We start from the raw sequence: 72,089 nt of genomic DNA, 5'->3' as shown, positions 1-72,089 counted from the left end.
TAATCCCGGAGGGCCGTCTGTCATATACCATTCGATTCAGTTCGTCGAATTCGGAAAATGTCTGTGTGTGTGCGCGTATGTATGTGTGTGTATGTATGTATGTATGTATGTATGTATGTATGTATGTATGTATGTATGTGAGATGGCTGAACCGATTTCATCAAACTAAGTCTCATATGAAAGGTACAACGTTCCCATAGGCTGCTATTGAATTTCATAAAATTCCGAATTTCGGTTCCGGAGTTACGGGTTTAAGAGTGCGGACACACAGCAAATTCACATTTTGCCTTTCTGCTATAGAAAGGCTATGCAATCACTCTGAACATCGTCAACCTAATCCCGGCCATTTTTTTTTCACTTGCATAGGTTTTCTGTATTTTAACAGGATCGTAGTTAGGGGGATACGGTGAGGGCCCCACACATCTCTCCCCACCCTATCCTAAACAGCCCTTCTCTCATCAAGTACCCCTCCACGCGAATAAAATTTTCTAATTCCTCTAGAATAAACTTTCCTAGTGGGTCTGAAAAACCAGTGAAAAATTTGGTTTGAAATGATTTTGAGTTGAGAGACTAATTTAAACTTTCTTAACAAGTTGAAAATTTTTGGCGGGGTTCAAACCCCCGAACCCTCCTGTTTCAGAGTGAACACATAGCAACTCAAGTTCGTAGCTGTCGATTCATTGTACGTATGTGTAAATCGCACTGAATATGTAATAGACAGTTCCGCCATTATATTAAACATAACCAGCCATGGAATCGTAGTTTGGATAAATGAGAAAGGCACAATTGCACCACTAGGTGGATTAAAACGGGTTTTTCAATTATAAAAGTTTGAACTTTAGGCTCATTTGTCTTTTTTTTTTATTAGAAAAATCTCTTTATCCCTAACCTATGTGCGAGGTTGGGACTTTTATGAGCTACGCTATGCCCGCCTCCCGAAATTTACACCTTCTATTATTTTGATAGACCTTAAAAGGCTTTTGATTTCTACTTTGAAAATATTTTTGAAGTAGTTGGCTACAAAATATCCCCTCCTTGCATCGATCGTATCCTTCGATGACTAATTCATCATAGCACGGATTTCATCTCTGTTCTTCTACTGTAGAGTACACAAAAGTTTCATCCCGAAAATCGATTCTTGAAAACTTTGCATTACGCGTAACATTTGCTTAGGCAAACGTGGGTCACTTCCGAAATAAAACTCATCTTTCACGATTTTAGCATTATCCGATTGGATCAAGTCTACTTTTGACGATCAAAAAGTAATTTCTATCGAGTTGGTGGGTTGAAGGTTGGAACGCTCGACAATTTCTAGGAGCATGGAATCGAAAATTATCAGTTAAAAAAAGTAAAAAAATCCTAGTTATTGGCGCCGGCTCGTCGACAAGTTACCGAGATAAACATCGATGAACACTTTTTGTGGCACTGCCCGACGTATGCGCAACCGAAACAGTATTCCAATTGCATGATACTCTATTTTCTCAATTTCTCCAGGGAGTCTGCCCGAACCTACTGCATCGCGTCTCCTCGCGGTACTGCAAATAAATCACCGTTTTCGATGGTGGCATTTTCATTTTCTCTTTTGACATGCAACAACAACGCTCTAGGATTAGACAGAATCAAATTTAAATTGTTAGAGAATCTGTGGGCTGCTGCGAAAAGGCATTTGTTGAATTTATTTGAGAAGTTCGCTGCGAGTAGCATTGTCTCTTAAGACTGGAGGCAAAAGTGAATGGTCGCCACAACAAAATCGGGACAACCACGGCTCCGATCACAACTGGTTTTGGACGGTTGAAATGCTGCCTTGTATCCGGACTTGTACAGTTTACATACACATTGTTCCACCTTAAGCATTATTGTGGCTTAAGTGGTAGCTTAGAGACAGGATGACCGATGGTGATCTACATAGGCCATAGAACACCTTAAGGTAGAAAGGGCATAAGCATGTGAAACAAAGAAATACGCCAGTTAAGTTTTACCGCGAGTGATACACTTTTAAAAAAATACGACTACACTTGTTCCTAGCCCACTAAACAATAATTTATTTCTTTCGAATAGTCCTGTTAACGGCTCGCAATGTTGATTCTGCCAAAGTCTGCCTCAATATTGTCGTCGTTCGATTTTGTCAATTGCAGCTACCCAGCAAAAATGCTTTCCAATGCAAATTTACTGACCCCTGTGTTGTGTGACCTCGTTGCTACCCGATGTTCAGTGAAAACAACATTTTTTAGTGAAAACAACAAGTATTAGTTTATAACAATATATTGATAATTGGCGGAGTGATCACGATGGAAGTCCAACAAATCAACTAAAATCCCAAAGCTCAAAAAAATCCATTAGTATGGAGGAATATTCCTCGTACCTTAACGATTAGTTAAATAAATATTATTTTTCCTGCCTGCGGGTTTTTTTATTAAATTTATCTAATCAAAAGCATGCCCCAATGATTGCCAACACTGCCCCCATGGACACATCCTCCTGGAAAGCAAAACAGCGCAGACCAAGTTACCACAGCTACGCGCACAGAAAGACGTGATGTGATGTGATGTGATGAGCTGGTTCGAAATTTTCCTTCTCTTTCGCTCACTGTTTGATATTCCGATTCTGCTCTAAACTTACAGGTCGTGGTGTCATCCACTATGGAAGTGTAAAAATTTCACCAGGAATTGCACAAATAAAAAAAAACAGAAAAACAAATAACAAGCGAATCGTACGAACTTTACCGACTCTCAGCATGGTCAGATCATCCGCAATAGTAATGTTTCCGTTGATGCATAAATTTTCGGTTCGCTTTATTTATAAATCAGGGTTTTCGTTTGATTTTTGTCAATATCAGATAACAAATAAAATAATTTTCATTCTACCACATTAACTATTAGACTGCAACATTAGCAATGATGAAAACCACGACGTATTTGACGAAATACACAGTAGAATGAATAACGTGATCACTACCCCCTCTACCGCTCATAGCTCCCACCATTGAAATACACACACTTTAACACTATGGAGACGTAACGAAAAATGTGGAGTTTCGATGGAGACGCGTGATGCCCCTCCATCCGAGAGCCTTGAACCATTATAGAAAAACTGCGGTGAAATGAGTGAGCCAAAGTCGAGGCGCAGTTGGGCATAATAATATAATACCCCTGTCGTATTTATTAATGATAGAACGACGGAAGGCAAAGGAAAAGTATTCAGAGTTGGAGGGAGCCTAGAGAGATGGTTTAAATGGTTGAAGTGTCGGAAAGAAAAAGCAACGAACCAAAAGTGTCCTTGTGTGATACCCAGCCGCGAAGGAGTGGTGCATTGTGGGCAGCGGAAGTGAAAAAGGAAAAATTTACTACCTACAGCGGAGTTGTTTTTCTGCGTTTGTTTCTTATGCTGCTGCTCCGGGATCGTAACTTTTGAGACTTTTTGATGAGAGGAAGATGTTTACGCTCGATTTGGCACTGCTGCCAGCGCCAGAGGTTTAATGAGTGACAGGATTCCAGGTTTGTTTGTACATAGTCTTAAGCATGGGAGAAAATGTATTTGGCTTTAGGCCAACACTCAACCCTAATAAAAATATCTTAAATGGACTTTAACCCATATAGTGCAACGATTCCACATATTTCACACAGTTCGTTAGGCTCTTAAATCATACGATGTTTATTTGGGAAGGCTTTGAAAGAAGATTCATCATTTATTAAGGGGTCTGATTAAGATAGTTCGTTATTGTCATTTTTATTAAGTGTATACGTTCAATATTATGTACTTAACTATAAATAATATTTTATGTTTTTCACTGTAAGTTTTATTAGGTGGGGTAAAAACGTATGTTTAACTAGTTGACTCAATGTCCCGGACCTAACTCATAAACATTTGTTGTTCAAATAGTAATGGTATGTCGTCAAAGTTGGGCAACAGCCATTTCTCGTACATGGCACGTGCTACCATCTGTGTTTCAGCGTGGGATTATAATTGTCCATGACAGAAAACATTTAAGACCATTGCTTGTCTCGCTGATTTTCTGCAAAAAGCTTCGAGCTTTCGTTTTGTTTTTGAGGTCCGAAAAGTTTTGAAATAACAGTGAAAAACGACTCAAAACCTGGACTAAACCGATGACACCGCCAAAGTCAGTATATGTTTCTATTATACTACCTATGACCGCTTAGTTGTCCCGTTTTCTATGGGAGTTCCTATCTTTATGGGACTGATATGCGATCATAATCAGTAGGTATAGGACTAACCATAAACAAGCTCCGAAAGGAAAAAAATCCTAACTCTGTAGTGTTTAGCGATTGAAAAAAAAACACCTGTCGTCAAGGTTGGGTCATTCGTTTAGTCAGGGTTGGACCAGCTCATTTTTACCCAACTAGTACAATAACAATCATAAGCCAGTTTTTCGCACCGAAAAGCGTTAAAATAATGTATTGCCACAATAAAAAATGATTTATCAATGAAATCAATCAATCAATCAAAAAAACAAGAGCGCGACGCTCCAAAATGCCCTTTGAATTGAAACGCGAGTCAACCAGCCACGAATTTTGAACGCGAGTCAACCAGCCACGAAAACTCACAGAAAAAAACTGCAGAAATTTCTAAAAACAATAAAATGATCCATATTTGTGCACTAAAGAATATTTTATTACATATTTCCTCAATATTCACTAGTGGCCCAACTTTCACTGCGATGGCCAAACCTTGACTACATTTTTATTTATTTTTTTCACTTTTTCCGATTACAAACAAAAGATACAAGGCAAAGTTCGCGCAGTTAGCGCGATACAGCGTATATAGTAGTCTTTGATCAATTGTATACATTTTTATAATATCTAGAGTCCAACCCATCGACATGCGCTTATTTTTCGACCATGACTTCATCATTCGAATAAAAGCGCCATATCTGCTGATTCGGAGACAGAAATTAGTCACACCGAGTCATATCGGAAGAAAAATGAGTGTGTAAAAGGATCTCCCATACTAATTCGGTCGGAGCATAATGCTTATTTTTGAGAACCTGTCAGTACATGTAATATCCAACGAGCCCGTTATTTCGAGGACGGTTATTTAAAAAGTGTATGTAGAATTTTACTACAACTTGTATTCAGATTGATTTTGGCAAACCACATCTTCATTTCAAGATGGCATAGGTGTATCTACGCTTAACAAGGAAATTTGTGTCAGGTTTGGTAATTTTTCAATGAAAGAGAGCATACCTGTCTCAAATTATTAAGTATCATAAAAACGAGCTAAGCGTTTCACAACATTATCAAACAATAGCTTTGATTCAAAATTCCTTCTCATTTCAGCGCATGCTCATTTTCCGCTTGAAATCTACCCCCATGATGTAAAATGTTGAATGCACGTTTTGATAGGTTGAAACACTGAGACTATTTCATTCCAACAGCTAAAACACACAAATTAATCGACAGATACTTAGGTAATTGCGCTAGTAGGATTTAATGGAAGATGTCAAAAATATGCGGTTGATATTTGTGCACCACGTTTATTCGTCATGCCTGGGACTGTACTACTAATCCTACCCTCTCCCTCGTCCCACTTCGTCGCAGAATTGATACATGCCCCAAAAACCTCCAAATGCTTAACTAGGGGTTTGCTCAGGAACACAAATTGTGTCTCCGTGTTTTTGCGTCAATCCGGCGCTAGCTTAGTCCTGTCACTAAGTTGGTGTCGGATTCCGACGAGATAAAGTCGAAACGTAAATTCCATAACTAATTTAATTCTAGGTTTTGTGCTATTTACGCGCAAAGATGATTCTAAACAATTTTCTCCTTAATGGAGAAAAAATAATTTTTACCAAAATTATTCTCCACTACGGAAAAATATAGCATAGAGAAATATCTATTATTCTTGTGTGACAATGATAGTAGGAAGATACACAAGCCCAGATTTGAAATGAAAGCGACAGACATCACAAGGAAAAAAATGTGTTCTTATATTCATGAAAAAATGTCACGATTTCATGAACTGAACGATTCAAGAAAGGCGGTACCACGTTCCTGAAATTATGAATAATAAAAGGTTTACATGAAACTATTTGAGTTTTCAAAAAAAAAATTAGTTCGCACCTAAAAACATGGCACTACATTCCAAAGTTTAATTGGGTTACTGTAGTTGTACCTTGGACATGCTTAGTTTTTATGTAAGATTTTTTTCATAATTTGAGGGTACACTACTTTGTGTAAGCTATATCAACTAAAAGAACGAACAGTTAAACACTGTTCATGATTCCAGGAACAGAGTTGCGTTTTTTGTTATTTCTCACTACGTTACCGTGATACTTTATTCATGAGTTTACTATCGGAATTTTTGACGCTAAGCTGTCAAAAATTCCGATAGTACACCCATGTACACCCGATGTACACCCATGATATCAAGACTTCAGTCACGATTGTAGTAATTTATGTCACGTTGTCGTGATATTTTTTCACTGGTTTCATATTCGATTTTTCTGGATTTCTTTTGGAATATGTAGTGTGATTTGTGTTCATGACTTCAGGATCTTATTCACTATTTTCGTAAATTCGATTCACGTAATCGTGTTATTTTAATCACAAGTCACTTTACTTATGTTCATAATTTTAAGATTTTTGTCACGATTTTTGAAATTTTAGTCACGAGTAGTGTGATTTATGTCTATGATTTCAGAATGTTAGTCACAATTTTCGTAATTATATGCGTATAGCACGACATCGTGATATTTCATTCTTGAGCTAACTTTTGAATTTGACACGTGGAGTCATGTGACTCATGTTCATGACATCTAAAGTTTTATCACTTTTATTTCTTCGCTTTATCGTAATATATTATTTTTGATTACTATCGGATTTTATATTCGGAATAACGGGACAATATAAACTGGATCATAAATGTGTGATTGATACGCGGTATCTTATTTTGTGTTCAGCGCAATTTTCGTTTTCTGTCCGGACATCACAATGAACCTTAACGATGATCGAGGTCTTAATTGTTTTCTTATATCTGCTGATCGCACCAATTACTAGTCGCTAGGAGCTTAACATAACTATATGATATGTAACAAAAAATCCAAATTTTGTGAAACAGTTAACGGGAAAATTTCAAGGCCATATGCAGAGTTCCATTAAATTGAAAATGATTAAGGGTATCTTCTAAATATCAAACACCAGTGAATCCGTTGACGAATCCATGAATAATTCTTAATTTTGAGAACTATTTCACGAGAACGAATGGTCAGTCGTGACAATTAGGGGAACGGTGGCTAAGACGAACACCGTAAGGTTGAATAGCAAATTCGACTCATCCATGGATGCATTGCTCTCGAATTCCACGTAAACTGTGATTTGAGATCATGTTGCATTAATATAAGGACTTATACTAATAAAATTTCAAAAGAAATATACTTAAAATGGTTTTAAAAAAGAGGCCCAAAATCACTATTTCAAAAGTGGTATGGGAAAGATGGACACCTGAGGTGGGTAAGATGAACATGCAGCGTTGGTAAAAATGGGCATAAGATAAGAGCAGAGTGAGACGCTTCTCGACCAATAAATTTTGTTTTCTGTCAGTACATCAAAATGTAGCAATAACAAAAAAATAGCCCAAGGGTATGCAATTTGACGGCATTCTGCTTTGTATTGGCGTAAAAAATATGACCATCTTTCCCTACCCTACGGTGTCCGTCATAACCGCCATGATACAAACTTTAAAAAATGTGTTTGTTAAGAATGATTATGTAAAGTTTCTGTATTTTTCGCCAATCAAGTATTAAATACCCAGTACCTCATGCACCTGAAATATTTCCTGAGATCAACTATTTTCAGGTTTTAATCGTTATTTTCTACAATCAAAAAATAAATCCATTACCATGTAGTCGAAAAAACAAATTGTTTTGCTCGTATATCTGAAATTTCTCTTACTTCATTATTGCAATATCTTTCAGAAGCATTTGAAATCATATAGAAATGTCACCGTATCATTACATTTTTATTTAATTTTGAAATATTTTTTTTAGCCGATTGCATCCTAAAATTTAATTTTGCAGTTTGTGAAAAACGCAAGGTGTCCTTCCCCTATGCTAAGTATCATGTACTGATTCAAGTTGCCATGAACAATATTTTATGATTTTGTGAACTATTTCACGGACTTGCATGGTCAGGTATGACTATTGTACTAGGAATTATGTACCAGTTCACCATTCAATGAATAATTAGTCATGATTTTGTGAACTATTTAACAAATGGGAATGTGAAATGTGACAAATATACTAGGAATAATGAACCAGCTCACGAATACATGAATAATATTTTATGATTTTGTAAACTATTTCACGAGCACGAATGATGAGCCGTTTATATAAAGAATCATGAACTAGTTCACGATTCCATGTATAGTATACTAAGAATCATGAATCAGTTCCCATATAGGGTAACAGCTCCCTAATTCATCTTAGCACCTCTATTCATCCCACCCATTTGAACACATTAGTTAGAGCAGTGTCTGCTATCTCCGTTCAACGCATTAGCTTAAATGGTAGGATGAATAAGGGTGCGTTGTACTCGACTTTTCACTTCACTCAAACGTGAGTATTTTACATTTTCCAGGTCCGATTCTTCAATGTATTACTTCTTAGGAACGAAGCAAAGATGTTGAAACATATTTAAGTGCAATCCAGTTACAGTAGGCCGAGTTATCAACGAAATAGTGTGACATCCTGACTAATGAGATGAATAAGGGCTCGTTTACCCTACATGAATATTTAATGATTTTGTGAACTTTTTCACATGCACGGGTAATCATGACTAATATTTTAGGAATAATGGGCTAGATGGTGATTGATAGGATTCACGAAAAAGGTTTCGAGTTTTGCGAAATAGTTCACAATATATTTCGTAAAATAAATCACAGAAACGAAAACCTGATCATGTTCATGATGTAATAAATCGTGAATAAGTTTAGGTTGTAGCGTCGGACTCTGAATAATGTTTTTAAATTTTGAATAAAATCACGAGTCAACTTTTGTTTTTATGAACAATGTTCACAAAGTTGTGAACTAGTTCACGTATAGAAAGTCAATTTGGTAATGATACTGCGGAAACCGTGACTGAAGTTGACAAATTGAAAACAAACATCTCCACTAATAAAAGCGCTATGCAGGCGTTCTTGAAGGGGAACACGCATGATTTTTGTTCATGGTTCTTTTTTCGTAAAGTAAAAGACGTGATTGTTCCAGAATTAATGGCTTTTTTCCGTGTAAGGACTTCACCAACACTTTTTTGCGAACACCTACACAACTGTGGACTGAACATGAAGAGATTCTGCAATATTTTCGATTTTACCACGAGAAATAATAGTTGCCATAGTAGATATCCAGGTACCAAGATTAACTTCTACGTCAGAAATACCTCAAAAACTTGGGCCATTGGTTGTCTGTTGATAATTCTGCTGAACTCCAATGAAGTACATCTTGAGCTAAAGAATCGACGACTGTCCTCCACAACATCGACTCGTGTAAAACGTGACCCGATATTGTTTGAAGACTTTTGTCTAGAACTGAATACTTTGTGACTTTTTTCATAAAAGGATAAATGTGCTAAAAATTACATTTTTGCCGATTCAACTAGATTTAATGAACAATACTCGTATCAGTTTTCACCCCATCTGAAAACCTTTGATAGGAAATTTCTTTATGCCCCCATCGGTCGATCAATGTTTCTCAAGGTGGCTGCTGGTAATTTGTAATCACGCGGATCATACGGTGAGTTTTCTCCCCAATCCCCAAAAGCTGTTCGTCCGTTTGGTAAACACTATCGAAAATTGCTTCATCCCAATCCAAATACTGGGTCCCCGCAAACTCACGGTACGGCGGGGTTCCGTTCGCTCAATGGCCACCAATCAAAGCGACGGAATGAGAACAAGGGTAAGAGATTAGCCGTGCAGAGGAAAATGATCCAAACGACGGGGTAAAAATAAATCTTTCTTAAACTTTTAACATATTTCTTAATGGTTACATGTATTTGAGTTCGAATAGCATTTCGAAAGCATTGTGCACGAACGGACGGTACATGGAAGGAATGTGCACAAATACATCTGGACTGGTGGCAGCATCAGCAGCAGTAGCAGAAGCACCAACCGAATGGCATCAGACCAAATCACCGCCATTGAGATGTTCCTGACGAAAGGATGGGGCTTCTGTGAGGGGTGATTTCGCTTTTCGCAAAAAGTTTGTACCCTCCCATCCCCTCTCCGTGCCGTCTTCTCGGGAGGAAACACTCTGATGAACGGCTATATAGCTGCTAGCTATGATGGTGAAATGCGGATAAAGTTCTGCATAAATATCCTTCTTGCCAACATCAGGAAACACGTCGACGACGAGAAACGACTAGGACGAATCAGGATGCTGCTGCGCTGCAAGCTGGCTATACTCATGCACCAAAGCAGCAATATCACGCTTCAGCTCGTGAGAAGACGTCACGACCGTCGACCGAAAAAAAGGAAAAAAAGGATGGATGGATATCGCCAATTTCTACGGGGAGTGAGAAACGGTACACACTGGTACCAGTGTTTCGTCTGTCAGTGTGTGCGAAGCGAATGCACTTTTTTCATTTCTTCCCTCTCCGGAGGGGGGCTGCTGGGTGGAACCATTTCCTCATCACGATGTGACTGCTGCATGGTGTACTGTTCCCCAATGCTGTACAGTGGTGCACGTCTTCAAGGATCCGCACATTTCACTGCTTTCGCTTCATTTCTACCCTGTTTTTCTCGATCCTGCCATTCACACGAGAAGAGCAGCGAATCAAGCAGGTTGGTCGGTGTCGGGTATCGAACGGTGAGGGAAGGAACGGGGGAGTAAAGTGCACCGGATGGCATCGGTCCCATGGCTGCTGGCTGCTGTCTCTCGGAAATGAATCCGAAAACTCTTCGTTTCGTTCGGATAGATGGAGATGATTCTGATATGCACTCATCTAGATATTGTACATGCTATAAAATAATAAAATACAAAACTTTTCGGAATGAAGCCGTACATTTAATTTTATGTACAATTTCAGTTGGAAAATGCAGCAGTTTTGAAATTTATTCTTCGATTCCGGCAGTTGCTGGCTAGTGCCGTGGCCCGATATTGTTTGAAGACTTTTGTCTAGAGCTTGATTTGATTTGTCTTTCTTTTTAGCGACTTGCTGTGTAATGCTGGGAAAATTTGGGATGAGTTTTCATTTCTTTCATTTATCGAAACTTTCAACTTTGCTCCCTTACGTAGACGACATTTTGAGCAGTCTCGACAGTCTGCAATTAATGATGACAAGAAGCTCTGATGCTTCTAATACGGTATTCTTGAACAGTGATTATAATCCTGAGTTTAAGGTTGCACAGAGAATGCGCAAAATTCGCAAATGAAAAAAGCAGTTTTTTTTCCACACCGTATGTCAGATCTTCATAAAAATCAATCAGCAGTACTGTAACAACATTTTACATACGCTGATTGATTTTTATGAAGATCTGACATACGGTGTGGAAAAAAACTGCTTTTTTCGTTTGCGAATTTTGCGCTTTCTCTGGGCAACCTTAATCGTTGCTGAATTGGATATTATCGCAAATTAAGACCAAAAATTAGATGCAACATATTGATACGCATCTCGTCTCCTGATAGAAATGGTGTTTTTCAAAAGTACCGTAGAGTGGTCATGATTGTCGATCAACTAAAGGGTGTACGGAATCAAATTAAATCACACGAAAAGGTGTTTCAAAATTCACCCATTCAACCGATCGTTTTCAATCTTTCAGGGAATAAAATTAATCAAAGTATCATACTTTTTCCATGTTCGTTTTACTCAATTTCATAGCCATTTCAAAATGCACCCACCGTCCTCTAAACTCTGCTCAAAACTTCTTGTACAACGTTTGAACCAAATTGTTTTTTGTGAAAATCCATTTTTTCCTTATTTTTGCTTCCGATGTTACTTCCTTAGGATACTTTCGGATTCTCTGCTTCATGATGGCCCAGTATTTCTCAACTAGCCGCAATTCTGGTGCATTCATTCAAGTACAGCCGCTTATTGATCGTTCCTGTTGTCACGAAAAGGGTGCTCCGCTTTCCACACGAGCAAATTGCCTGCCATATCATATATTTTTGGCAAACTTAGACAGCTTCTGCTTTGTAACTTCATCAGTGACATCGAACTTATGACGAGCAGTGATAAAAAGAAGCTCCCGGGAATCTGTAACTTCTCATGATGATTTATCGTAACACCACACAATATTGGTATTTTTAACAGAAAAGGTTTCTAGAGACCGAACATTTCCAACTTTTTCATGGCGATTTACTACATGAAACAATGCAGAAAGCACAATCCTCGTATGGAAAATATTAATGATGTTCTCTGCCATTTTGTAATTCATGAAGGTGGGACCTCAATTTAGTAACGATACCTTTTCATGACTGGGCTGACCGCTCAGAGAATAAGACGCTGGTTCCATAAGCTACTTGTTTTATGTTTGAGCCCCAGTGCGGAAGGATTCTTAGTGATCATTAGGATCGTAGCACTAGCCATGAAATTGTCCTGTACGCTAAGAATCGACTGAGAAGTCTGTCGAAATAGAAGTCCGAGTTCCGCATCAGAATGTAGTACCAAGGCTTTGCTTTGATTTTACCTTTTCAAAACTCTTTCAAATCTGTAATCACACAATTACAGTTTTTTTTGTAAGGAGAAGTCTTATCTATTCAAAGTGAGTATTTTGGATGAGGGAAGGATTTGTACAGGTATAAAATTGATATGCACCACCATAAAAAGTTTAAGATGTCGATTGGGTAATGTGCCTATTTTCACCACATTAGTAAGGGTAGCCCACTAATTCATTACTCGGCTTACAATCGATGGTAGATGCTGGGTCATTAGGCCGAAGGTCATTCGGCCGAAGGGCATTAGGCCAAATGGTCATTAGGCCGAATGGTCATTAGGCCGAATGGTCATTAGGCCGAATGGTCATTATGCCGAATGGTCATTAGGCCGAATGGTCATCAGGCCGAATGGTCATTAGGCCGAATGGTCATTAGGCCGAATGGTCATTAGGCCGAATGGTCATTAGGCCGAATGGTCATTAGGCCGAATGGTCATTAGGCCGAATGGTCATTAGGCCGAATGGTCATTAGGCCGAATGGTCATTAGGCCGAATGGTCATTAGGCCGAATGGTCATTAGGCCGAATGGTCATTAGGCCGAATGGTCATTAGGCCGAATGGTCATTAGGCCGAATGGTCATTAGGCCGAATGGTCATTAGGCCGAATGGTCATTAGGCCGAATGGCCATTAGGCGGAATGGTCATTCATCCGAATGCAAAAGGCTGAATGGCCATTAGAACAAATAAACCAAAGAGAGTGATAGATGAAGTGGTTGGAACGGAAAAGAATGATCAGTTTTCAATAAAGGGTGATTTATTTAGAGTTTTTTTAACTTAAAATTATAACGTTTAGCATATTTACACTTCATTTCTCGCTACTGATTTATTGACTGCATGGAATAAAAAATAAAATGGACGCCGCATGTGGCTACGCCACATCGCTTCAATCAGGGTGATGTCCGACATCGCTACCGCTCCGTCGGACTTAAACTAATTAATAGCCCATCTGTTTGAATAATCCGGACAAACGAGTAGATCACAAGTTCGCTTGGGAGGGGCCGCCGCTTCCGACGGCGCACAGTGGCGGCTCTTCAAACAAAAGTCGGACAAAACCTCAAATGTTACCTAATTTGGCTGAAAATCACAATTTAAGCTAATTTTGAGGTGCTGAGCTCATTTTTGATGTCAAAAGTCGTAAAATATTAAATGCATTTTTCCATACAGTGTCATTGAACCTTCCTTATAACTATGATCCAGTTTTCATGATAGATTTTCCGTTACTATTCACCAATGTCAGAAATCTCATAAAAAATGAAAAACACTACTTTAAACCCATTGTATAATGTGTTGGTTTACTGTAGATTGTCTAACTATTTTACACAAAACACCATGCGTCTCCATATCAGCAACAAAGCTTCAAAATAGCCGTAAACCTTTTTGCGCACCTAGGCGCAGAACGAGACCATGATATTCGAAAAGTAGAGGTCATTTCACATAGAATGTATACTATGTGACCGTTCCGAAATGATTCCGAAATTTATACAGAATAAATTAGTGAAAAAAGTATTTTGGATCTGACCACCTTGAACATATTTAAACTAAAAAGTCATAGTTCCAAGCAAATTTACCGAATGTATTTTACTCTTTAACAAAGTTCTTTCGTTCCTCTACACAATGAAACTAGTTGTGCTAAAATCGGTCCAAAATCAAAAGAGCAACATGCATTTGAAGTGAACAGAGCAATGGTGGTTTCGGAAATGAAAATCATTAAAAAATCCGGACTAAGGTACGTTTAAACTCATGTTAAAAATCGTGTTCTTATCCAATAATCATAAAATTTTGAATATATATCATTCATTACATGAGAAATTTAAGAAAAATATAAAATATTATTATTTCAAAAATAAATTTTTGAGGTTTTGGCCAGCCTCCGGCCACTGTGCGGCGGGTCGGCGGTCACCTCGTCCGGCGCATCCTCAGCAGCTTTACGCTGCTTCGGATCCTTGGCCTCGGTTATGCGGCAAAGCCGCATCACACAGGCTTCGCTGCATGCGGTAGAAAGTTCAAAAAGTAAATAAATAAATATGCGTGTTTCTGGTGAAATATTTGATCCGACAGTGTTTTTGTTCATGCCTTCTAAAAAAATTGCAACTTAGTGGCATGTACAATGACAACTTCTAGAATAAGTTATCCGCTTTAATTACCGTAATCGAATTAAAGAGATTGAACTTTAGTAAAAGTTGTATACAATGTTTTATGAATGTGAATTGTCATCTAGGTCAACTTCCGTAATTTGACTAGCTGGATAGAAGTCGTGGAATGCACAGGATATAATTTGAAAGAACAGCGCATATTAAAAAGAAGGATAAAACATCAGTGATTTGAATTAATTGAGTTAGCGAAATAATTAGAGATTTTGAGAGAGAGAGAGAGAGAGAGAGAGAGAGAGAGAGAGAGAAAGAGAGAGAGAGAGAGAATGTAGAACAAAATAGAAAAGTAAGAGATAGTGGAAGAGGGTGAGACAAAATGGTAGAGAAAGAATATGAAAGAAGAAAATATGATTGTTCCCATTCCACAAGACTTTATAATGCATTATTGATTAAATTTTCATAGAACAGATTATTTGAATTACAGTCAGATTTTATGTGCTTAGCATCCTTTTGCCTGATGGCCGGACATTGTTGCCGATGTAATGTAAAAAATAAATTATATTAGCGCCTAACGTGGCTACCCCGCATCGCTTCAATCCGTGTGCCCGGACCTCAAATGAAAATAAAAAATATTTATGATATCCAGACAATGAAAACAATACGAGATTCGTTCAATCGAGATACGAAAATTTAGCTCATACCGAGAAGCTCCGAAAGCTGTATGGGATAAGCTTCGGATCCCTTTTTTTCGGATCCCTTTCCCTCCTCTCCATTAAGCATTCGGCCTAATAACCATTCGGCCTAATGACCATTCGGCCTAATGACCATTCGGCCTAATGACCATTCGGCCTAATGACCATTCGGCCTAATGCCCTTCGGCCGAATGACCTTCGGCCTTATGGCCTTCGGCCTAATGGCCGGACACCCATTTTCATACCAAAAACCGATTTAATCCACCTAGCAGTGAGATGAGACATTTCTTACACATTTCACTGTTGGATTAGTTTGCAGAACTCACGAGAAGTAGGCACCCAATTAGAGGTGGGATGAAAACAGTTTCTAGTCTTGCACAAATAAAATCTCGAATAAACTGAATAAATTATAGAAATCAACAAAACGACCGAAATAAAAAAGTAAAGCAAAAAATGAAACAATAGGTTTTTAAATTCATAAAATGAGTAGAAAAATTAATGGAAATCATTATAATTTTGATCCAAATACACGAATTAAATTAGATTAGGTTATTACATAAAAATTAAGATTATATTTAGAAATAGTTATAAGATTAATAGAATAAATTGACTCAAACTAACAAATTGAATGAAATAAAACGAATGACTGAACATGAAATGCATAAAATTAAAGATACGAATAAAATGAATCAGATAAATCAAATGAATCAAATGAATCAAATGAATCAAATGAATTAAATGAATCAAATGAATCATATGAATCATATGAATCAAATGAAACAAATGAATCATATGAATCATATGAATCAAATGAATCAAATGAATCAAATGAATCAAATGAATCAAATGAATCAAATGAATCAAATGAATCAAATGAATCAAATGAATCAAATGAATCAAATGGATCAAATGAATCAAATGAATCAAATGAATCAAATTAATCAAATGAATTAAATCAATCAAATAAATCAAATGATTCAAATGATTCAAATGAATCAAATGAATTAAATCAATCAAATAAATCAAATAAATCAAATGAATCAAATGAATCAAATGAATCAAATGAATCAAATGAATCAAAATCAAATGAATCAAATGAATCAAATGAATCAAATGAATCAAATGAATCAAATGCATCAAATAAATCAAATGAATCATATGAATCAAATGAATCACATGAATCACACAAATCACATGAATCAAATGAATTAAATGAATCAAATTGATTTAATTCATCCAGTGAATACAATGAATCAAATTAATGAAATGGATCAAATGAATGAAAAGAATGGATGAACAAAATGAATAAAGTAAAAAATAAATGAAATGTATAAATAAAACAAACGAATCAAATAAATAAAATGAGCTGGAGTGATAAAATGAATAAAAAGAAGAAAATGAGCAGAATTAAATGCATTGATTAAAATGAAAAATTGAACTACAGTAAAAGGTTATAAATTAATATAAAGAAATAAATTGAATCAAATAAATTATTTGGATGAAATGATTAAAACTGAAAAAGTAGTCAGATTATTAAAATGAAGAAACTGAACAAAATGAATAAACTGGAAAAAATTAATAAAATGCATACAATGAAAACAATGAATGATATGAGTAAAATGCACAAAAAGAATGAACTGATCAGAGTGAATCCAAAGAATGAAACGAATCAAATAAGTAAAATGAACGCAGATGAACAAAACGAATCAAAAGATGCGGAATGAAATTATTAATTAAAATGAAATGGTCATATATTTGAAGCCAAACACATTTTTGAATAAAGATAATGAATAAACCGGATTTGTACGAAATGAAAACCAGAAATTTGCATCAGAAAGTTTTGAAATGTTTTTGAAAATCCCAAAGGCTAATAAATATGCAATGGACTTTCTAGGGCTTCCATCTTTTTTTGGTTTTATTCTTTTTGTTGTCATGCTTCTTTACTTGACGAATTCCAAGTTTACTTTTTGGTCACATATTCCCGAAAAAAGATTTATGTGCAGAACAGAATTTACTGGTCCAGTATTTTAACGCGCAATTGAATATAGTAAAGTGAGACAAGGTCACATGTGCTTTCAAGCCCCTTGAACAGAGAACGACAGAGGGAGAATGCGATTCGTGAATGAGACAGGTAGATATTTCAAAGTTTTTATTTGCATTGAAGTAAATAGTGTGAAATGTCTAGGCTATGTCGATAGCATAAAAGCCGTACATTCAGTTGATTGCAAGGCAGTCTCTTTCCATTCATCCTTATAACTTTCATATTGTTTCGTTCGGAATTCTCGTGCAGGAAATATGGATAAATAAGTCCTATACAGACCAATATTGTGAAAAAGAAATGGTTCAAACTACTCAGTATATCCAAATATGGACGACGATAAGTTAGAAGACACATTGTAGTTGCATCCCCCATCGAGAGTGGGTACTTTGGGGACTTCTTTTCCTGGATCTAATTTGTGGCTATTTTTGGTCTTTGATCCGTTATTTTTCATGAAAGTTCGTACCAATACAACGAATGCGCAACGTTCCGTCTTCCATCTGCACGCCACCATAGATGGTACGCAACACTTTTCGTTCGAAAACTCCAAGGGTGCGTTGGTCCTCCACGAGCATAGTCCAGGTCTCGTGGCCGTAGAGGACCACCGATCTAATCAGCGTCTTGAAGATAATCAACTTCGTGCGGCGGCGAATTTTGTTCGACCGGAGCGTCCTCGAGGAGCGAGGAGTCCAAAGTAGGCACGATTTCCCGCTATGATCCGTCTCTGAATTTCATTGTCGTCGGTTACCAGTGAGCCCAAATACATGAATTCGTCGACCATCTCGATTTCGTCACCGTCAATCCGAACTCGGGTGGGAGGTTCACATTGTCGTCTCTAGAACCTCTTCTTCTTATGTATTTTGTCTTCGAAATCCTGGCTTCAGCTTTCAGTCTTTGAGCATATATTTCATTCAAAATTCAATAGAGATACGAATAGTTTAAATATCGCACGTGGAATGTCTCTTTTGAAAATTTCCATCGTCAAACTTTCATATTACCCAGTTAAGCCAAATATTTTTCTGATATAGCCATGAATTTCCTTAATTATAGTGTAGAAACAGGCTTTGAATACAATTGAATTAAAGTTAAGTTGATGTAGCAGCTGACAAAAATAGTTTTGTTTTCTCAAACCTTCGCAATTACAATTAATAAATATTTCAGATTGGCAGAAGATCTTATCACACAACTTAGAAATGCATACAGAAATAGCTAGATAGATGCGATAGAAGAGAGACAGAGAGAGAAAGAGAGAGAGAGAGAGAGAGAGAGAGAGAGAGAGAGAGAGTGAGAGAGAGATGGGGGGGGGCGTGTGAGGAATGGCAAATGATGGTTAATGCAGTGACATTATTTTTATAGGTATATTATTATGATATATTGATTCTTACATTCTTATCATAAATAATGTAAGTAGTAATTTTTGCTCCATAACCAGTATAACCTAAATCTTGCAAAAGAGCTAAATTTTCGCTAGATTTTTGGGCTTCAAACATACAGTTGCTTTCGGTGACGCCACAAGTATAATTATATTAGAAATCTTTTATCTCACTACTAGGTGAATTACTTGTTGATCTGTGTATTGATATACCATCCAACATTTACCTCATGATTGAACGCAATGCCTAATCCAAGGAATAAATACTAGAACTCACTGTTTCTTTATCAACGCATTATTTTGTCTTTGAAGTGAACTTATATATTGATTTTTGAGAAATAGTTCATTTATTATAAAGGTAATTCACAAAATGTTCTCAACATCGAATTCCTTGAATCACGTAGATGTGTTTTCATACCCCGATATTCAAAATCGGTTTAGTTTTGCCCCTAAAACACCAGTAAAGCAATACTCTGTATGAAACAATCTCATTTTTAATTGGTGTAAATTGGTAAGCGAGAACTAAAAATACAAAATGTCTAATATCTCCGCCGCTCGTGCACGGATTTAGACAATCTATAGCTTGTTAGAAAGGTATTTTTACAAGCTTTCTATTTATTTGAGGGACAATATTATATTGTTCGAAAGTTATTTGCTGTATTTTGACAAAATCGCCCATATCTCAGAAAGTAAACAACATATCGAAAATCAAAAATAATAGTGTCAAATGGCAACGTTAGGCCTTTCATTTGAAACTAATTTCATTAAGATCGGTTCAGCCATTGCTGAGATAATTACATGACATTTTGTACATACATACATACACACATACACACACACACATACAGACATTGTCTCAATTTGTCGAGCTGAGTCGATTGGTATATGAGACTCGGCCCTCCGGGCCTCGGAAAAAGTTGTCAAAGTTTGAGCGAATCCTATACATTTCTTTTGTAAGAAATGTAAAAATGTTGAAATATTAGTAACTGCGCAAGTCTAGCTGTGTACTGCGTAGCAGTTTTTATGAAACTGAGAGGTTCAAAAGTTACTCTATTTTGCAACATATGTCACGCATATTGTACATTTTTCGATGATAAAACACCCTGAAAAGACTGTGTTCATTTTTGCGCCGCAAATTTCGAGTTAGGTATTGTTTATCATTTCCCAACATCTTTCTGAATCAACATATAATACACATATAGCATGTTTACAGTAGATACGTCATGAATAGACCATCATTTCTGAAATGGTTCAGTCATACATACAAAATTGGTGACGAACATTTTATTTTATTCTCTAGAAGTCATTCATATATAAATATCGTTCGTGATTTCAAATGAAGGATTCCATGAGAACCCGGCCGACCACAAAATATGACCATCGTCGATTCGAACGAAACTTTAAAGTTGTATTCGGTTTATGAATCTCCATTACTTTTTCTGACAATTGCAATATTTTGATCCAAGAGCAACTTTTCAAAAGGGCGTAAACATTTCTACGCGCATTAATTTCAAAATTTTATTGTTTGATTACTGTATTTTTACAGCAAAACTTTCTGAGAACGAGTTTCAGAGAGTGAATATTGATGTACGAAAAAAATGTTGTGTCATTTTTTACAAAAACAAAAATTTGTGTTAAAAATTTAAATTGTAAAAAAACCCATTTTTTTCTGATTTTTTATATTTTGTCAACAAAAACCTTAAGAAAAAAGAAATATTTTGAATGTAAGTGTATGATGGAGAATTTATAGGTAAAAAAGTTTATCTAACAATAACTTTATACATGTTTTTAAATTTCATACTAATGGACATACAAAACTTACTTTTATTACAAAATATAATTCTAAGTCTCATTTTAAATCAAAATGTATTTAACAAAAATCTTCAAAAATGCGATAGTTTTCGAGATTTGTGGAATTTTGTTCCAACAAAAACAGTTAATACGTTTGATTATGCCCTTTTTAAAAGTTCTTCGCGTTAAACAATCATAAAATGTCAAAAATCTAATGTTTATCGTTTTAAAGACATAAAAGAAAATTTTTCAGAGTGTATTTGGACCATGGAGAAGCTTTCAATAAAAAAAAAGTTTTCCTAACAACAACATGACATATTTTCATAATTCATACTATTTGCAGTCAAAAATACAATTTTCCTTTTGAATATGATATTAAACGCCATTTTAAATCAAAATGCCAATAACAAAAAATTTCTGAAATGTAGTAGTTCTCGAGATATTTCAAATTTCGTTTAAATAAGACAATTCTTTTGTTTTATTACAACCTTTCCAGAAGTTATTCGCGTTTTTCTATCAGTTTTTTCAAAAGGCCCATAACATGTTCTGTAACTTTCTCTTTGACATTAAGGTGATATTGTAAACCATTTGAAAGCTATACGAAAACAACCAAAATATGATCGAACTATTTAGTTTAATCTTAAGACCCTATGCTTGAATAGTATTTTGATTGTTTTCATATAGCTTTCAAATGGTTTACAATATCACCTGGATGTTTAGAAACTTACAGGAAATATTATGGGCCTTTTCAAAAACTTATCGTTGATGGAGAAACGCGAATTACTTCTGAAAAGGTCGTAATAAAACAAAAGAATGGTGTTGTAAAAATGAAATTTGAAATATCTCGATAATTACTACATTTCAGAAAATGTTTGTTATTGGCATTTTGATTTAAACTAACGTTTAGTATCACATTTAAAAAGAAAATTGTATTTTTGACTGCAAATAGTATGAATTATAAAAATATTATAATTATAAAAAGTTGTTGTTAGGAAAACTTTTTTATTGAAAGCTTCTCCATGATCCAAACACACTCAGAAAAAGTTTCTTTTATGTCTTTAAAACGATAAACATTAGATTTTTGACATTTTATGATTGGTTAACGCGAATAACTTTTAAAAAGGGCATAATCAAACGTATTAACTGTTTTTGTTGGAACAAAATTCCAAAAATCTCGAAAACTATCGCATTTTTGAAGATTTTTGTTAAATACATTTTGATTTAAAATGAGACTTAGAATTATATTCTGTAATAAAATTAGTTTTGTATGTCAATTAGTATAAAATTTAAAAACATGTATAAAGTTATTGTTAGAAAAACTTTTTTACCTATAAGTTCTCCATCATACAATCACATTAAAAATGTTTCTTTTCTCTTGAGGTTTTTGTTGACAAAATATAAAAAATTGAAAAAAATGGGTTTTTTTTACAATTTAAATTTTTAACACAAATTTTTGTTTTTGTAAAAAATGACACATTTTTTTCAGTGTATATTTTTTTCGTACGGGACCATCCATAAATGACGTAGCATTTTTTGATTGATTTTGAACACCCCCCTCCACAATCGTAGCATTTCTTCACAAACTTCTAAATACCCCCTGGTAATTACGTAGCTTAACGGTAACTCTAAACAATTTTTAATCTCTAGACATCTTCCAACATCAAATATACTTTGGTTACATGAATTTAAATAAAACACGTCATTAAAACGTTGTAATTTTTCCTTTAAGCCGCCATCTTGACTTTCAAAAAAACGACAGATATCAATTTTCGACCTTTAAGCATCTTTCTCCAATTAAAAGTATCCATGTTGCATGGTTTTAGATGGTCGACTTGTCTAAATTTTGATCAAAAATACTGGCACCACCAGCACACCCGATAAGCATCAACCTGAATATACAACCGAAATTTAGTTTCGTATTTTTCTGGTTGCATTCCATACTTGTGCACCGATAAACGCAAACCAAAACTAAACCGGGGTGCTGTGTAAATAAATCTTCGGTTTGATTTTCTTGTCTCGGTTGAACGCAACGAGAAGTAAAACTGCAAATGGTGTAAAGCAAATGAAAACACGTGTGGAGATTTCGTTTGCAGTACCGGTACCCAACCGGTTTTTCCCACCTCTGCCAGTATCACATTTCAAACATGTTGTAACTAAATGAGGTGAAAATTATCTTTGGGAATATACATTAGAGTGAGATTTTTTTTTCGTTCGATGAAACTCCAACCGGATTTTTAAAACATAAGCAATAACAAGAAATTTAAGCTGCTTCTTTAATTAAAATTGCAATAGGAACCCCGCGCACAAATCACTTGAAAATATTGCAATTTTCTTTCTTTTTCTCAACGTTTTGTTTCGGCAAAATATATCGAAAAAAGTTGTAATCGTTATTTGTGACATTGAGTATCATTGTTTTAAGCTTTTTTTGTGCTAACTTAGTTTGCAATAATTAGTACCATAGTTAAAAAAATTCCAAAATGACCATTTATTACAATTTTGGAATATCAACAAAAAAAATATTTTGAGCTAAAATCATCCATTATGTAGCATATAAATATCCATCGATATGCATCATAAATGATCATGTTAGAGGCTAAACTTCCTCAATGATGGATTCTTAATATACCCAAAAAGTAGCCTTTTCCTCAAAAAAAAATCATCTTTGTATTCTCACTAGGCTTCCTAGAACAGACACTTTTTGGCGAGAACCGGTTGTACGGTACCCTCAGTATCGGTAAAATATGGGTGCTGGAATGTTTTTGTTATAAAAAACTAAAAACCGCCAGAACTAAATAAAATGTTAAAAAATATAATTTTATTGGTAAGCTTTCACATGCTTCAGTCTACCTTCTAATCTCGTCCAGAGCAGAAGCAAAAAATACTTTGTTAAAGCTATCAATAAACCAAACAACAAATTCTTACTGCTTTGTTGCTTATCCACTACACAATCAGTACAAGAAAACACAATTTGGGTTAACACCAATCTTTCTCCCAAAGGCGAAAATTCTTGGTGAAACCACTCTTTGTACACGAAGGGCACAAATAATAGCTTAGTCATGGTTCAAACCCCTCCCATGAGAATGTTGATATACTTTGGAAAATTTCATAACTTCCTGATCAGGAATAAAAAATTTAAACTGCAAGCCATTTTGACACACAATGTCATTTAAGTACTTTCATTCTATAAACAAGTCATAGAAAAAAGCCCGCGAGAATGGCTGTGAGTCAAGTTGGTCGACATCGCTGGATCGGTCATGAGTCTCAACAAGTTTCGATATTAGCAACAATTGTGAGTAGATCAGTTACACCACAAAGGTCTGTGAGCGAGCTAGCAACATTGGTATATCATTTTGTAGAGAAATTTCATCGTGGGTGATTTCTGTGCCAGAGTGGCTGAGAATTAAATGCTCACGAACACGGGCATCGGTATCGGGAGGAATTCAGCCGCCGGGAAACTCTCAGCACCGACTAGTAAATGATTAGGAACGAGTATCGCCAAGAAGGATAAGAAATCCTGCGTAGATGAATAAAAAGAGCAAGAGCACAATCGTTTCTGAAGTAATACCTAACGGTAGCCCCGGAAAGATACGGATTGAGTGGAACAAGAGGTTTAGTATAGATGGATGTTGAACGACTGTGGATATTTAATTATTTTGCGAGTTTCAGCAAAGCAGTCAATAAAACAGCAAAGACGGTTTGTTGTTTCAATGTCTTTGTTTTTACTGTTTTATTGACGCAGAACAAGAGGGTTAGGTTTAGACGGTAGGCTTACTACAAATTACCACATTAAGAATCCGATACCATGAGCCAGCAGGTGGTAGTGTCTGATTAAGATTCCTCGTCGATAATAGACAGGAATTCAAAAATGAATAGGAGTACAGGAGCCAGAGTGTTTGGACCCGGGATAAGAACAACTATCCCGATGAACACTAACCAACTGTATTTCAGGCGGAGATACAAGCAATTCTTAAGTGTGCGTATATCTGTCTCAAGAGGAAATATAGATTTGCAATGATCTGTATCTTTTCAGACAGCTTAGCAGCTCTTAATGCTTTGAAAGCCTCAACTTGTCAGTCGATGTTAGTATGGGAATGCATTACCATATTTAAGCAACTGTCAGGGAATAATGAAGTAAACTTGCTTTGGGTGCCCGGTCACAGTGGAATTCAAGGAAAAGAATCAGCTGATAGTTTGGCAAGACAAGGCTCCGAGACCAAGTTTATAGGGCCAGAACCTTTCTGCGGAGTCTCAACCTGTACTTTAAATATGGAACTTAGGAAATGGGAAATGTCTATGGTAGAATCGAACTGGAATGCCACAGATACTGCTAAGCATGCAAGGAAGGTTATAAAGTCGAGTGCCAAAGCCGCTCTAACTTTACTTAATCCAAGTAAGAGGAACCTTAGAATAATAACTGGTTTGTTTGCCGGTCACAGCCCTAGTAGATATCATCTACATAAAATGGGAAAAAATCAAAGTTCAAGTTGTCGTTTCTGTCAATTTAAGAATAAGACAGCAGAGCTTCTACTTTGTGTTTGCAGCGCTCTTGTTAGTTACAGATATTCAATTCTTGGAAAAGGGTTCCTACAGCTCTCTGAGATTTGGCAATCAAATCCTAGTAAAGTAATCAGATTCATTAAACGAGTTGATTCTAACTGGGATAATATGCAAAATCAGACAAGGCCCATCGTATCTCAATTATGATGGGAAAGCTGAGGTGCATAACATCAAATTGAGTCGTACCACAATATTCCTTTAAATGGTCGCAGTGGAAATCAAGGCTCTACAGCTTAAAAAACAGACATTGTTCCAATTTGTTGAGCCAAGTCGACACAAGTTTCAGCCAGCTTGGCAATAAAAAATATCTTTAATGTTTGAGGGTTTCTATACCTTCCTTATACAAGAAACGAAAAAATCAAAACCCCTCCCTTGATGATTTTCTGCGCACGGGCCTGGCAAAGATCGTGGAGTAAGCTAGAACAGTTATCAACGAGTAGACAACCCCTTGCCGTACCGTGTGGATTTAAGTCTCATCAAAACCGGGATGAGTTCCGTAATATCACAAAGTTGACTATTCCCAACTAGTCTCGAGGCGGAGATTCCGCGAGCTGTTATAATTGACGTTTTTTCAAGAAAAAAATTTACTCTCATTTGCATATAGTTTTTAAGAGCAGTAAAAGATTCTTCCTGAGTCAAGACAGCATCATGATTTGTGATACAGAGTGGCGTAGCTCTTTCTAGAATTTCTACAAAAGATTGCTTAGAATGTCTTTTAAGGGAACGCTACAGTTTCTTCGTACTTCGTTTGCTCAAGGGTTATGGTAATACATCATACGAAGTCTCCCTGCCATAGGCACAGTTTTCAACAATCCCAATGGAAGAGTTATCCTCAATACGAGTTTGTAGGGACACACAATTTTGTCCCGTCTGGTGCGATTGCAATTCAAAATCTTCGCTCAATGAAGCATATGGAGCCGTACTTCAGCAGATTCACGCATGCCAAACTCGAATCGGTGACCACACCATCGAATTCAATGCTGTCCGCGGACAAGTAGATTCTTTCATAAAATATTCGTCGCTACTATTGTCATTTGCTTGCTTTAGACAGAATATAAAAGTTTGGGACGGGCTCAGCGTAGTTGGTAAATCGATTGCCTTCTATGCAATTCACTTCGGCTCGATTCCCAACCCCGCACATGGAGGTTTTTCCAGGGAATTTTCGAACCCGAAAGAAAAAGCGAATTACGTTAAGGCTAAGGCCTCGATAATAGATAGACCATAGTTCTGAGCATATCTGGGAGAACTTTCGAAATATCTGCACGGCGGAATATTTCTAAGTCACTTCTTTCGAAAGCTTTAGAATAATTAGTAGTGTTTATCTTTGATGTGAATGAACAAACCTATCAAAAATTACAGGTTCAATATGTTTTATTTAAACGGAAGTCAGAGTACTATCGATTTTCTTAACAACTAGCACGAAGAATGTATAAAAAATCTTTATCTGCAACAGATAATAATAGCATCTTTGTTTCACTCGCATTTGCAAAGAGATGGGTAAGACATAACCGGAAAATTGTGATGGCACTTGAACTGGAAATTCAAATCTAATGATTAATCCCGCAACTTACAGTCCACTAACCAGGTCACAGATCCTAAAAACTGTCTCCTCAGTATACTGGTCTTAATATACAGTTTCTCGAATAGATACTCGCTCTGTCGCCTTCAAACACCTAGAGTCAACTAATTTCACGAATATATAGTTCAAGATTTGCGGCTGGAATTTATAGGAAATGTGCGGCAGTTAAACACGATTGAAGAACTTCGCTCGAATCTTTTGGGAATCGGAATTTTTTGGCATTTTTACAAGTTTCCAACCTTCAGAAATTAATATAGTGGTTGGTGAAGAATAAAATGTTCAAAACAAATTCTTCGGATTATTGTATGATAAAACCGTGTTGAAGTCGCTAATAAATCGTCTACTTTGTAAAGCGATCCGCACGTCGCCGGAAAAGAAAAACTCTTCAATCTGACTTCGAATGATATTACAGACCAATCTACAGTGCACTTATATTTAAAATTTCATAAAACTTTTTTATTCTGTTGATGCTTCATATTGATGGCTTTGTACAACATAAGCTGGGGCAGTTCGGTTTTTGGCGTCACTTTTAAAAAAAATTCAGAAAATTTGTTTCAGTATTTTTTAAAAAAGTTATTCTGGTGAATATGTGAACTTGCGTCTTTCAATTTTTCTGCTATTTTCAGTGTGCGGAACTAACGGGTGTTCAATCAAAAATGAGAATTTTTTAAGTCATGCAGTTAAAAACAAAAAAAAATTCAATGTGTTCAGTATTTTTTATTAAAAACATAATGTTTATTCTTCAAAAAAACTTCAATGAATATTGGAGAAGGGGACCTGGTCAGCCGTACGACGATGCTCTCACAAGAGCGCTGGACAGCACTGACGTCCATCTTCCGGATACAATGGTGGTCAACAGAGGGAGCTGAAAAAATCCTCAATAGAACGGCACTGGGGCAAGTGGGTCGGGTTCCTTTCTTTCGGCACGTATGGTATCTTTTTCTGCTCAAGATACTCCAGCGTCTTCTTAGCGTAATGGAAGAAGGCCTTGTCCGGCCAGAAGACGTACCATCCGCAAAAGGCTCCTTTAAGAACGGGAGAAGAATTTTCTCAATACACTCCTCCTGTTACACTTGTTGATTGATGACCAGCCGCTCGGCTTGAACCACGGTTTTGAAATCCCTCTGTCCGATATGGCCGACTTGTCGCTGGAATAGTATCTGTCATTTCCTGGAATGTGGGTCTTCGAGAGCGGAAAGTAACTTTCGTTGTCCAGCACGAACGACGTCCCACGGTAGTTCTTCGTCATCTACCGGCACTGCGACTTCACGATCGCTATCTGCTCGTGCGTGTACTCGGGGGACCGAGTCTTCTTCCGACAGATGATGTCCTCCATCTTGAGGGTTCGATGAATCAAGGTATGGGAGCAGTGATATTTTGGGTCGGCGTCACGCGGAATGAGTTTGCTGTCTTGTTGTCTTTGTTGTCGAACTGCTTTTTCAACGCTTCCTTCTTCTTCTTCTTCTTCTTCGTCATTATCTTCGCCGGGCGGCCGCTACCGGCCTTCCACTCCGCGCTCAGGGATGCCAGAATCCGGTAAACTGTACTCACGGGTACGTTTTCGTCTCGAAAGGTGTCTACCGTAAACTTTTTTCCACGATGACCACGCGTTTCGTAAAACCGTACAACACGCTCGCGGAGTGCTTGCTGTTTAGATGCCATCTTCGATTGAACTGACAGCACCCGAGCGAAAAGAAACATGCCCCCCATTTCTAGGAGGTCCAGAAAGCAATTTTCTTAGAGAGAAAAATATTACGCTCTTTATTTTAATTACAGAAAGGTATTGAAATCATTCTCATTTTTTATTGAACGCCCGTTAAAGCGCAACTAACTGGTGTAGATGATGGGAAAGTTGATTTTCAACTGCAACCAGAATACATACTTCGAAGCTGAATAAAAAATTTCCAACGGTTGTGTTAATTCTGATGTTTTCAATAGAAGTTGTCTCATCTAGTCAGAAAAACTTATGTGATTAGCATTAAATGAGGAAACAGCAAGCTGCATTGTAGCATTACTTTGATTTGGCGTCCTGATTGACAAATGAATTTTGTGTTATCAAAGTGAAATACCTACTCATCCAGTTTGTGGAATATTATACAACTTTTGCTATATTTACATGTCTTGGCGAAGCTCTTTAAACTTCTAAACAAGTTTTTCTTCACGAACATTGTAGTTTACAGCGCTTGCCGGTTTGTCTTAAAGCCTTACAGGGGCACAAAACTGAGACTCCGCCAAGGGCACCAGAAGACCACGCTACGGCCCTGTTTGTACCGCGCACTAAGTTGGAGTTCCTTAGAGGAATCGTATCGAAATAAGGAGAATTGAAATCCATTACCTAAGGAAATTTTTTCCCATGTATTTCAAACAGTTCATGTTGTGAGAATCCAGATGACAAAACATATTGCTTCCTACCTGGCTTTTGACACAAGTCGAATATAATCAAACAACATTGATCACAAACTCAGGTCAGATCCCTAAACTCAAAAAAAGTAAACGTTATGCCTATTGATTTGACACATAGATTTTTGCAACGGAGGCATATAGACGCTATTTGCTGGTACATAAACCTTATGTGTGTATTTAGAAGAAATATTAATCTTACATTCACATTTTATAACTATTAGGCACATAAAACCCAATTCTATAACAATATGCACATATAACTTATGTGTGTGCATACATAGTTTATACAGTTGACACATAGAAGGTATGTGTGCGCGTGATAACAATAGCATTTCTTCTTCATATGAATTTTAAGCGGTTTGAAGCAAATAAAATTAACATTTGGATTTTTTTCAGTGTATGTGCCCTATTCGGATCAAGGTTAGGTACTAAGTCGGCGTTCGTTCTTTTATAGAGAAATATTTAACAGAAAAATGCATATAGATGTGACTTAGGCCCAACCATTATTCTGTCGGTATACAGCGAATAATGGGAAACAATCCGAATGTCGCTTAGGGGAGATTCAAACTACAAATCAATTATTATCTGGTTCACACTAGTTCAAAATACATGAATGAAAGATCCTTGTAATTACCTCTCAACCGTGCAGCCAAATTAATCCTAGTATTCGTTCATTCTAAACTAATTAGGACAGTATTATTCGAAACGACTAGAAATACTTCCTAGAAGAATAATGGTAAACAGCTCTGGACACAACGCAAGACGTTGGCATTGCAGACCTACGCAGCGTGGCAATCGCATGTTTGTCTCGATCAAAGCCTCAAGTGGACCGATTGTACCTTCAACTTCCACTACAGTACACATGCTTCCCTCAGCAGGAAAGGGGCGGTAGGAGTAAATACGCGCAATGTCGTGGTTCAAAAATCCAACTTTCAGCAGTTAATTTCATTTCCCCAAACCCACTTCCGGCACAGTCCGCACATAATTTTCGCCGTTTGCCCTCGTCAAAAGGACACTATCAAGCGTCTATCGGGAATTTATTAAGATTTACCGCTGTAATTTAAATTGATACCCATGAATTATGGCGACTCGGCTCCGGTTGCCTCCCCAGCTACCGTCGCTCACAACCGTCCGGCACTTCGGTACCGGGCTGGATTCCTTCAGTTTTGAGCAGCGACAGAAGAGTTAGTTTGGGTGTCGATGATTTGTGACTGTTGGTTGAAAAATTCTCTTCTCGGGTAATTCGTTCATTAACACTCTTTTCGAACTTATATATTTGAAATATACTCCTTTTTCCATGGCTGCAGGGCACTGGAGGCAGAAGCAACGATGTGCCGTCACAATGAGCGCTCGAATGTTGGACGAGGGTATGACACCCCCTCGGGGGCCACCGGAAAAACTCCTCTGCGCCAAGGAGAAATCGTACATAAAAAAGCCAAAAAATGAAACCGTAGAAAAATAGGAAAAACGTGAAATATTTCTATACGGACGTTTTGCGCCACAAAAGTGCCAACAGTGAGCAGAGTGAGTCGGGGCCCGCAGAGAGAGACAGAAATTATGATTATGATTTCTAAAGATGTCGTTTAATTTTTGATTTATTATATTAGCAATCCAAACGATGCTCGCTCTCTGGTTGTCTAAATAGGAAGCAAATCCCATGCCATTCGGTGTGCGGAGATGAGGGCCCGAGGTGGTAGCCGGTAACCAATGGATAGCAGGAATGCTCAAAAGTTATATAAATTCGTCGGGGGTTGAGAAAAGGGTTTCGGTGTTAGGCGAAAGTTATTCAAATGGATGGGGCTAAAACGGCTCAAAGCGAGAGGACACAGTCGTTGTCTCATTTGCAGAACGCCCTGCGATGCCGGCTGACGATGATGATGGAGCAAATCGTGGGGCGTGTGCTGGTGAGGTGAGCTTTGTTGGATGTTTTAAAATATGGTTCCGCTAGAAATCCTGGTACCAGCTTGGTGGAGTTGAAAGGCTTCTCGCACACAGCAGTGAAGGGGGATGCTGTGTCGGTATTCATGTTCTATGTAGAATGTCTTGTAATCATAATTTGGCGTATAAATATGAATGGAATTATCTAAACTCAAATCCTTCAATATCGTTTGAAATTTCTTATTTTTTATTTTATTCTTTTTGAATCAATTCATTAATGTGACTCGGCTCGACCAAATGGATTGAGGATAATAAACACACTGAGGTAGTTGATTATATTCTCGAAGGAATTGGGAACATTTTGATTCATAAATATGCTTTTACTAAACAAAAAAGGGAAACTTTTTAGATGGACATACCAAATACTGGTTTTACAGGTGCGTCCTAATTACATTTGTTATAAAAGAAATGTATATAATTCGCTCACACTTTCAAGATTATTTCCGAGGCTTGAAGTGCCGAGTCTTATATACCAATCGACTCAACTCGACGATTTGGGACAATGTCTGTGTGTATGTTTCGAATGGAAGGCCTAACACCCAGACAGAACCATTAATTTGATTTTGATTCTGATGTTTAGTTTCTAAGGTAGGAATACTTGAATGTGTAAAAAAGGCGTTTATCAGTTTTTTTGTAAATTAATTGTCGAGCTGTGACACAGATAGACTCTTTATATATCTACAGAGTCTGTAGTACAGACAGCTTAAACGAACACCTTTCGAATGAGCTATAGTTTATTGAAAACGGACTATTATTAATGAGATATTTAACATTTCCCATAGCTCAGTGGCTTAGTAGCGGGAGGAGAGTTTTGGAGACAACCCCCCCCCCCCCTCCGAAATATTTCGAAGAAATTTGAAAAAATTAAATATATTCTACAAAAATATGCCTAATATTTTAAATGGAATTCTCAAAGTTTCATTTGCAACAGTTATCTTGTGAGAATAATTCCTTGTAGTGAAAATTGGCGGCAGACCTCGACACTTACCGGTCGGATCGTTGTGGAGGCTAGGTCTACCGCTGAGGACTACAACGAGTAGATCGCGGCGAAGCGGGGAGCTAAATGGCTCCTGGTATCATGACAAAATTGGGAGCTTTTTGGTTCACGAAACGCGAGCGAGATTTCGCCACATTCTGTAGTCCTTGACTGACGGTGAACATGGAGCGGAGATTGTTCTCCTCGCACAATCCCCGCTCCATGTTCACCGTCAGTCAAGGACTATAGAGTGACCACCAGGCGATTCGCTACCGCATCGGCCAATAGAACCCTTCTGCAGCACGGAGAAGGGCGACTAGCAAGCTAAAGTGGAAGACGAAAGTTTTCAACAAAAATTTCTTTGTTGAGTCACTTCGGCGAACAGCGGGGTCAAGTACGTTGATGCGAAAACTGGAGCCATGCAGTAAATAGCGTGTAGCTTACTGATTGGATGAGTAGCTCAGTACGCCATACGCTGCTTGTCTTAGAGTCAGAAGGCTCACTCAGAGAACAAGATCGAAGAGTGAGAGAAGAGCGCAAGCAACGTTTCGAGAAGGTAGGGACACTTTAAAATGGGAGATCAAGCTTAGTAAGTCAGTTTGCCATAAGTAGCTCATACGAGAATTCGTACTGAGTCGTCATGACGAAGATGAGGGCCCGTCGACACCAAATGTGCAAGGGTGAGCTAAAGATAATCGTTGAGGGTCTCTTCCCGAATCACGATTCAACTAACTGGTCACCGACACCGTACGGTGAAGAAGAAGAAGCAAACACAACCGAGTGTCAAGCGACTACCGACGAGCTCAAAGAAGCATCGATGCGACTGAAATCAAAGAAAGCCCCCGGTCCAGATGGAATACTAAACGTGGCGCTGAAAGCTGCGATCCTGGCATATCAGGATATGTTCAGGATGCTACTGCAGAAGTGTTTAGATGATGGCAATTTCTCTGAAATGTAGAAGGTACAGAAGTTGGTGTTGCTGCCAAAGTCAGAGAAGTCACCGGACCATCCAGCCTCGTATAGGCCAATGCAACAGCGCTGCACAGAAGAATGAGCACCGAGCGTTCCTCGAGGCTCCATTCTCGGTCCAATTTTTTGGAACGAGATGTATGATAGGGTCATAACACTGCCGCTGCTCAGGAAAGTGAAAATCGTGCGTTTCGCGGACGACGTTTCACTAACGGTGATAACTGAGACACTTGGAGAAGTGGAGGTGTCGGGGACGAAGACACGATATAGAGCTGGATGAACGGAGTCAAGCTCACCACAAGACGGATGTGGTGTTGGTCAGTAACTGCAAAGCGGTTCAGCGGATACGGATCACCGTCGAAGGACACGTGATTGCATCGAAGCGTGCACTGAAGTAATTGGAAGTGATAATCACCGACCAGTTGAGCTTTAACAACCACGTTGATTACACCTGCGAAAAGACAGTCTGGGGTGCGGCGCTGAAAACCGGAAAAGCTGAACAAGACGTTCCAGCTGGTGGTCGTACGGATTGCTATTGCGTTCAGAATAATATCTTCAGAGGAAGTATGCGTTATCGCCGAGATGATTCAAATCAAATCTGCATCACTTTGGCGGAGGATATCAAGTGCTACAATTAATGAAACACAAGAAACGTGAGGAAAATTTTTGAGAAACGATTCGATGGTGACGTGGTAGCAGTAATGGGACAATACGGAGAAAGGAAAGTAGACCGACCGGCTCATCCCAAACCAGTCGACGGGGGCAAGAGAAAGCCACCCACCTGTAACAGCTCCTGTCGGGCTACGGCTACTTCAGGAAGTATCTTCAATGGTTCGGGTACGCAACTTCACCATTGTGTCCAGAGTGTGAGAACGTCGAGGAGACACCGGAGCATGTGGTCTTCGAATGTTCGAGATTTGAAGCGACGTGTAGGGAGCTACTTAAAATGAGAGGACCGGACATCAACCCGGATAATGTTGCCTACAGAATGGCAATCGACGTAAAGATGTGAAATGCAGTCAACAGAGGTATGATATAGATCATGACCATCTTACAGCGGAAACGGCAAACAGTGGCCGGAGACAGGACAAAACCTATGTTTCAAATATTGCTATTTTTTTATTTTTCCTAGATTTCTTATGTATTAAATGACATTTCCTTCAAATTTTGTGATAACCGAATGAGAATTAGATTTTTAATAGCAATTTTAACATCGCTGTGTCAGACAATTTTGATGAAATTCATTTTCGAAATTACTTTAAAAACATGTTGCTCTTTCAATTTTAATCCGATTTGAGCACAGCTAGTTTCATTTTAAACAGCATTTAATTAGCTTTGTTGATCATTTCAACATGTTCGCCAAATTTGATTCAAACTATGTAATATTATTACAAATATATCTTAAGTGGTCCAATATAGCATAATGCTTTCGCATAGGCCTGCTAAGCCAAGACAAATTTCGGCTTCACTTGTGTCTCATCGGCATAAACAGAACTTCTGCTCGAACGGGACATCACGTTTGATCAGTCGTTTGATTGAAACACATAGTGTGTTTTAGTTTTAAGGGATTTGCGTCAAGCCGGCGCTAATCTATTCCGACAATGTGTTAGTGTCGGTTTCTGATGAGGCGAAGCCGAAACGCAACATAGTATGAAATAAGGATTTGTGCCCTCCTGTACAAAGACTGGTTTTTACCAACAAATTTTCACCCTAGTGAGAAATTCTGGTTTTTACCAAATTTTCCTCCTTAGGGTGAAATATAGCTTAGATCTTAAGTGGGTTAATAGCAAATTCCTTTTTCACAAATGTATTCTGTACAACCAGGTGAAACAGTTCGGAACGGTCACTTATTATACATTCTATGGGTAATCATCTCTACTTTTCGAATTTCAAGGTCTCGTTTTTCCCGTTTTTGCCCGGAGGGGTTTAAAATCGACATTTTAAATGTTTGGTGATATGGAGAGGCATGGTGATTAGTGCAAAATAACAACTGAATAAAACGTAAACAAACACTTTTTGGAGCGATTGAAAGTAGTTTTATCCAATTATTATATTGTAATATTTAGTTTTAGTTATATATAATCAGTAAAAAAAGATCATGAAAATGGTATTATTCTAATAAGAAAAGTTCGATGACACTGCATGGGAAAATTTATCTCATCTTTTATAACCTTTGACATTAAAAATGAGCTCAGCACCCCAAAATTACCTTAACATGTAATTTTCAGCCAGACTGGGCAACATTTTTGGTTTTGTCCAAATTTTTTTCGAAGACCCGCCACTGTGCGGCATGATGAACATCGAGCAGCGGTTTCGGGAGAGCAATCACCGCCAGGGAACTCTCCGCAGGAATAAGCTAGATCCACCGCCGAGGACTAGTCGAGTAGATTGCAACAGAGCACCGAATACAAGTCGTCGAAACGCCAGTGAACCGGACGCCACGCTCCATCCGGAATCATCAGACCGACCACGGCACCCCACCGGTTGTTCCGATAGAAATATTGCGAAAACCATAGAAGAATCGGTATTGGGAGAAGCCAGGGAACTCTTCGTCATCGTAAGCTAAATTCACCGCTGCGACGAGACACCACCAGTCGCGGGTCATCGGGGCACCAGTGAACCGAACGCCCTGCTTCCCCGGAATCGCCGAACTGACCTCGGCAATCTGGCTGGTTGGCTCGCTTTCGAACTTCTCTCGCCGGGGGAACTCTTCGTCGGAGTAGGCTAGATCCATCGTCGGGGACTAGACCGAGTAGTTCGCGAACAAGTCAGAAGCTCAACGAGGAAGTGGTACTAAATGGCACAAGGGAGCTGAAGGGCTCAGTAAATTAGACAGTCTGAAGTTTACCGCCCAGATTGTCTTCGTAGGGGAAGAGCACTAATTCTAGACCCACAGCTAGCTTTTCTACCACCATACAGATATTGCCACGTTATGTGGATAGTCGAAAACTGATAGTGTGTCGAGGATGGGTGCTGTAACCCTACTGAATGAACTAGTTGGATAGGAGTGTGTGCTGTGCACATAAAAAATCTCTTCTTCTTCAAACTTTTTCGGATAGCTGTCGAATTTGGTGATATCACCTCCCCCACACAAGTTTTTTTTTTAATTCTAGAAAACTATGACGTACTTGTGTTTTAATTGATACTTGAAGCATTTCTTCTGGAAAATAACCCCGAAACTTTTCTATAAATCTTAAAAATTGATCAGAGTCCATCTTTCCTGCATTGTTAACAACCTAATAATACGGTTCCAAATCTTTCGATGTCCTACTTAGGCAGAGTTCCCCTAATAATATATATATATATATATATATATATATATATATATATATATATATATATATATATATATATATATATATATATATATATATATATATATATATATATATATATATATATATATATATGTATATATATATATATATATATATATATATATATATATATATATATATATATATATATATATATATATATATATATATATATATATATATATATATATATATATATATATATATATATATATATATATATATATATATATATATATATATATATATATATATATATCTAAATCGTTGATCTAAATATTCACTTGCTTGTCACGTTATGTATGTCATCACGAACCTTTGCGGAGCAGCCCCGTATAGAGGTAGGTGGGTAGTGATGGACGCTGTCGGAACAAATTTTGGAAGCACACCCATCATCAGCATCCATGAGTACAAGAGCAACAACAGCGCCCAGCATAGATTGTCCCACCCTTTTTCTTGGATAATACTTCAATGTACCGCTATTAACGAGCCGTTCAATATGTACATACCAAAAGAAAGGGTAGGTACATACTAAACAACCTTGTGCTTAGGAAGGCAGACACTATCCGTGTTAAGGATTAGGAGGGTTCGCGCATCAGACAGCCATTTGATCTTTCAATGACGGTTTCGGATAAGGCCCAAAGTTATAAACACTGAATAGGAAGAAAAACGATTCTCGGACGAGGGGGACTCTTGCAAGTGGATGAAACTAAGAAAAAGCACTCCGCTATAGTCGATATCATAATGATACTGAAACGAAGATTTCTTCGTAAATTGTTTGCTATTAGTAAAAATGGATTCGTTTTGAAAATCATCATGTTTGCCATAAGTTAGATAGTTTCATCAAAAGAAGACATAGCCCAAGCAACCAAAAGCTCATATGAGAGCTGCATAAACCTTTTGTTTTAAGTGGTTATTAAAAAAGCGGTATCTCTTATACATGTTTATGCAGTTTTCCATTGAAGTTTTATATGTGCATAAAGAAAGGCTATAACTGTATATTTAGGTGAAATTTCAAGTGTGCTTTTAAGTGTTATACGAACTTTGAATGAATGACGAAATGACTGCCAGTCATTGCGAGCTCATTATTGCAAGATTGTTTAACTAAAAAAAAACTGCTGAGTGGCAAAATATATCAATGCAATTAGTCCACAAATCCATTACTTTGCAATTTCATTTTTTTGGGTAAGGTAATTTTAGAGAGCATTGTAGAATAAAAAGACCTGAAATTTCCAGGATGTACACGGGACGCGGTTTAGAAACCTATTAAAGTTGCACATTTCCCTATTAACTTTTGTTTGACTGAGAATTATTATTATTTATTGGGTCTTTAGCCTCGATGGGTCATCCATTCTTTAGACCGAGAAACTTCTCGCAACAAATCATCAGTATATTCAAAAATGCAGTACAGCTATGCGGGACATACCGGACATCGTACTTTTCAACTCATCACTTGGGCAGCGCAGCAGTCGATAAAGTGTTACTTGGGCTTGAAACCACCTCCAACTGGTGGTAGATGAATAGTACTGCGTTCTATGCTTAGATAAAAACTACTGTGATCAGTATACGACAATTTTGACAACTAGATGTCCCCACTCGATACAAACCGCCTTTATCCAAACTCGTATTCCACAAAGTTTGCAAATGCAAAAACCATGGATTGAGTCTCAGGAGAAGTAGTTCTCAGCATCTCTATAGTGTGATGATACGTAGATGGCTCTGCATACGTGGTAATGAACCACTGTAAAAATTTCAAGAGATGGATTTTCTTATTGACCTAAAATATGTTTTAGGGTCGATTTCTTCACCCTCGCTTAACTGTTAAACCAGGTTCACCAGTACATTTAAACTTGGCTTAAGCGCTAAGCGAGAGTGAAGAAATCGGCCCTTAGAGTCTTTAAAATGATAAGCCAAAACTTGAAGGCGCAAGAACAGCTAAACCCCATGGGATTTTCGATTAATACACACCGGTGAAGTGGTGTGCACTGGTTCTGCACTATTTTTGCACTTTCTAGCAGAAGTGCAGAAAACTGGGTATTAGACCGGCAACAATTTTGACTTTTTTCAGAACACTGCTAATTTGAATGGTAATTGGTAATGATAAACATATGCGAAGTATGAGCTTTTTCCGATAGCTCTAGTTCACTCACAAGAGGTTACGAGTTTCTATAGTAATATATATGGAATCTCGGAAATAAAAACTTAAATTCCAATGAAAAATTTCACAGTAACTCTGCGTATCTCAAAACTTACAATCGCGTAGATTATTTTATAACGAATAGCTTTGTTGAAGATCGCATATTGATTGGAGGTTCCCCTATAAAGTTATTTAACTTTGAAGACCAACCAATATGGATCTTTAATTTGGAAAAATTGTGTCAGTTTTTCATATGTATTGATAGCGGGTGTCCTTAGGAGTACACTCATGTCATTCTTAAACCTTAATTATTCTTTTCTGATTTTTTAATTTAAAAAAACCAAATTAAATTCAACCGACAAACTGACAGTTGTCCTACTAAATGACATATCTCCAAATATCTCGTTCGCCTTATTGTTAACCGGGACAGCACCCCACACAGCATGATCTGGTACTTTTGCAATCCGCTAGCAGCCTGCCATCCCAAGTTTCATATGCAAACTATGGTAGATCTGATAAAGCAACCCATAGAGTCGTGCAAGTCGCATGGGTTTTGATGTGTTATCGTCCTAAAAGGAAGCAAACTAAAAAATGTTTTTTTTCAATAGTTTCAGGCCTAAAAATTAAAAAAAGGACTGAGATATTATCTCACGGTACTATATGCCTTAACCCGCACACCCCTAAAGATCCCTATTTTTTTTAAATTTCCTATTCTAAGCATGTGCGAGAAAAAGAGGTAACACATATCGTTATATGAGAATATCTTTTTACTGAAAAATCGAATCAATTTGCAGTCTTCGACAATGTAGATTCTTACACCTTAGGCTCTGCAGATTTTGGGATGCACAAGATGATACTGGCGTTTTGTACTGAATTTATTGTTTCAATTGCATATTTTTCATATATTTTCACATACAAACTTGAAAACTCTTGAGAGTGAATTAGAGTGTTTGAATGCATAAAAAGTGTGTTTTTGCAGTTTTTTTTAAATTATCTGTCGAAATTGACAACATAGATACACATTTCACATATTCTCATATAGCTTTTACGAATACCTTTCGAACAAGCTAAAAAATCGGACTATTAGGAAAAGAGATTTTTAACATTAAATATGGTCGACGGATTATTGCCGTTTTCCAATATCTAGAAATAAGACCAAAAACAAGCAATCAACTGTTATCTGCGAAACGATTAAGTTTTGATTAACAGCACCTTAGGAGAATTTATTGGATGTAACATACTCTTTCTTTTGATATTGTGCTTTCACAAATTAATTCCCCTATTAGTAAAATACTTTCATTAATTTTCTTTCGAGTGATTATATTGAGATGATGTCTTCAGCAAATTTATAGCGCCCTCTTTTGCAAACAATGTTGCTGAAGACATTAAGTATCTATCTTGTATGCTTTAAAAGTTATAGCATGTTATTTTTTGTTCAATATGATAATGGTGCGTTTTAATATACCAGTCAAATTTTATTTCGATGAAACGGAAAATTTGTTTATTTGTTTTACCGTCACCAACAGGCCCCTTGGCCCCAATGGTGGTTACTTAAACTAATTACATTTCAGAATACGCATTATTTTAGTTTTTATCGAATTTCTTGTCAGGTTGAATTCAAACGCCGTCGCCACACTGTTAAACACACGTTGGAGTGCGGTAAGAGCGCTCTGGCGCCCATAGTTAGTGCTCCTGAACGGGACTCGCAGAAGAGAGTTATTGCGCAGAGCTCGAACGCGAGCTTGAAGATCGAGGCGTCCGAGGATTGTAGGGCAATCGACCCTGTCAGACAGTAAGTCCGAGACGAACAGGGCTCGAGAGCAGTCCCTCCGGATGCTTAGAGTATCGAGCTGTATTAACTGACAACGGTTTTCAAAGCTTGGCAGCTGAAATCTGTTTTGCCAAGGAAGATGTCGGAGTGCAAAGCGTATGAACCGGCGTTGGACGGCCTCGATTCTGTCGACACCGTTCTGGTAGTAAGGGTTCCAAACAGCAGAACAATATTCCAGTGTTGAGCGAACCAGCGCGCAATGGAGAGATTTTAAACAGTATACGTCCTTAAAGTTTCTCGCTATTCGGAAGATGAACCCAAACTGTCTTGATGCCTTATCCACAATGGATGATGTATGTGATTTGAACGTTAGTGCCGAATCCATGATGACTCCGAGATCCCTGACATTAGAGTGGAATACTCGAGTCGAAGAGATGGTAGTTGAACTGAATCGGATGGCATTTCCGCGTGAACGTAACGATTAAGCATTTGCTCGGGTTGAAAATGATGGTATCAGGACATATTTTGTATTTCTTTTTTATATCTACCACCGCTACAAAAACCACCGAACAATTTCAAGTTGTCTAGATTACCTTGATCACTTATCAGTGTGCAAACTTTCATTTTCCAGAACTTTCAGGCAGCTAATTTTCTAACTTATGACCCTCGGATCGATCTGGAACATATCTCGGAAAACTAAAATCAAAATAAGTCACTCCAAGTAAGTAGAAACAAAGTCATTATAAACTCGTCCACATGTAACTTCTTCGTATACTGTCCACTTCAAGATTATGTTTGAGGGTATATTTTTTCTGATGCATCAAACCACACAAAATTTTTAGTAGTTTGTTAAAGGATTAATTAAATTAATAGATACACTTAAGAGGGTGGACTGCTTTAGGAGACAAAAAGATACTTGTTTTTGTGATTTTTGGAAAGGGAAGGAAAAGTTCGTATGTATATTTGTACACATATTTGTAAAGCTAAAATAAAACTTTTCCTTAAGAAACTTCACAAAGTGGCAGAGTTAAGCACTATTTTGTTACTGTAATACCTGATTGGCGGGAAAAGTGAAGCGCGTAATTTTGGTTGAAATCAATGAATCAACAAAGATTTCCGATTTATATAAGTATAACTTTCTCGTAATTTTTTCCGCGGTTTTCTAGAAATAATTATAACGTGAAAGAAAATTGAAAAGAAACATTAAACCGGTTTTGGGACATATGCCCCATAAAAATCCTCCCGACTTACCCACCGACCAAATCGGTTTGCGTCGGTATAATCGGCCGACCATGCCACCAATCAATGGGTCGATTGTTGCACAGACTCTTATGGGAGAAGTTTAACATGGACGTCTGCCGACTAGACAACCGATTAAATATGACAAAAAAATCTCTTGAAATCGGTCTATTTCATTTAATTAAATCGGTCGATTAGTTGGTAGCTTGAAAGTTGAACCAGATTTACACAGATTAAATATGGCTATTGAAATATTGCGGCAAAGTATTCACCGGTGAATCCCAACTAGTCGGTTAATTTATCGATCGACCTGGAATCACCCGAATTTCGTCGGTCGATTTAGAAATTTATCAATTGACAAATTTTCTATGGGGACTATCTGATTCTACTAGTGATTTGTTTCTCTTTAATTTTAGCCAGGCAATTGACATCCCTATCTTTGCATGCAGAGTTTGACAATAGGCAATATCGTTTTCCCACCGATCGATGGGGGTCAGTTTGACAACGTCAAAATCGCTTGAAAAGTCATCAACAAACAGCAGTAGCAGTGAACAATAGAAAACAATGCAAATTTTCTCTGGTTTGATTTAAACTATAGTGCCTCTCGTTCTAGGGGCAGATCACTCTAAGAATGTATAACAAATTTGCATCAAATTGAAAAAAATGCATTTAATTTCCATTTTTGCATCAGCTTTGCACTGCCTCGCAAAAAAGGTTGTTTAACAAACGTCCTACGCTGATCCACTTTGACGTCTTACACGCAACGCAAACAACATTGCACGCAACGCAAAAACATTGCACGCAACGCAAAATACATTATGAATTTCTATTTTGATGGAAATAAATGCATTTAATTTCGCTGATTTTTAAAAATGCATCACAAGTGATCTGCCCCTAGCTCTCGTTCGTATTTAGAACAAATTTCTTTAATTTTGTTAGAAACAAAGTTCTTATAAGATAAGATCTTCTGTATCGATTTTGTTGGCTATTTTCGGCAATTTTAGGACTAAGAGAAACGAAAGCAATGAAATTGAAAGACGGATAGGTATTCTAGAGCGAATCAGTTATAAACTTAGAACGGAAAACTAGAACTAGGCAGGCTCATATGGGCATGATAGAAAGGAAATGTGAAGAATTCTTTTGCCTTCTGCTTAGTAGGAGTTGGGCGTTGCACCCTAGTCTACCGCATGGTCTATGGTAGAACATAACTTATCATCATGTTTTACCGAAAGTACTATCGCTTGAAATACATGGGATGTGACAGCTCGCAGTTTTGAGATCACTGTACATTTAACTTACTAGATGGTAAAAAAAATATGGGGAGAGGAACCAGCTGAACTAGGTGAATTTAACTCACTAGATATTAAAAAAGATCCATTGTAAGGTTGACGATAACAATCTATAAAAAAAATCCACAAATTAAAGGACGAAGAAGAAGGAATTGTTTGAATGAGATAAATGGAACGCAGATAAACATAGTTTATAGCTTCAATGGTTTTATTTGATTTTTTTTTTAATTTTCAGTTTTGCGATAGTTAAGAATTGTTACAAGATATTATTTGGATATCGAATTCACCAAAAAACTCTTTGTATCGTACAGTTAAGTCTGTAACAGCTTTACACTTGCTGTAATGTTTTGTTCCCCAGACGTTAGCGGAAATTAGGTCATCCACTTTTCGAAGCAACACGGGTACCGGCAACCCAAAAACGATAAATGCTTTGATTAAATTTCGATGGTCCGTGTGCTAGAATTACCGCAAGGAAGGACGTTTTGGTTAAAAACAATGTACATGTTACCTCTCTTATAGCGGTCAGCAACGCAAATTATGTGTGGTTCAATTATTGTTGCAGATGATTGTTGCACAGAGTTTTTCGTCAAGATCGATCTCGGTTCGCACGTAGCTTTTCCATCTTATCATGGGCGCAGCTGCTATCTCTTCCATGCTAGCATTTTCGAGAACGATGGTTCGTTTGATGCCTCTATTTGGCAGTTTTTTAATCAATCTCAATGCTTCTCTGACAAAATGTGATTAGGGAAAAAACAGGAATTAGAGAAATTTAATTACTTGACACAATTTCAAGATCTCTTACCATCTTCTAACATATTCCAGAGTGCATATTTGTCTGGAAACAATCAAATGCCTGTATAATCTATAGAAGAACTAGTAAAAATCTCGATGATGCACTATAAAATGCTACTAACCATTTCACCTTCATATGACAGTAAATGAGGAGATGTTTTGATTATAATATGAAAGTTATTTTCCTGTAGAAGTGCTTTATGCAAACTATGCGCCTGAGCCATTCCTTCCGCTATTTGTCGAGCGTTTGTAGCTGTTGGAATAAGGGCGGCAAGATGCGCAGCCAGTTGCACCAATTCATCCTCAAGAATAATAAGTTTTCTTAGTTCGCCGAAATAACCTATCCTCGGGAAGTAAGTCCTTTCGCATGTTGCTTACTCTCGTTTCAATTAGACCCGTATGTGGTCCTCTGTCGAAACCACCGTTTTTCCAAAAGAAGTAAGACTGAAATTAAAATTAAGGCAGAGATAGATCTGAAATGTCGCAAGAATTCGAGAAATGTACTTTTAATCTATTCCATGCATGATATTTTTCAATAATGCTTGAAATGTGCTTTCTGTATCCGTATAGGTATACAAACAAGTCGTTTTTAACTTATGAAATGTGCGGTTAGGGTAGGTTAGCAGTGATGTGCGCGAGGCACGTTGGTGACCAATATTCAGTTCTATTGAAGATATTTAGCACTTTTCATGAAAGTAATTTAATTTCCATGTAAATACGGGTCATTCCACGCGAAGTGATCAAAAAAAGATGCAAACTTGAAATCGACCTTCACGGATTTGTCCCAAATTTGGAGGAATTGCTCATCTAGGGCCAATATATAAAAACCCAAATTTTTGTGTCAATTGAACCACCCCTCGGGTCATGGCAGCACCCCCCGTTTAGGCAAATTGCCAAAACCCTGGATTTTCTTCTGATCATATCTCCGGTTCTATTTATTCTAGAATCAAACCGCAAGTTGGCTTTTGAAGAAAATTGTTCAAGGAGTCTAGAAAAAATATTATTTTTTGCCGGCAGTGCTGCCAACTATGCGATTTTTTAAGTTAAATATTAAAAGGTTATTTTTCTCTCAATACATATATCTTAATCTTGAAAATTCTAATGCCATCGCGTTCCTCAGACATTTTACACGTGTCTTGATCACTTCGCATGGAATGACCCATATTTATTTGCTGGCGTACCCACAACTTACCCTTTTACCCCTCAGTGCATCAAACACTTTGACAAAATTTATAGATATTGCCAACAGTCTGCCCTTCTGTGCAGCGTGTTTTATTTTACTCGATCTGCCCGAATCAAAGCGGTAAAACATGAAAATTGAAAACACCGCTAACTAGTCCCGAAGTCCATATATGATCAGTTTTCACACAATATCCATTATATGCCTTACGAAATCCTAGTCGAACACTTAAAGATATGGAGAGAATCCACTGCATGATTGGGATGATTTGAGTGGAAGATGAAATCAAATTCCTTATTACCGGTGTGTCGGCAATGAAAAATCTGCTAGGAAACTTGACAACACATCATCAATCAGCCTACTAAATTCTCACACCAAATTTCCTAAAGAGCGAAGCAGAATGTTTTGAACAATAAAGAGTAGCAGCGATTTGTATCTTGATGTAGGACAAAATAAAAAGGGTAAAGGGTTCCGGATCAACTGGCATTGTATTTTACTATTCGCCTTAGCGAATCAAGGCCATTTTGATTCGTAGACTATGTACATATCTATAAAAAGTTTATATATATATATATATATATATATATATATATATATATATATATATATATATATATATATATATATACATATATATATATATATATATATATACATATATATATATATATATATATATATATATATATATATATATATATATATATATATATATATATATATATATATATATATATATATATATATATATATATATATATATATATATATATATATATATATATATATATATATATATATATATATATATATATATATATATATATATATATATATATATATATATATATATGTGTGTGTGTGTGTGTGTGTGTGTGTGTGTGTGTGTGTGTGTGTGTGTGTGTGTGTGTGTGTGTGTGTGTGTGTGTGTGTGTGTGTGTGTGTGTGTGTGTGTGTGGTAAATGGAATGAGACTTACCAGTTAGTTTTTCGTATGACCTATTATCTAACTTTTTGTGAAGTTAGTCCATTTGCGATATTTTCAAAGCGGAATTTAAGCTCGCCAAACTCTCACCAGACGGTGATGTGTGCCGCATCATACGGTTGCGGAATGTAATTTCCTGGGGTGTGGATTTCTACCTCATGCGATTCACAGTTCAAAAAAATGCAAGCAATCTTGCTGGGGGTGCCGGATATCTGAAAAATAAAACAATCTGTTAGGCAACTTGCACTTCACCAGCGCGTTGGATTTACAATTTACCTGCAATTTATTGTAATGCATTCGCCAATCTGTGTAACGAAAAAAGCGTTTTTTTCTTCTCTGGGTAGAAACTTCACCGTTATCGTGATCACCAATGGTGAAAGAAAAGTTTGCGTTGAAATTTTTTCCACAATGCACCATGTGGTGGTGCGAGATGAAAACACAGAAGAGTATTTGTGGCGGATCTCTGGAAATAGAAAAATCAGTTATGTACCCGATTACTGCCTTTCTGACGCGTTGGATTAACAATATACCTGCAACTGCTAAAATAAATGTAAACTCGATTTCCAGTAATTCATATACCAATCAGTGCAATAGAGTATGCGGTTTCCAGTAATTCATGCACCACGAAATCTGTAAATTACTACACCAGGAAAAGACACGGATTTTTTTTCAAGCACAGCAGAACTAAGCGTCTATCGCGACGGAAGACAAAAAAGCAAATGGCGTCATCCACGAAGCTAGCACGTCAGGCTATTTTTCAACCAAATCAGGGTTACTGTTACTTAACGCAAGGTTAGTTGTGAGTTACTTTTCGTTGGATTAATTTAAACCAATCGTCGCTATTGTGCTATCTTATGACAAACGCCATTTTGGGGTAAACTGAGTTAGATATGCCACATTACTTGCTTAAAAAATCTCTACAAAGTGGCGTTTACAGAATTTTGACATTCTGCTTGGTTACTGAGATATAGCGAGAAACGTGCTGAGAAATTTTTAATTTTTTGCTTCAAATGACTGTTTCTGGGGATTGGCTCTAATTATCTTTATGTATGAGATGTTTTATATGTATAACTATCTGATAAACACAATGGAATAATCATTTTCGAAACAAAAATGCACGAACTGTGAGAAAAATGCAATTTAAGTTTCAAACTGAAAATATAGCATATTTGGCAACACTGTACCCAAAAATAGCTATTTTTCTAGATTCTCTGACTCATTTCCTTCAAAATGCATCTCACCGATTGTTTATAGACCAAATGAAGCCAAAGATATGAATAAAAGTTAATAATTGATGATTTTTTTCTATGGAAAATTTTCCATGCATGATTATGACACGCCATACAAATTTTGTCATCAATACACACCTATGACACGTGTGAGACCGACCTTTGTTTACATTTTTAAAGTAAACTCGCAATGCAGTTAACCGATTTTCGTAATATTTGAGTGATTAATGCAGAATAGATAGAAGCATAATTTGTCTTCTTTGAATTGTTTATACCATTTATAAGTTTCAAGATATTCAATCTCAAACTTTATAAATCGTTTTTCTCGAAATGTACAAAATGGCGCTTGTCATAAGATAGCACAACAGCGACGCAATGACTTCTGTTCTGAAATTAAGCCAATTTGAACGATTTCCATGCTTTTTTTAGAATGCAAAAAAAAACAAATCGAAATTTACAAATCAAATAGAAACACCAACAAATTATGAATACTTTTTATTGTTTTATATTTTATTGTGTCTAAAATTTCTTTCAATTTATTTTTACTCATTATTAAGTAATATACTTAATCGTTGAGTCAAAATATACCAATGATCTACTTCGAAATCTACTCAACTTGATACTTTAGCGTTTGTACTCAATTTTAAGTAGTTTCAACTCAAATTTTGAGCACTTTTTCATTTCCGTTAAATGCGCTGAATCCCTCTGGATAAAGACTCGCCATCTCTATCTTATTCTTATTATTTATCAGTAAGTGTCACTCCAATCGAGCACGAGACCTGTCAAAAGCCCTCATTCCGAAGAAAATCGCTTCGAATCCTTTTGGAACGAGCGCCATTGACAGGTCTCGTGCTCGATTGGAATGACACAGACAGATAAATGGTAAACAAACGATTCACGTGTCGAGTCTTTATCCAGAGGGATTCAGCGTCGTTAATTGGGTCATTAAATGAGGAAAAAAATCTTTTTATTACATACATCGGTAAAGCTGATTTTCGTGATTGCAACAATGTTTTTTTCCAACTCAGGAAACGTAAAAATAATGTAAAAATTTAAAATAAAGAAATATGTTGACAGTCTAGATTTGACACTATCAGAAGCATTTGACATTTCGAATTTCACGACAAATGATGCCCTGTCAGAAAAAAATTCAGCGAAATTCAATGCATTTATTTCCATCAAAATAGAAATTCATAATGTATTTTGCGTTGCGTGCAATGTTGTTTGCGTTGCGTATAAGACGTCAAAACCCTACAGAAAAACTAGCCCCACATTTATTGCTTGTGGCAGTAAAAACTGGATTCTAACCACACTGCGCACTTACTATTCTTCTATTGAATTCTTCTCATAGACTGGTTAGCTCGACTGGTCTGTCCATGAAAATACCATCTCTATCACTTGAAATACATGTGATTTGACAGCTCGCAGTTTTCAGTAGCAGTTTGATCACTCGCACTTCGAAAGTGCGGAGTCCAGGTTGGTGGGAAGTGCGCAATAACAAAACGTCGAACAAAGTGGATCAGCGTAGGACGTTTGTTGAACAAACTTTTCTGCGAAGGAGTGCTAAGCTGATGCAAAAATGGAAATTAAATGCATTTTTTTCTAATTTGATGCAAATTTGTTATACATTCTAGATCCAGTGCATATAGTTTTTTTTCATTTTGGGTGTTGTCTTGATAGGCCAGATGTAAACAACCGCAGTTTTCCAATGTATGGTTGCCAAGTTTACATAAGATTTATTTTTTTTTGACATTAAAAATGTCTTACTCCACTATCTGGGGCTAGGTGTCATTCTAAAATCTAAACTATCTCCCATGTAACGAAACTATGTAAGGTTTGCACGCTTATAACTCCGATATTACTAGATGGATTTTAATCATTCATACACCAACCGATTCAGAAACACCTAACTTAAATATTGGTAATAATTTAATATCTCCCCAATAAAAGTAGACTTTTGAAAATTGGTAAAATTAAAAAGTTCACGAAAAACGGAAAAATTACCATTCGTGAGGCAGATTTCTCAGACACAGCCGTTAAGAGAGGGCAGCTTAGTTGCTCAATGAAACACGAAAAGTCATAAATAGAAGCAACGCTTGTCCGTTTAAATCAGTTGTTGCTCTTATCCCATACGAGTAACATCGTCTCCGAACGATGCAATAAGCGCTATCGATTTTCGGCAACGTTGGCATTTGCACACACTCGCACCTAAGTGACTAAACCATATACGGTTAGTTTATAAATAGAGGTGACGCGTACACGTTTGAATCAGTTTTTGTTCTTCAGTTTCAGTTTTGATCATGGCTGCAGCGTCTGGGCACTACAATAAGCGGTAGACGCTATGCATTTTCGGCAGCGGTGGCCGTGTGCGGATTTTTCGGGTACCAGCACGGTGTCACAGAATGATTTGCAAAGTGGGTGGGTGGGGTGGTTTGGATTTAATTCAATACGGTGTGTGCTGGTTAAGAGTGTTGCGTTTGAAAAAAATATATTTATTTTTATGCATGCGTGTGCGTTGTAACTTGTTAATCCATGTTTACGGCGCTTTGTAGCTGCGTAGGGTAAAGAGCCTATTGGTTTTCATGTTTCATATTTCGGTTATATGTTTTTTATCAGTAAGGCATCTGACAACGTGCTTCTGTAGTTATTGCACTGTTCAGCAGCGCAGTATTTTATATAGGAGAGTACACTCAGGTTTTTTTACGCGGATTTTGAAATTTACGCGGTTTTCATTAACGCGTTTTTTGACAATAAAAATGTATTACTCCACTATCTGGGGTTGGGTGTCATTCTAAATTTTGAAAATCTCCTATGTAACGAAACTATGTAAGGTTTGTACGATTATAACTTCGCAATCAATTGACGGATTTCAATCATTTATACACCAATCAATTCAGAAACACCTGACTTGAATATAATTGCTAATTAGATTGATGTACTATATAAGTATTCTGTTGAAATTCGGTTGAATAAAAATTTAAAAATTGCACGAAAAAGGGGAAATGTGCATACACGAGGCGGCTAGAGGTCAATCAAACAAAACAAAAGTTATAAATATATGTGCTGAATTTCCTTTTTGCCTTATCATTCGATACTTGATGGTCGACGAGTAGTGTACGGACGTACGTACCTAAACGATTCTCATAAACAAACCGCCAATAATTGCCGCTGTACTGTACGGAACAAACAGATTCTTGCGTGATTTGGGAAATAATCATAACAATTGTGTAGCAGATTCCGTAGAGGATACGATTACCGTAAATTTTGATAGAAATAATTTTGTAAAAGCATTAATTAGCCGTGCTTTGGTGGTTTACTCGTTAGCACCGCCTTTTTGGCGATGAACCACATCTGAGATACGTAAAATGAATTGTCTGTAGGAAAATGTTTTCAGTTTGCATTTGATCATCGTTGAAATCAGTTCGTTTATCGCCGGCGTCCGCTTCGTTAGTTCCTGGAAGGAACGCTCCCCGTTAGCAGCAGCAAACAAAGGCGCTCTCAAAATTGCCTCCATCACTAGACGTGTACAGAAGTCGCATTGTTGTCGGCAAGGAAACGGTGAAATAATATTAACAACAAACGGTCCTTATTAGCATCACAAAATCGGTCTCAGAAGAATTACAAATGAAATTTCCATTTCGTGCTTTGGTAAATAACTTCCCTCTTATCGGGTTAGTTATCTTCTATAATAATATCCGAAAAATGTGCGATAAAACAAATAAACTGACCAATTGGATGGAAGCAAGAAAATACCTACAAAAATTTGAATCAGAAAAGTGACATTGACGGAAAAATGCTTCGATCGTTTCTTTGGCAACTGAAGTTGCCGATTTGTTTTCCACGAATAATATGGTCGCATTTTTAATGTCATCGTGGTCGTGTCTTGTACACAATCCTTTAATTTTTTTATTTTAAAAAACAAAAAAAAATCATGTTTACGTATTACAACGATTTTTTTTTAATAATGTTATATTATGTATATTGGACCTAAAATTTATCGAATGGAACGGAAAACTATATATAGCTTAATGACCCAATTTCCGAGGGATTGCCCTTCCTATGATCATTGTCAGGGATAGACCGTTCCAACATCAAATTATGGTCTTGTCAAATTTTGGTCTTGTCAAACTGCAAATGACGTGAAAACACAAGATGGTACCAGATAAGGTATAGGCATACGTAAAGCGAGAGTATTGGTTTTATGATTGGCAAGATCGACATTGCGTAAATACTGATTCACTTCCCACAAAAGAGGTTAATAAAAACGAAATTAATTAAAACAATGTTTTGAATATAGAAATTAGTGCTTTCAGCCTCTCAAAGCGATTGACACCAAAAATATTATTGTACACACATGCATACACCTTATGCAGATTATCTTGAATCTGTTTTGCGTTTGTCAAATCTGCCACTCTTCTTATTCTTATCCGGACACGCTCTTTTTCCCTTTGGGGCAGACCCTCGCCAATTTCCGTGTACTTATTGAAATCATTGTATCGCCCCTACTCGTCACTTGGGCAGCGCTGCAGTAAATTTAAAAATGCACATTCAACGATTACCCCAAATCTGGTCAGATAAGCTAAGCGTACATCAACTATTACGATTTGTGTCCACGGAGTGACAGTTTCCAGTCTCGAGTTTCCACGTTAACATTAATTTGACCACGTGGGTTTCATTGATAAACTTTTGAATTTCGTGCATATTGCTTGTGGCAGTAAAAATTGGATTCTAACCACACTGCGCACTTACTATTCTTTTATTGAATTCTTCTCATAGACTGGTTAGCTCGACTGGTCTGTCCATGAAAATACCATCTCTATCACTTGAAATACATGTGATTTGACAGCTCGCAGTTTTCAGTAGCAGTTTGATCGCTCGCACTTCGAAAGTGCGGAGTCCAGGTTGGTGGGAAGTGCGCAATAATTTTTTGTATATGTAAAAAGTTTCTCAGCTGATTATTAATCAATTTAAATTTTATTTACTGATCATTAGAAATGTTTGGTATGTATATGTGCGAGTCCTCAGCCACTCTATAATCCAAGAAGTACTGATTCAAGTTGTGTATCCTTTTTGGTAGTTAACTTCGTTGCTGACGTTGCAAGCCATGTTTATTATACTAAAATATTTTAATGATATAGTTTGAAATCTCGTTTCAGTAGTAATTAGTAGTAAACGTAATTGTTTTTTATTATTCTTGTATCTAAAATATATTTTCAGTTTTTGTTTTCTATTGATTGTCTGCTAATAATAATAAGTCTAATGGTCTAACCACAAATCCATCAAGGAAATGTGACTACAACAATATACTTAGATATAATAGATAAATTTCAGCAGTTCTCTCAAAATGAATGCTGTAAGCGAGAGCTGCACCCTTGGCGACCATCATTCTTGTGGGCAGTGTGCAGATACGTTCCGCAGTAGACCTCTTCTCGCTCGCCATGTAAACCAAATGCATAGACCGGCGAAAAAGTACCCCTGCTCTGATTGCAGTTCAGCGTTCAACTCTTTGAAGAATATCACGCTTCATCGAGCCATACACAGTTCGAAGCCGTTCAAATGCCCTAAATGTGCGATCATTTTTCGTCGTCATGCCACTCTGGTGGGTCACATCGAACGGCACTATGTGACAGAAGATCAAATCTGTGCAGTTTGTGATCGTGAATTTCGATCGCTGGAAGAATTGAAGTCCCATGTTAATGAAGGTCACGACGAGCATTTGAAACGAAATAATCAACCAACGGTAAGTAGTTGTTTTAAGATGGTTTGATTACTTGTTTTAAATCATTTAATATTTGCAGAATATAAACGTGATTCGAGAAATCGGTAGAAAAGTTTTCCCGTGCACGATTTGTGAGAACAAAGTGTTTAAAAAGCGAAGTCTGCTGGAAAGACATTTTATGATACACACCAAACAGAAACCTTTTATGGTAATTTATAGGCTAGGTTCTTGTAGTCATGAGATAAGGGTTTTCTTTCTTCAAACAGTGTGACACTTGCGGGAAATCCTTCAATCAAAAGAGCTCCCTCAAGAAGCATTTGTTGACTCATAGTAAAGTTCAGAAATATGTTTGCTTACTTTGCGGTCTGAAATTTTCTCAGAAGGTGAATCTCCGAGTTCACACCGTACGGGTTCACCCAAAGAGAAATGCTTCGCTAGGTGAACGATTACCGTGTCCCTATTGTCCGTGTTTGTTCAAGAAACTTGGTAGCCTGAATGCACATAAAACTAAAATGCATGCGACCCTTCTGTCTGAGCCTATTGTTGAAGAGCACTGTACGGCCAGTGACGTCAGTAGCGAGGTAGCCACAGCAACCATACTTCGATCGGAGCCCGGGATCATCTGCAAATGTGGTACGTGTGGAATATGCCTCCAGGATGTGGTTCAGTTACAAAAACACATGGACAGTCATACAATGGTTAAGAGCATTCCCGAAAGCAGGTTCGTATAATCGTAGCCATTGCGAATGAAATTGAAAAATATCTAATGCATTATTTTGTAGAAATGATCAACAAATAATACCACAAGTAGTTCAGCCCATAGTCGTCAGTCGAAGTCATGAACACCTGCAAGGATCTAGCGAACAACGTCGTTATAGTTGCACGGTTTGTCCAGCGGCGTTCAAAAAGTCCAGTCATCTAAAACAACACGTCAAGTCTCACTACGGCATTAAAGGGAATCGTTGCGAGATATGCGATAAAACTTTCACCACCAGCCACACGCTGAAAGTTCATCGCAACAGCCACAATCAAAACTCACAATTGCACTACAAGTGCAGTCAGTGTACGGCGCGATTCAGTCTCCAATCCAGTCTTCTTCGGCACGCAAAGCTTCACGACAATCCAGATCGCAACCGTCATGACCAACGGTATCAAATTTCTGTGGCTCACGTAAGTTCGGTCCATCCGGAAGTTGAAACTGATGGGTTAAGTTTGACTCCAACGGATGCTCCAATCAATCAGGATGAAATACACGAATTAGATGAAATTACACATACTGAAAAGATTCAACTCGTCGATGTGTCTGACGAAACGCTAATCGATTTCAGCAATTTACCACCAAATGTTAGTATCGTAGATATCAGTAACCTGACTAATTGTATCGTACGAATCGGCGATCAGTTATACGAAATTCCCGTGCAAATTGAAACAAACGACGCAGGAGATGATATGCAAGCAACAGAGCCACGTTACTTTGCTTTTCACGATGACACTGCTGCTACGGGACTGAATCCTTTAATAGACGAAGGCACGAACTTCGAAACAACCGATGATGCCCTCTATCAGTATATAAACCAGACATTTGAAGATACGCCCGCGGAAGGAGTTGATATGGTCGAAGCGAATGTTTCTGAAAGCTGTTCGGCTCCTGTTTCCCAAAAGAAAAGAAAAAATCGACAATCGAAAATGTCGAACATAACCGAGGAAGAACTGTTTTCCGAAGTTGTTGTTGGCGGCAAGAAAAAGTACGGCTGCAAAGGCTGTGAGAGGATCTTTAAAAGGCCAGTTGATCTTCGTCGCCATATACGAACCCACACAGGTGAGTTGAGTAACACATTATTGTGAAGCAAGTAAACTAAAGAACATTTCTCTAATCTCCCTTATCTTTCCAACAGGCGAGCGTCCTTTCCCTTGCACTCAGTGTCCAAAAAGTTTTACCTTAAAAGGCGTACTTCAGTCGCACATGCAAACACACATAACGAAAAGGGAAATGCTACACTGCTCAGAAGAGGGATGCAATGGTAAATTCTCAAGTAAATCCAGTTTAGAGCTTCATCGGCGGATTCACACTGGGGACCGTCCTTTCCGATGCACGGTATGTTCACTCACTTTCCGAACTTCCGGTCACATGAAAGCCCATCTGACGTCTCATTTGCGTCTGAAAGAACGACAGGAGCAAAACCATTAATTCAAAAGTGAAGTACCAGTGCGAAATATTCGCGAAAAAGGGCTGTGATGTAACGTAAGTAGAAACAGTGCAAAGCAGGTATATGAAAATAAGTATAACTACACATATATTCTAACCAATGAGTTTTGATTCTAATTGTGAAAACCCGGCGATACTCCGTAGGAGTATGTATAGTGCATTTCACCAAAGTCCTGTGGTGCACCTTGATCATTTTTGAGCCGTTTGCTTTCCTGCAGAAAGTCATCAACATCTTCGGACATCGATTCGGACCTTTTGCGACCACGTGCTTCCGGTGAACTAATTGGATGGTTTTCTTCCGTTTCACTAGCTTGATACTGTAGAAAGATTGGATCGATCCGTTGACTCGATTTTTTCAATATGTACGGATCGAAAGGGAAGAAAGTTTCCAAACATTCCTGCGGTGTTTGTGCTTCATTTTTGTATATCGTTGCCAGTTTACGACGGGCATTTCGTTCCAAAATAGTATGACAGTAAGCCAACTGATGAGCTCTCGTAACACCGGCAAACGCTGTTGCTACGGCCGGCAGGCATACTCTGAGCGGATTCAGATGACAGGTGACAATAGACGAAAGTTGCAGCGATTGGAGGAAGATGAGATTTTTCGAGCTTGCCGTTAGGTGCTTGCTCCGGAACGCCACCACGTAGAAGATTGCCTGGCAGATCGAATAGAACACCATGTGGGCTTTCAGCGTACATCCAATCATCGAGTCCGTTTCCTGGATGTATTGGTGAACCCAAGTAGAAAACTCTAGCAGCGTGGATTTCAAAAGGCTGAAATTACAGGAATATTAATATCGAATTGGGACATACCATTTGTTGTGAACTAACCTTATTGGGACAAATTTAGCACGTGCCAGCATGCTAGCGAGATACCCAACCGCTGCCTGTCGCATCGGAGTGGAAACGTTTGGGTTACACACCTGTTTCCACAGATACGTTATAAAGTATTCCGCATAGGACTGCTTAAAGCTGCAGAAGTAAAATATCAAAAATTGCACGTGGTGCGTGTTGTGTGTGGGCAGAATGTGATTGTCAAAAAGAGACAGCAGCACCTTGAACATTCGATCTGATTCATTGGTATTTTCCGAAGAAGTTCGTTTTTTGATATATTCGAACAACAGTTCCATGCAACAATCCAACGTTTCGGCTAATGGCATCTTCATCGTTACATCTTCCTCATCCTCGTTGTGGCCTGCTACAGCATCGTCCTCCATCATAAAAATTTGCTGCTCATCTTCTGGGAATTCCGCTTCCTCAATTTCTCTCCTGGGAGCGTTAACATCTATCACCAACATTCGATTGAAAATTATCTCCAATAATTCTTCAACAAACATCGATGAGTACTCCGTCATGCATAACATGTTGTGTACGAATCCACAAACCACGTGCGTAGGCTTCTTAAAGTAGGGAAAGTTTTTTCGCAAATGAACCAGAATTACATCGAATAACCTAAAAACATAATAGTATTATATTTTCGGTAGCTACATAATCATACGGTGCTACTCACATCGGTATTACATTTATCAGTCTTACAATCAAATCGTGAATCGGGGCCACCGTCCTTAGCGTCTCCTCGGTAGGAACCCCATGAACCCAACCGCTCCGATCGTCGTCCTTTGGGATAAAACTCTGCACTAACCTCGACACCACCAGGGACGTGTAGTTACTATGCGCTACCAGCAGCTCTATCACAAATGCCTTGTAAATTTCCTGCGCGGTATCACTCCGCGATAACCATTTCACCGACAGCAAGGCCTCCACCAACATTCCAAAGTTGGCGTTCAATAGGTGGACACATCGTTTCGAATCAATAAAGACCTGCTGGAATTTGTTTTCATCGAACTGTTCCTCCTTGATGGAAGCCAGCAAATGTTCGAAGCGCTGCAGCCGATTATTTTCCAGGGCATCCTGGAGAACCGATTCGATTGATAGATCGTCGAAGCGAACCTTGTTTTGCGAAAGGCTCGCATTCAGCTTTGGGCTTTCTAGGCTCGGGTAAGGTTTTAGAATAGATGATAATCGGCGTTTTTCCGTTGTGATCGACATTCTTGCATTGTATTAATTAATATTGTGGTGTGAAATATCCGTAATAGGCTTTTTGTTGTGACCAAAACGCAATCCACCAGATTTTCGTTGAATCCGTATCCGATTATTAGCTTTAATTGGACACGGAAGAAGCTAATCTGTTGAAGGTTACGAATACCCTCTACGCAGTTACCGTTTTGGAGCTAATTCCGATCATTCGCTCTATCACTGTAGAAGCTTTAAATTAGCGTATTTGAAGTTTCTGCACAATATCAACACCAATAATACTGAATTTAACTCAACTATTTCACAAAATTTAATAATCTTCACCCAGCAAATCAGCGAACACGTTTTAGCTGTTTCACACGTTTCGTCTTTTTGACGTTTTGTTTTACAAAACCTCCATGAATGGAAAAATCGGAGAATGGATGATGGATGATGACCAACACGCACACATGAGAAGAAACATCTGATGGGTAATGATTGGCGAGGGGTGCACGAATACGTGTGGGCTTTTTAAGTTTTGTATTATCACGCAACAGTGATAAAAATATCCATAGACTTTTCTACGGCTAATGTACGTACACGGATTATGTACATACCTGGAAAGGAACCTGCGAATAGTTGTTTTCATCTGTTTTTCGGTTCATTTTATCTTTCGTCTCGCATAGCTGGTCTTTCTACAGGCAAAAATAAAACAAAACACAGAAGAAGTTCTTTTAACTTAAATTTGTGCGTCGCTTTCGCACTTATTAGTGTTGTAAAAAACAAAACGAGAGATTCGACTCAATCGAGGTCTTCCGTGCAGTAAGGTCATTGGTAAGGCACTTTTGAGTTGTTTGGGGTATACTCAAATTAGGTAAATTCAACTTAAATTTAAGTAAATTAAACTCAAGGTTGAGTTATGATTTTTGCCATAGTTAAATGGAAACTACCTTCAACACGACTTACCTGATTTTACCAGCCCCCTGCTAGGCAGCCATTTTGTCCTAGCCAACATCTGCCTTTGTTAAAATCAAAACAACCCAATGCTATTGCACGGGCGACATGGGCCTAGAGGCGGCTAGGCCCACTATATGTTGACTACTGTCAAAGTTGTATATCTCCATAGCGGATGACAGGAGTGACACCCTCCCGGATTTTACCTTTCCGCGATACCACGAGATTGAGTTAAAAAAAATTTTTGCTATTCGCATGTCTCGTCTCAGGCGCATACATGTCACAATGGATTGTATGTCGTTTCCCGGAATACCATTTCCCGGAAAACCATTTCCTGAAATACCATTTCCCGGAACGTACTTTTTCTCGGTAATTTGTTAAACTATTAAAATCTGAAATTCTTTGAGAACATTTGGATTTAGAACTATGTTGCTTCCCAAATATTTGTTTGGTTCCCTTCACAGCTTGATCATGTTAATGATAATAAAAAAACATTCTCATTCATATATAATTTTATTTGAAATCATTATCAATCAATCGAAGGTCCAGAAAACAGCTTATGCTAAAAAGAAGGCGAAATCAAAGAAGGTCGAAATTTCATTTAAAATTAATAATATTCCAAAAATATACTTCGAAAATTTTAAAGAAGGCAAATCAATTTCATTGTATTTATTGTATTTCAATGAAATTCTAAAATTATTTCCATTGATTTGGTCTTGTTCCAAAGAAGGCTAAATCACATAGAAATTTTTAATATGAAGTGAAACTTAAAATAACTGAAGGCGTTTTCAATGCACTGGTACTGTAAAAAACTGAAACTGTAAACTTCATTTAGATTAGAATAACATTCTACAAATAATTCCAAAGAAAAATGCATATTTATAAGAAGGCAGCATCTCTGACAGATACATTTACAATCTGTAAAATTTCAAAGGTTCTAGAAATATTTATACCAAAATTTTAGAAAATGTTTATATTTTTTCGTTTCCTTCCCTAATAAACATCTTATGATTCAAGAGCCTAACGACCTATTCAGCGTATCATCCAAACGATATGTGGAATCGTTGCACTATATGGGTTAAAGTTCGTGTATAATATTTTTTATTAGGGTTTTACTTAATCTTTTTGAAAATCAATTAATGTATTCAGGGCAGTTTTAGAGTACTAGTAATTGGTTATCATAAAAATGTTGCCAACGGCGTGGAAAACAGCCTTTTCAATTTCAAAGATGGTCGCATTTCGAGGCGCTTTAAACTGAACGTTAAGGATTTACACCATTCTAGAACACGACATAAGCATGTTTCAGATATTTTTCTTTACGTAATAAAGAGATGAATCAAGATCCTAAAAATGGGATTCATAATACAAGTTTCAAATAATTTGTTCAGCATTTTCCTGCCAGCGCTTTTTTTTAAAATTCGGGCCCGAAATCTATCTCCTGTGATGTTTGATCTACTGCCAAAAACTAAAGTTTTTATCCAATTCCATGGAACAATAGCACATGGCTTACGTAGGATTTTTTTCGCTACTTTAATTTTACGCGAAACGCTGAAAATATCATTAAATTCAACGCCCCATCATTTATAGAATACCTATCCGTTTTTTAATTTCATTGCTTTCGTTTCTCTTAGTATTAAATTTTCCGAAAATAGCCAACAAAATCGATGCAGACATCATTTATTTAAAAAAAACTAAAATCCTTCGGACGTCGCTGGAGAAAATAATTTTGAACATGCTGTGCTGTATTATGCTTTTCACCAAAGATTACCACGCGACGGAATTGATTCAAAATAGTAAAAGAATTGAAAATAGGTATATTTATTTGCGTATTTTAACTGAATCCGCAAAATTTGGAACAAATATCAGGCAAAATATAGTGTCTGTTGATCAGGAATTAGACAGTCATGAATTTATTCACTTCTTGCGGCGGGAAAATTGTAAAGTATTTGTTACTATTTTGGTACCCATTTAGCTTATTGATATCCCTCCCATTAGGGTGCTTTTTATTCCTCACTCGATATTTTTAAATTCCCCCAAGTTTCAATAAAAAATCAAGTCAATTCGTTGATTAGTTTTTGAGTTATCGTCTTCGCCAATTTAAAAAACACGGTTTCTAGAAAAACGCTATTAAAGGGTGTTTACATCAAATTACATACGAAAAAACGCTGTAGAAAACAACCCATTCAGTATTTTCTCTTGAAAATGTAGGTAGAAGTAGTTTAGAGTGTATTCTTTACACTGTATTTTTAACGTTATCAGTTTTTTGAAAATGGTTGCCGATAGACACCAGACGCTCCCCTTAACTTATTCTTCCATTGTTTGGTGGCTTAGTTTGCTTATTCACACATATCATACATAGTTTGCTTATTCACACATATCCTCTTATGCTCGCTGCTGGTTAACATGAAGGTTAGTGGCGCAGAAAGAAGTGTCAACTACGCCGTGAACTTATTGTTTTGTCTGTAACAGTTACGTACATGAGTCGTTGAAAGGTCGTAAAATTTAAACGTGATTTGAATCGAGTTTCTCGTACTTTGGTCGAATAAGAAAAACCAAGATCTTATAAACAAGCTCTGTGAACTCTCCAAAAAGCAAGCTTAAACAATTTCATGCAATGTTCTATTTTCAGCAATACTTACACTGATAAAAATTTGAATGTAAATTCTATTTGCTTAAAATCTATAGCGGGCCTTGCACATTCAATATTTTTGTCGGTGTTGAATAAAGTATTGTACGTGTAATGGAAAAAAGTTGTATTGACGATGTACATTTTAAATGGAATTGACGTATTGAAGCAATATCGTCAATACTCGTATTGATAAAAATATCGAACGTGTAAGGGCCGTTAATAGAGTTCTATGCAAATCATTTCACTCCCACTACTTAGGGGTTTCTTTTCCTCCAGCTGTCATATGTAAAACTGTCAGTCTATTTAAAACGTTTCAAATAGCTTGTCTAAAGTATTTATGATGGTGTTTAAATGCTCTGTGTCACTGTGAAACTCATTCCGGAAAGAAATTTCAAACTTGCCAAGCGCACACATTCGTGTCCATTGTACATACTATTTTTGCGCACACATAATGTATATGTGCCTATTGTTATATAGAACAGAAATGTATGTATTATGAAAGGTTTTGTTATGAAAGGTGAATGTAAAATTAATATTTCTTGCGAGTTTACACATTCGATTTATGTGCCTGAAAATAGTATCTATATACCACCGCAAATTTCGAAAATTTATGCTTAAAATCAATAGGTATTACATGTACACTGAGAAACAAAAATATGCATAGTTAGCATACTTTCTATTCCTGTCTCTTTTCTTCTGCTGTGATTTTTATGCATTTTCTAGCATATACTTCTAGCACAGACTAACAGACATAACACTATGAGGGAATTCCTACAAAAAACATCGATCCGACAATTTTCTCAGAACACTAGCTCCACCTTTTATTCACAGTCCCAAACACTCATTTGCTAGTGTTACCCCTCAGGTTTGGAAACAATTTTTCGCTAGTGATCTATCCCTCATATGCTTGTTCATATGTTAGTGGCGCCATAATTTCAAATGTGGCCACAGTCCCAACTACAAATATATTTAAAATGACCGTTAAAGCGGGCGAAGCATTGTTTTCGAGTGTTATGTCTGTTAGTCTGTGCTTCTAGTAAGCATTCAATGAGTGGATAGACCGAATATGTCCAATGCATAAAATTTACAGCAGAAACGAGAGGCAGACAGGAAAGTATGCTATCGATACATAAATAAAATTCTGCGTGTACTGTGCGGTTGGAAACTTTTCTCCGTGTTGTTATTACTCCGCATTACCTACACATATGATGACCCTTCGGTTCGTATGACGTCCGTGGTGAATTTGAACGTCAGATCTGGTTGAAGGTTAGCCAGCAATCAAAACAATTTTTTGTCAGTTCGTGCAATTACAAAATTGTGAATTTATCAATACATACGTTATCGTTAATCAACTGTAAGATATTTTCTTAAATAGAAAAAAATATTGCTATGTCACGGTTCAGTGGGGCACTCCAGCTTACGGATTTGGACGATTTTATTACCCCGTCGCAGGTACATCAAGCATAAAATCAGAAGAAAATAAAATTCATAAATGATACGTTTGCACCCACAGGAATGCATCAAACCGGTAAAAATAGAGACAAAGAAATCAAAAACTGGATCAAAGATCACCATCCAGGATGATGGATCATACATGCAAGCTACGTCTGTGAGTGAAGCTGAAATTAGTTGTTATCTAGAAGATATTAACGACATTTTATCGTTTGCTAGAGTGGCCTTCAGAAATTGGAAAAAGTGGAAATCACACTGGCAGATTGTCTAGCTTGTTCCGGTTGTATCACTTCGGCGGAAGGTGTTTTAATCACTCAGCAAAGTCAGGAAGAGCTTCTAAAGGTGATGAACGAAAACAATCTGGCCAAACTGAACAACCACCTGGAGGCAATCAAATGTATTGTATTTACAGTTGCTCAACAGCCGATCATATCGCTGGCGAAAAGGTATAGCCTGTCACCGGAAGATTCATTTGAACACATTGCAGGTAGGCTTCATTTTGTTTTCAAAAACAAACACTGACCATTGTGCGAATCTTATTTTACAGGGTATTTCAAAAAACTGGGAGCAGACATTGTACTAGATACCAAAATAGCAGATGATTTAGCGTTGATCGAGAGTAGAAATGAGTTTATCGAACGATACAATACGAACAATCGAACGTTGCCGATGATGGCTTCAGCATGTCCCGGGTTCGTTTGCTATGCAGAGAAAACTCATGGCAATTTTATTTTGCCCTATATCGCGAGCACAAGGTTTGTTTGAAGAAAATCGCATAGTTATCAAATAATATTGCTTTTTTAAAGATCTCCGCAGCAAATAATGGGGGTACTAGTTAAAAAGTACCTTGCCAGGATGTTAGGAGTTAGTGGTGATCGCATCTATCACGTGACAGTAATGCCTTGTTACGACAAAAAGTTGGAAGCATCACGGGAGGACTTTTTCTCGGACGTGGAGAATTGTCGTGATGTGGATTGCGTGATAACATCTAGTAAGTTTAAGCTGTTAATTTTATTATTTGGTCCACTAGAATAACAATAAACCTTTTTCAGTCGAAATCGAGCAAATGTTGGATAGCTCCGATATTCAAATGCTACAAATCGTGGAAAAAGCGCCTATCGATTGGCCATGGCCAACCCCTCGGCCTCCCGTTTTTATGTGGTCTCACGAAAGTTCGGGTTCCGGCGGTTACAGTGAATACATCTTCAAATACGCTGCCCGTAAGCTGTTCAACATTGTCGTTGATCACGTGGAGTTTCAAAACCTTCGAAACAATGATCTTCGAGAAGCGGTTCTGGAGCAAAACGGTGAAGTGGTTCTCCGATTTGCGATTGCAAACGGCTTTCGTAACATTCAAAATATGGTGCAAAAGTTGAAACGGGGCAAGTGCACCTACCACTATATTGAAATAATGGCTTGTCCATCGGGGTGTTTGAACGGAGGAGCCCAGATTCGTCCCATACATGGGGAAACCCAACGAGAACTGACGGTGGAGCTGGAAACGATGTACAGGCACCTACCGCAGTCAAATCCGGAGAACGAAACGGTTGAGACGGTGTATACCACGTTTTTGGACAACTCAGGTGACAACAACAAGCGGAAAGAGTTTTTACATACTAATTATCATCCTATCGAGAAGCTTAATACGGCTTTGAATATCAAATGGTGAAAGATATGCTTGTTAGCGGAGTTTTGTTAAAGTTTTGGAAATATTTGGAAGAAATATCCACTATTTGTTTATACTGGGAAATTATTTTTTAAATATAAAGACTTCTGGAACAACAAACTACAGTTTGCACGTTGTTGATTGTTTATGATGTCCAGAATGGATGAAGAGCCGATGTCCTTCATGTTTCTCCATACAAAAATCATTTTCCATTTTGAACAGAGGGAAACTCCCAAAAACAAATTCAAAACATGCTGCAGTCTTAGAGAAAGCTTCAAGGTATCCCGTTTGGAAGTAACAAATTTTTTTTTTGAATACGGCCGAAAAACAAACTTTTTGGCTTTGAAAATGTCTTACTCCATTATATGGGGCTACGTGCCATTCTGAAATATCTCCTATGTAACGAAACTATCACCCTTATTCTTGTTTACGACGAATGCGAGATTCGAACGAAAACGGTTCCTATTCTCGTTTACGGCAGCAAAATCAAATGGGCTTACTATTCGTTCGAACGAATCTCGCGTTCGTCGTAAACAAGAATAGGGGTGTATGTAACTGCATAACTCCGCTATTACTAGATGGATATTAATAATTTATACACCAGCCGATTCAGAAATGCCTAACTTGACTATTGGTGATAATTATGTATTTGTGCAATAGAAGTAGTCAATTGAAATCGATAAAATTGGAAAGTCGCGAAAAAAGGAAAATTGCTATTGTTGAGGCAGATTTTTCAGGCAGAGCCGTCAATAGCACTTAAGTAGCTCAATCAAACACGAAAAGTTATAAATAAAGGTGTTGCGTGTCCGTTTGAAACGGTTCTTGCTCTTATGCCAAACGAACATCATGACTATAATGTCCGAACGATACAATAAACGGTAGACCCTATGGATTTTCGGCAATGTTGGCATTTGCACACACTCGCACCTAAGTGATAATCAAACACAGGTAGTTTATAAATAAAGGTACTGTGTGACTATTTCAAAGATTCATAAGCGTCGCTCGCTTGCCAAACGAGCAACATGATAGCTATATCGTCCGGATGGTACAATCGTTCGTGTACATGCAACATTTTACATCGAGTAGGATGGAGATTAACTTGCACACGGCAAGGAAACAGGGACATGTTTTACACGGTTCAACTGTATGCGAGCCATCACTGCCGAAAATCTATAGAGACGCCTTGGATTTTTGGCAGAGGTGGTATTAACTCTCACACAGTTAAACCAACGACACGACGAGACACTTGTATTTCGAAACTGTATTTTAAATATGACTATCCCTTAGTGGCTCAGGTAACTGGTAGTGTTAAATGATATTTTCTTAGAAAATGCATGGAACTAGCAACACGTTTGTTACTTTTCCAAAGGGCCCTTATAGTTGGTATAGTAACCGTCGGAATCCTTGGTCACGCAGAGGAAAATAATTCGAATCAACAACGTTGTGCCACCGAAGAGATTCTTCCGGTGTAAAACTGGCACCCGTTTCCGTGCCGTGTACAAAGTGTATCGTGCACTGTGCGAATGGCGTCCACCGTCTAGATCCATTTCCGGGATCCGAACTGCCTTTGCGATTGCCCGTTCTCATTTTCATTATGCTGTTTTCGGTTTTAGAATCAAGTCGCCCTAGATTCGCTCTAATGTTTACAATATTCATACAAATGTGACAGTTCCGAGCGAACCTAGAAATCAGCAAGTCGTTAGCCTAGATGACCTTTTCCAGAAGATTACCAAGAGGATCCAGCAGGCATATAGGCCGATACGATGCTGGATCTCCTTCCCTGGTTTTGGTAGCAACACCAGCTTCTGGATCTTCTATCTGTCCGGTAAGTAGCCTTCGTCCAGGCATTTCTGTAAAACTATCCTGAAAATGTCCGGAATCGCTAGGATCGCGGTCTTCAGTGCCACGTTGGGGATACCGGCCGGACCGGAAGCTTTCTTCGTTTTCTGCCCTTTTGCCACTATAACGAGCTCGTCGTTGAATACTCGATTCTCACCGTCAGCATCAACGTACGGTAGGGTGACCATATGAGGCGAGTAGAAAACCAGGACAGTCGAAAGGGGACTGCCTCCCCCCGTTACTTATCAATCGACTGTGCTTTCTCCACAGCTTTTCGGCAGTTACAAAGATCTTGGGTCGGGCAGGCAGAGCTTCGGCAGTAAAAAAGTTCTGTGGGTCTGAAAGGAAGAGCTCTACCAGAAATTTTTTTGTGGGAATTCGATCACCGTGCTTTTTAGGATTTATACACACACACGCGAAGTTCTTGCTATACCACCACCAGCGAAAGTTTCATGCTGTGCAGGAACAGGCGAGAAGTTTTCAGCACTAAATACACGTCGTTGAAGCAAAGCAGAAACATCAACGGTCGCAAGTAGCTTCCCTGCGCTATATCTGGCAATCTCGAATGACAACCATTGGTAAGCAGTATCACAATGATCGGACACGTTGTGCGTAGATTCTGTTATTCCAGCATTCGTTGGTGGCTGAGTTGCAACTCCGGTTGTTGGTGATTTAGTTAATGTTGTTGGGTTTGCTCGCAGTTGATGTTGTTTTAATAGAGGCTTTCACACATGGTTTGGCACATAGGGATCTGTCCTTCATATGTGCGCAGCGTGATTTGAGATTTGCTTCCCACGATACGAACACCATTGGATATACCTGGAAAAAAGTTTCTCCAGGTTTCAAACTTTCACTGTTACGTACTTCGACATCAATAGTGAATTTATTGGTTGTACGCGGGGATAGATCGTGCAGACTCACACCAGTCTTATCTTCGTCAATCTAAACGGGTATCTTGATTCTAACATTGACATGCGCAACGACGTGTTGCATGTTGTTTCCCATAGCAAAACTTTTCGCCATGGCCAAAGTTTTAATGCTATCAGTACCGCATTACGAGTATGCGCCTTTATTAATTGTTCCACTTCGCGCACACAAGGGCGGATTGGACAAACGACCACTGTATTGGATCGAAGATTGTTCAAATTTTCCTGCTGAGTTTCAATCATTTTTATATAAACGATCGATACCACATCAATGAAAATAACGGTGCATTATTTTCCACACTGGCTTGGGACAACTGTTATTTTTCGATTGCTTTGCTGGCGCGGTACATATAGACGGCAGACTGTATGTTGAAACGTTCGTTTGATTCACTGCACTGTTACCAAGCAGCGTGATTATAGCTTCCGATCCGATTGAGATGGAAAAGTAGACTAATTAGGAACTGGTATTGATCCTAAAGGGATTCCATAATTACCAGCTCGAGAGAGCGCTCAATAAGGTTATTCCACGACAGTTATTGTTGTTTCGCCATTTTCCTTTTTATGAAATGGATTTACAGTAAAACGAAAAACAGCCACTTGCAAGAGAACTCTAGAAGAAGCAGAATCGCAAAAACTTCGATGTGTCTTCTTAGAGGTAGGCACTAGAGGAAATTTTTCGGATCCCGGAATCATTGTTTCATCGACATTGCTAGCGGCCAGAGTTTAGTGCACAACTGGAATCGGTTCGATTTGTTCGATTGCCAAATGTTGTTGCAAACAGACTACAGCTCATTCATATGGTACGTACATACGAACGCCTCTTTCTCTTTTCAATTTCCATGTAAAAAAGTTAGTTGGAATAAGAAATAACGAGGTACTATCGAGAGATTAAAAAATGCATCGGATGGTACAATTGAGAGATTCGAGTGTATTAAGTTTTGTTTGTCGTACTCTGGAGAAGAGTGAATAAAGCGAAAACTCAAAAATAATTAGAAATATAACGAGTGTTCAATAAAAAATGAGAATTATTTCAATACCTTTCTGTAATTGAAGAAAAGAGCGTAATTTTTTTTTCTCTCCAAGACAATTGCTCTCTGAACTTCATATAAATGGGAGACATGGTTCATTTCGCTCGGGTGCTGTCAGTTCAATCAAAGATGGCGTCGAAACAGCAAGTACTCCGCGAGCGTGTTGTGCGGTTTACACTTGGCCATTGTGGAAAAAAGTTTACGGTAGACACCTTTCGAAACAAAAACGTGCCCGTGAGCACAAATCCTGGCATCCCTGAGCGTGGAACGGAAGGCCGGTATCGGCCGCCGACGAAGATAATGACGAAGAAAAAGAAGGAGGCGTTGAAAAAGCTGTTCGACAACAAGGACGAAACGAGTTTGCGCGATGCCGGCCTTGATTCACCAAGTCCTCAAGATGAAGGACATCATCTGTCGGAAGAAGACTCGGTCCCCCGACGACATTGACGAGAAGATAGCGATCGGGAAATCGCAGTGCTGGTGGATGACGAACAACTACCGCGAGACATTGCTGCTCTCGAACACCCACATTCCAGGAAATGACAGCTACTATTCCAGCGACAAGTCGGCCACAAACCCCGAAGTAAAATATTAGTTTAAGCATAAATTTAAAAGAAATGTTAAGCATAAATTTAAAAGAAATATCGGACAGAGGAATTTCAAAACCGTGGTTCAAGCCGAGCGGTCTGGCCATCAATCAACAAGTGTACCAGGAGGAGTGTCTTGAGTGTATTCTTCTGCCGTTCTTAAAGGAGCATCATGTGGTTGGGAAGTACGTCTTCTGGCCGGACAAGACGTCTTCCCATTACGCCAAGAAGACGCTGTGGTATCTTGAGCAGAAGAAGATACCGTACGTGCCGAAAGAAAAAAAAACCCCACTAACTTGTCCCAGTGCCGTCCCATTGGGGTTTTTTCGGCTCCCTCAGTGCTTTAGTGTATAAAAATAATTGGCGAGTCAAGGATACGAAGCAGTTGACTACCAGGATCCGGAATTGTATCCGGAAGAAGGACGTCAGTGCCGTGCAGTGCTCTTGTGAGAACATCGCGACTAAGTTGCGTTGTACTGCTAATATTCATTGACATTTTTTTGAAGAAAAAACATTTTGTTTTATAATAAAAAATACTGAATTCGTTGAAGATTTTTTTTTGTTTTTCAACTACATGACTGAAAAACTCTCATTTTTATTGAACACCTGTTATTGGGCTTACAGGAGAAAAACCAGGACAAATCAAGCTTTTTCCTCGACTTCCCAGGACACCAGGACAGTCATTAAAAAACCAGGACATGTCCTGGGAAACCAGGACGTATGGTCACCCTACGTACGGTGTAGGCGACCATGATCATTAGCTTGCGTGAAAACCTTTTTGTACTCTGGGCATAGGGAGGCTCCCGGCAGTTTTCGTAGCGCTCAGGCTGTTTCACATTCCATGTCACTTTACGGTTGTCCGGGCATGCCCCAGTCTCAGGTGATTCGCATTCGATAAAAAATGCCAAAACGTTCTGATTCCTGCAGTAGAAGACAAAGGGTTGTTGTCGGGAAACTCTAAGCTTGCTCAAATGACCCTATTCCACGCTTTTCAAAACAATGACGATGCCCGCAATGACGAATCTCATATACCAATTGTAAGTAGGGGTCTGCCCACTAATCGGGTTCTTGTTTGCCCGGCGAACCCTTCTTTTCAGGGCGGCCTAGGTGCTTCTACCGGAATTTCGGATTTTCGTAAAACAAAAAAAGGTAAACAAAATAAAATAAATTACTAAATTTACCGACTTTGTTGTCCTCCAGCTCTCCACTTCACTGTTGCTGCTGGTGACTTACTGCTGCGGGCGGAAAGGCGGGCGTTTTCTTCCGACCGACCGGGACAACAACGGCCGCGTTCTCCTTTGGTCGTTGGCTGCTCCGGCAGCGGTCCTTGACAATTAGCTAGGGAGGTGAGCTTGGCTCCTTTGTTGGAACCTCCCTAGCGACGTTGGTGACAAATCACCGGATTTACTTGCACCCCGCAATGAATCCCTGAAGAAGTGTTCTTCCCAGATGGAGCCGTTATCCTGCCTGCTTCCCTCTCCTTGACTGTTAGCTGCAGAGGAGAGCAAGGCTCGTTCGACTTATCCTCCGCAGCGAGAGGGGCGGGTGCGACGGATCCTTAACTGTTAGCCGGGGAAGCGAAAACTCCTTTACAATTAGCTTCCCCCGACGGCGATCCTGCGCTACTAAATTCACTTGTGCCCAAACCTCGGGCCGGCACTTTACGACGGATAACTTTCCGGTACACACGCGTACTTCGCACTACGGCTATTGTGGCTGGAAATTGTCCCGAACTGGTGTAACGGGGACGTCTGTATTCTACCGTTGTCTGTCACTATATGCTTTTTCACGATGGCCGCCTTCCGCACTCGACCATAACAAACCGCCAACCGCCTTGTCGCATAGCTGTCAACGATGAGCAGCATAACCAGTGCACACATATTTTCGCAAGAGGAGAGCGGTAGCCTACCTAAGCCCTGTGTTATTAATTCACAATTGTCGAACAAAAATTATTACACCTATCTGCACGTACAAGAACGCAAAACCAACGTCGTTGGCAAAACTATATAAAAATTTACAAGAAAAAGTGAACGGTATCGAAACAGCGGTGAGCATAAATTTTCGTAAACAATACACTCTACGGAGAGAGTACGCACGAAAGGGTATATTTCCACCCAGTGCTAAATTGTTACCCTGACGGGTTACACAATCGACTCAGCTCGGCAAATCAGGACAATGTATGCATTTGTGTGTACTAATGTCATGTAATTATCTCAGCAATGGCTGAACCGATCTTAACGAAGCTAGTTTCAAAGGAAAGGGCATATCGTGGCAATTGAGTGCTATTAATTTGTTTAGGTTTAGGTTACTAAAACATCTCAGAAAGTAAACAACATTTAGTTTCTGAGATGTTTTAGTAAAAACACGACATGTTTTAAGCATATATTTTTCAAAAAAAAAACAACCACGCCATATGCATATACTTAATAGTATAGAAAGCCAAAATACCTTTCTAACAAGCCTAACCACCAGTTGCCATTCCCCACGCGTCACCCCCTTCTCTTTCTATCTTTGTAATCGTGGCAACTGCTATTTCTCTGTCCATTTCTAAGTTGTGTCATAAGATGTTTTACTAATCTAAAATATTTGTTGATAGCCAATCTTATTTGATGTGCGCGGCGTAATTGTGTAGTACTATGCTATATTTCTCCTATGTGGAGAAAAATTTCGGTAAAAACTATTTTTCTCTTTAATTGTTTTACGCGATCTTTGCGCGTGAAGAGCAGCGTTGCCAACATTATTTTCAAAAAAACTGGAACCTTCTTGAAAAAAAAACTGGAAAAAACTGGATACTCGAAAAAAACCTACTTTACCCTTGTAATATTTAAGTCAACGATTCAATTAACGTAATTTTAAGTAAACACGTATGTTACATACCTTTTACTTGATATTTTTTGATATTGCTGTCCAAATTTTTAAAAAATATTAAAACATTCAAATTTGATTGTAATGGTAATAGTTACAAGTTGTAATTTTACGATTTTAATCTACACATCCACAAAATCCTAAATTTAAGACCATTTGCTAAACTTGAGAATGCGCTTAAACCTTTCTTACGATACCACTATAGCAACTAGCTGAGAATTCAACAAATGTTCATCAAAATATTTGATACAATGTACTGCCACCTTTACTGCCCATAAAACCATATAAGTCCCATATGGATTTTTGTCGAAAATGAGTTATCTGTTGGATTGTATTCTGTACCATCACTGAATCACAAAACACAAATAAGATTATCAGGTTTGTTTAGGAAATATCGAAAAAATACCAAAACATGTTTATCCCATCCATAAGGTTCAATTAAAATGTAAATCTTGAACTTTTATGGGCAGTTTATGTTTGAGTAAAATTTATTCGAAATTGAATCAAAATGTACATTCCCGAACCGTTTTACTCACAAGTAGTATAAAAAAGTTCAGGTTACAGTGGATTAAAATCATATTCAGGAGCACTCTGAATCATCCCATCGCTTGCTTGAAAATTCTTTGAATCAAGTTACAATTTGTGAGAAAAAAAAACTAAATAAATAAATATTTAAAAAACTGGATAAAACTGGCTCAAATTTTAAAAAACTGGAAGATTTTTTTGATTGTCTGTTTGACTGGATGTTGTAAAAAAAACTGGGAGAATCCAGTTTAAACTGGAAGGTTGGCATCGCTGGTGAAGAACATAAAACCTACACACTTCGAAAAAACTACTTTTCGTTTTTTCTTTTGACGCAAACAACATTGTGACCTATTTTGTAGTCTGATTGTACATGTTATAAATATATTATGTCTCTTTTGATGTGAAACTCGATTGAAGAAGATGGGAAATTGTGAATGACGCATATTATTACATGTTCTTGAATTTAAATTCTAGTGAATTGGGTAATTAAGCCATGTGCTGTTTTTGTTTTTTTTCAGATGCAGCTGACGTTAAAGATATGTAATCGAGCTTTTTTTTCATTTTTGTACACAAAATATCAAATAACAATTATTTTTAAAAATTGAAAAATACGACACCACTTTCCATTGAGCTACCTTTTCCTTTTGCTGGGATAACTGTCAAAAATGCTAACCCAT

At 37.8% G+C, this 72,089-nt stretch overlaps 3 protein-coding genes and 1 pseudogene across 5 annotated transcripts; 2 read left to right on the top strand and 2 right to left on the bottom strand.

Moving 5' to 3' along the window:
- Positions 1 to 43,064: 43,064 nt before the first annotated feature.
- LOC131679528 (uncharacterized) lies at positions 43,065 to 52,109 on the bottom strand (annotated as a pseudogene).
- On the top strand, positions 51,910 to 55,025 carry LOC131678465 (zinc finger protein 678-like). 3 transcript variants are annotated; one of them, XM_058958642.1, is made up of 6 exons: positions 51,910 to 52,004; positions 52,338 to 52,743; positions 52,802 to 52,930; positions 52,989 to 53,443; positions 53,505 to 54,541; positions 54,618 to 55,025. In XM_058958642.1, the coding sequence occupies exons 2-6, from the start codon at positions 52,348 to 52,350 to the stop codon at positions 54,908 to 54,910; spliced, it is 2,310 nt and encodes a 769-aa protein (XP_058814625.1). In that variant the 5' UTR covers positions 51,910 to 52,004; positions 52,338 to 52,347; the 3' UTR covers positions 54,911 to 55,025. The 3 variants fall into 3 exon arrangements, with proteins under 3 accessions (XP_058814625.1, XP_058814624.1, XP_058814622.1); XM_058958641.1 differs by having other exon boundaries at positions 51,927 to 52,004; positions 52,221 to 52,743; XM_058958639.1 differs by lacking the exon at positions 51,910 to 52,004 and having other exon boundaries at positions 52,131 to 52,743.
- On the bottom strand, positions 54,992 to 57,348 carry LOC131678466 (RNA polymerase I-specific transcription initiation factor RRN3). The gene is made up of 3 exons (XM_058958643.1): positions 56,439 to 57,348; positions 55,760 to 56,380; positions 54,992 to 55,702 (listed from the first exon to the last, which is right to left on the bottom strand). The coding sequence occupies exons 1-3, from the start codon at positions 56,975 to 56,977 to the stop codon at positions 55,042 to 55,044; spliced, it is 1,821 nt and encodes a 606-aa protein (XP_058814626.1). The 5' UTR covers positions 56,978 to 57,348; the 3' UTR covers positions 54,992 to 55,041.
- Positions 57,349 to 61,793: 4,445 nt separating this feature from the next.
- Positions 61,794 to 63,767, top strand: LOC131678464 (probable cytosolic Fe-S cluster assembly factor CPIJ010948). Its single transcript, XM_058958638.1, has 6 exons — positions 61,794 to 61,976; positions 62,038 to 62,133; positions 62,196 to 62,463; positions 62,524 to 62,731; positions 62,783 to 62,967; positions 63,029 to 63,767. The coding sequence occupies exons 1-6, from the start codon at positions 61,914 to 61,916 to the stop codon at positions 63,643 to 63,645; spliced, it is 1,437 nt and encodes a 478-aa protein (XP_058814621.1). The 5' UTR covers positions 61,794 to 61,913; the 3' UTR covers positions 63,646 to 63,767.
- Positions 63,768 to 72,089: the final 8,322 nt, after the last annotated feature.

Source organism: Topomyia yanbarensis, chromosome 2 (genome assembly GCF_030247195.1).
Source record: "Topomyia yanbarensis strain Yona2022 chromosome 2, ASM3024719v1, whole genome shotgun sequence".
NCBI lineage: Eukaryota > Metazoa > Arthropoda > Insecta > Diptera > Culicidae > Topomyia > Topomyia yanbarensis.
This window is presented reverse-complemented; position numbering and strand designations above follow the sequence as displayed.

What these genes read in the sequence shown, in the direction of transcription:
- LOC131678465 (XM_058958642.1), top strand. Translation starts at nt 52,348, where the DNA reads ATGAATGCTGTAAGCGAGAGCTGCACCCTTGGCGACCATCATTCTTGT. An exon ending in AAGAGCATTCCCGAAAGCAG is followed by an intron (nt 53,444 to 53,504) that starts GTTCGTATAATC and finishes ATTATTTTGTAG; the next exon opens with AAATGATCAACAAATAATAC. An exon ending in CCATATACGAACCCACACAG is followed by an intron (nt 54,542 to 54,617) that starts GTGAGTTGAGTA and finishes TCTTTCCAACAG; the next exon opens with GCGAGCGTCCTTTCCCTTGC.
- LOC131678466 (XM_058958643.1), bottom strand. Translation starts at nt 56,977, where the DNA reads ATGTCGATCACAACGGAAAAACGCCGATTATCATCTATTCTAAAACCT. An exon ending in CTGATAAATGTAATACCGAT is followed by an intron (nt 56,381 to 56,438) that starts GTGAGTAGCACC and finishes TTATGTTTTTAG; the next exon opens with GTTATTCGATGTAATTCTGG. An exon ending in GCTAAATTTGTCCCAATAAG is followed by an intron (nt 55,703 to 55,759) that starts GTTAGTTCACAA and finishes CTGTAATTTCAG; the next exon opens with CCTTTTGAAATCCACGCTGC.
- LOC131678464 (XM_058958638.1), top strand. Translation starts at nt 61,914, where the DNA reads ATGTCACGGTTCAGTGGGGCACTCCAGCTTACGGATTTGGACGATTTT. An exon ending in CATACATGCAAGCTACGTCT is followed by an intron (nt 62,134 to 62,195) that starts GTGAGTGAAGCT and finishes ATCGTTTGCTAG; the next exon opens with AGTGGCCTTCAGAAATTGGA. An exon ending in TTCATTTGAACACATTGCAG is followed by an intron (nt 62,464 to 62,523) that starts GTAGGCTTCATT and finishes CTTATTTTACAG; the next exon opens with GGTATTTCAAAAAACTGGGA.